Genomic DNA, 72,089 nt, shown 5'->3' with positions numbered 1-72,089 from the left:
AGCAACCTAGACTGATCATGGAGATCAATGAAAGCCTATTTTCTAAATGTGAGAACAACATATGCAGGGTGCTTCCAAAACAGTGGGTCTTCAGAGGCATGTGTCACAAGACAAGCAATGTCTTCCTGGTTGAGATGGCAGACAGAAGCTCCAAAACCCTGTTAGCTATCATCTCTGACAAAATTGCCAAGGGCATCCATAATTGATTCAGATTCCTGGAGTCTAAGACTAAGGAAATAGAATAATTGAGCTTCAAGAACTTCAAGGTAAATTACATATACCATTTTGTCCACCCATACAGCAAAGCCCACACAATGCACATAGAAAGGATGTGGGGTTTGGGCAAGTGACACAACAAAAAACATAGAAGTACAGATAAATATTACCTGAATTCCTACAGTATCTAACCGAAATTCTGTGTAAGCTGAAAATCATGAAAAAAGAAGCTTTTAAATTATATCATAATTTTCTCCAACATGCTTCAGAAACATCTCAACCATGCAGGCAAAGTTTCACAGAAATGGGAAAAATGTTCTTCTAAACAGTCCAAGGTGAGCTTCCATGGACATGTAATTTCATAAGTGGAGAAGCTCTCTTTTTGTTGGCTACTGCTCAGATGGATCGAGTTGTTCCAGATGTTTGTCTGGTTCACAATCTGGACAGGAAATATGACATATGTTGTAATGGCATCCTGTATCATAAAAACAATACTTTATTGGCCAACTTTAAATAAAGGTGTTGCCTATTTCATCAAATCCTTTGCTGTGTATGACAAAGACCCTGCATGCTGGGCTTATGAGATCCTTGCCCATTCCACAGAGATCATGGACCCATGACTCAATGGATTTCATGACTAATCTCCCTAGCTCCAAAGGTAAAATCAACATCCTGTTGGTTGTGAATTGCTTATCTAAGAAATTCCCCTTCATGGTTTTAAGAAACCTGACATCTGCTCCCCATCTCTTCCAGATCTGTTTTAATCTTAGCCTTTACAATTGCTATAGAGAGAATTCTAGGGCAATGGTCCTGGTTATAATAGTATCTATTGTAGAGTTTATGTACAGGGGATGTAGGTATTTTCCCAGCTGTTGAGATGTTGGTTTCAGAATCCCAATCCCAGTCAGAAACCTGGCACTTCCATTCCAACCACTGGCAACCTGACAGCAAATATTGGTGTTAGGGGGAGGGTTAGTGTTAGGGAATAGTGTTAGAAACTTGGGAGAGGGTTAGAGTTAGGTTGTGGGGTTGGGAGGTTAGGTTTAGGCACTGGGAGGAGGGTTTGGTTTTGGGTGCAGGGAGGGAGGGTTAGAGGTAGGGGAAGGAAAGTATACTTACCTCCTTCTGTTGGGATTGTGACCCTCTTGGGATGCCGGCATCAGGATTCTGACTGCTGGGATCCTGAGAGCCGCATCCTGTACCCAACAGATGTACAGAGCTCGATTATCTGTATACTAGGCATTGAACTGGGAGTCTGCCATAATTGGATGGAGTTTTCCATGTGGTGGTTCTCCTTCTGTACTTAAAGTCTAATTGCTCAGTGCTTAACTGAGCATGTGTTAATCTCCACTGTGAATCAATTTATAGTGCAGCAACACCTGCTTCTCCTGGAAGTATGCTTTAGGAAAGTGTATCCTAGCTACTATATTGGTCACTGATCCTGTAATTTGTGGTCACTAGGAATAAAGTACTGTCAACTACAGTACAACAAATCTCTTCTATTTGCTTTTTGGAGCTCAGCACTATCTACAGTAAGTCTCATTTTACCTCTAACCTTCAGTGGAACTTGACTATTATCTGAGCATACTGTATCATTTAAAAATGTGGTGACTTTGCTATTCTGCAATAGTCATATGCTACACATTAGGGTTAACAGTTATAAACAAATTCATGTCTATGCCCTCTTCCAAGTGATCTGTTTCCAAACCTGATTATTAAACAATGACTAATAATGGTGAAGCTAAAGCATCACACAAAAAAACAGGGACCCCATTAATTTCCTTTTTCTTCAGCAAAGACCCCAATGGGTCAAACTCAGTCTCCAACTCCTTACCACACCTCTAAAATTGGCATGTTGGATCAGAAAGTCATTGATATTGATGTTTCAGTTTTGGCTTTACAAAATCTACTATAAGTGAGCAACAGGCTAAAAAAATGCTTTCTGTATTGATGAACTCAGTCATATTGTGAAATGAAACTGCTAAATTAGGTACACTGGCATCCCTGAACAAGTCCATGTATGTTTTCATACTTTTTCCATGTTGTAACTTTTTGTTGCCTATTATTTTTGTAACAGTTGCTAAATAAAAAAAAGATAAATTTGAAGAAGCCACACTGATTACCTTGCTCAATTGTTGGTAGAATTGATGACTTAACCTTTTTTTGATGGTTTATCTCTACTTTTTTTGGGAATAGGCTAGCAGTGCCTCATTCATCTCCATCTTCTATGTCCACGTCTCAACATGTGGCTCCAAATATTGCATCATGGAATGTGGTCAAACATAAAAAGTGCTTGCTCACCTCAAATGACTTAAGATTGATGTTATTTTTCTTCAGAAAACACAGTGTGGAAAAAGAAGACTATTCTATATTGCGGAACAAGTGGATTGGTGATTGTGTATTGCTCCATGTGTCCCAAAATGTATTGGTATTATGACTTTTAACCAAAACACACTTACATTATTCCATTCTGCAAAATATCTTAACTCTGAAGATACATTATATCTTTCTTTAGGTCCACATTAATGATAGAAAATATAATCGGATAAATATCTATGCACCCAATAGCTCAGCCCCTCTTTTTTCCAAGACATGTCTCATTTATTAATGCAAATTGATACTTCAAATTTAATTCTGGGAGGTTTTGGAGGACCCAAACCTTGATAAATCCACATCCACATCTCAGCCAACTTTTAACAATGAAAATTTTTTTTTTGGTCATCATTTCAAGATGACAAATTGAAGCACTTTTGGATAACTTCATCATCTTTTGAGAATCCTTCAAAGTAGTGATGAATATGTACATGGCTATCTTGCGCAATAGAAAAAGGGGTTTGTACAGACTTATGCTTGGTTACCATACTCTATGTAAGACTGTTATAAAGCATATTGAATTATAACCCTCTAAATAAATATAAACATTTGCATCAATTATTAGTGCACGTTCTCCTCTCTCAAGCCAAAGAACAAAACTTGACTACATGGAAAATAAATATTGTAAATGGGCTAGTAGAGCTGGCAAATTGTTGGCCAATATGGTGAAAACTGGTTAGTTGAAAACCATATAATATCTTTTACATATGATGGCTAAACTGTACTCAATTGGTTTACTGTTGGGTTTCCTCGTTAATTTTGACAAGTCTCTAGTGCCTATCTGGTCCAGGTACAACCATCTTGAGCTACTTAGAAAATAAATGCTATAAATGGGCTAGTAGGGCAGACAAATTGTTGCCAGTATGGTGAAAACTGGTAAAATTATATAATCTCTTTCACCTATGATGGCTAAAATGTATTCTATTGGTACACTATTTGTACACTGTTGGGTTTCCTGGTCTTTTGTACCTTGGTTCTGATTGATCCAGGTACATCCATCTTGGGCTATTGATGCAACAATTGGTTGGATGAGGAAAGCTGTCCTACAATACACTAAGGCACACAATTACCCAAAAATAGAGCTCAGCTACTGTATACAATTTTTGCCTCTCGTATTAGAGGTGGGCAAATCTAATCATAATGGTTATCTTACCTGAACTACTTCTCTAGACTCACAAGGGCATCTCTAAATTTCTGAAAATTTATTTGGAATAACTAAAAAAAATGTAGATTGAGACTAATTTAGGTACAACAATCTAAACATCAAGGTGGCATGAATTTGCTAAATGTGGTCCTTTATAGACATGCAGCACAGCTGTCATAGATTTGGGAATGGATTTACACTACTTGTATTTATGCTAATACCTCCTTGGAGCAGAGTTTACTCCCAGAGATAAGGTTGACCATTTACTCCACATTCATTACTGTGAGCTGTCACAACCTGCTCAAGAAAACCAGCTTATTATGTCTGTGAGGCAAACTTGGTATAAGTTGAGATTTAAATGTTGAAAAAAAATCTCTATTACTCCATTTATCTACTTTTGAAAGATATTTTTTTTCCAGGATAGCATGATGGCCTACCCTTTCACAGAGTAGAATAAGACAATATTTAGACTCTGCTACTTAAAAAACATTTACTTTCTTGACTATTCTTGAACAATAATTATGTAATTGCACTGTTTCAGATGGCTTTTCTTCAAGTCCAATACTATGTGAGCTGTTTAGCATGGGTAACTTCTATCCGTAATTGTCACAACTCTGTTGATACTTTTCATTCACAGCCTCAAACTGGCCATAAGGCTATTTCTATACCTGAAACCAATTAGGTATACAATTTTTTGGTCAGCCATACAGGTTATTTGATTAAAATTCAAACATAGATAAATTGAGAAAATATATATATATATATTAGGGGTGAGCGGGTTCGGTTTTACTCGGATTTACTCAGATCTTTAAACGGCATTTTATTGGCTATTGCCTATCATGTGTTTTGGATAGCCAATATAATAAATCTGAATTTGCGGTAAAGTGGCGATAAGAACCGAGTAAATCCAAGTAAAACCGAACCGCTCACCCCTACTATATATATATATAATAAGTTTTAATCTACTAATATACTCAGCTTACTTGATTAGCATATGACTCCCAAAACTGAAGAGTAAATATCATCTGGCATTTTATGCACAGACATGAATTCTGGGCACTACCATGCACAGATGAAACCACAAGTCATATGACAGTTAGGATATATAAGCTAAAGTAGGTATAATCTTTCCCAAGATATATATCTGTCCAACATTCATACTGCCCTGTATAGTAAGCAGCTGTTCTGACTAAGCAATTGTTTTAAAATGTTTATTATTATTAGCCTTCATGTATATGGCACCACAAGGGTTCTGCAGCACCTTACGAAGTACAAACATACAAAGAACAAATGAGAGAACAAGAAAACAGTGGCTTATAGTACAAAACAATGCAGGACAAGGACATGTTTTATAAATATTGCTGCATTAGTGATCATAATAGTCAACCAGCAGCAGGGCATAAGCAACCAAGTATTAGGTGCCCTTGTGAGGAGTTAGGTGTAGATGATGGTATGAGTAAGGGAAAAAGAAGCACAGGAGGGAAGAGGGCCCTGCTCATGAGTCCTTATATTCTAAAGGGGAGGGGCAGACATACATGGGTGACACAGATGGGGAAGACAGTGAGGATGGAGCATGGAGCAGTGGGTTATGATGAGAGTTGGAAGGCTATGCTTGGGTATTTTGGGCCTGTTTGAAGATTTGTAGAGTCTGAGAGAAAGGGAGAGAGTTCCATAGGTAGGGAACAGTATGGGCAAAATCTTAGAGACGGTAGTGGGAGGAAGTAATCAGGTGGCAGGAAAGGTGGTGAGCATTGGTTGAGCAAAGTGAACTGGCAGTAGTGTGAAGGGAGATGAGTTCTGAGATGTAAATGGGAGAGGATTGGATGGGGGCTTTGTAAGTAAGGGTAAAACCTTTGAATTGGGTTAAAGCGGAGCCAGTGTTGGGCTTGTAGGAGAGAGGAGGCAGATGTAGAATGTTTGGAGATGAGAAGATGAGCTAAGCAAAATAATTGATGACAGAGTGGAGTGGCAATTAGAGAGGCCAGATAGGAGGATGTTACAGTAGTCCAATCTGGAGATGACCAGTAAGTGGATGAGGGTCTTAGTAGCATCCATGATGAGAAAGGCTCTGATCTTAGAAATATTTTGAGATGGAAATGGCAGTAGTGTGAGAGGTACAGAATGTGCGGTTTGAAGGAGAGGGGGCAGAATCAAGGATAATTCCAAGACAGTGCACTTGAATGCTAGAAGCATTGGTTGACCTGTCAATAGATAATGAAATTGTGGGTAGTGAGATTATGTGGGAGGGTGGGAAGATAATTATCTAAGACTTAGACATGTTAAGTTTAAGAAAATATTGGGAAATCCAGGATGATACAGCAGAGAGACAGTTGGAGATACGAGTAAGGAAAGAAGGTGAGAGGTCATGGGAGGGGAGGTAGATCTGTGTATCATCAGCATATAGATGATATTGGAGGCCAAAAAAGCTGATGAGTTCACCTAAAGAAGATGTATAGAGGGAGAATAAGAGAGATCCAAGAACAGAACCTTGGGGAACACCTACTTTTAGTGAGTTGGGGGGAAAGAGTCAGGAGAGGAGACAGAGAAGGAATGGTCAGAGAGATAGGAGGACAGCCAGGAGATGGCAGTATCACATAGACCAAGGGAGTGAAGGAATTGCAGGAGGAGAGGGTGGTCCACAGAGTCAAAAGCAGCAGAGAGGTCGATGAGAATGAACTGAGAGTAGTAGCCCTTGGATTTGGCAGCAAGGAGGTCACTGCTGACTTTTGTGAGGGCAGTTTTAGTGGAGTGGAAAGACCGGAAGCCAGACTAAAATTGGTCAAGCTGGGATTGGGAGGAAAGAAAGGCAGTAAGGTGGTTGATAACAATAAGCTCAAGGAGTTTGGAGTCAAAAGGGAAGAAAGGGATGGGTTGGTATTTGGAGACAGTGTTAGGATCAATGGTAGGTTTTTTAAGAATGGCAAGCTTGAATAAAAAAGGGACAGTACTGTATGAGAGGAAAAGATTGAGAATGTGGGCAAGATGGGAACAGGCAAAAGGAGAGAGGTGGCAGAGGAGGCAGAAAGAGATAGGGTCATGGGGGCGGTTGAAGGAGATGAAGAATAGATGATGTCCATAACTTCCTCTCCAAATACAGAGGAGAAAGATGTCAGAATTGGTAAGATGGATGGGAGGGGTGTTCAGGGAAAGGAGTAGGTGGAGTGCTGGCAGTCTCTTAGATATTTTGTTCTAATGTATGGTATCAATTTTAGATGTGAATTATGTGGCAAGGTCAAGGGCAGATAGTGAGGAGGGTAGGCAGAATAGAGAGTTAAAAGTAGCAAAGAGATGATGGGGGTATGAGGACTGGAAGGAGATAAGGTTCTTGAAATACTATTGTTTAGAGAGGGAAAGGGCAGCACTGTAGGATGAGAGGATACATTTACAATAGAGGAAGTCTGCATTATAGTGAGATTTCCTGCACTATCGCTCAGGTTCATGAACATTTTTGTAGGTATCTGGTGCATTTAAAATGCCAGGGTTGATGTTTGGACCTGTAATGGTGAGTATTGGTTGCCGGAGCAACAGAGTCAAGTAAGTAAGGGAGGCATTGTATATTGAAGTGGATTGTTTGGGGCAGGATAGAGAGAGCATAGGGGAGAGAAGTGAGTCAATCAGGGATGATAAGGAAACACTGTTGATAGCCTTAATGATAGTAGCCTAAGGAAAGTTGGACGATACGTCAAAAGAGAGAAAGTGATGTTAAGAGAGGGGGAATTGGGAATTTATGAAATCGGAGATATTATAATGATGAGTGAAAACCAGTGAGTGCCCATCACAAAAAGTGAGTGGCCATCACATGGGAGGGTGAGTTGTTCCATTGGGAGAGATGAAATGATGATGTGAGGGTAAGGAGTTTAGATGCAGATAATTCTGTGGGGATATTGATAGGGATATTAAAGCCACTTAAGATGATGGAGGTAAGATCTGAAGAGAAGAAGTGAGGGAGCCAAAAAGCAAATTTGTCAAGGAATTTGGAAGGAGAGTCAAAGGGATGGTAAATGACGTCTACTTGAAAGTGAACAAGTTGGAAGAGCTGTATAACAAGAACCTCAAGTGTAGTGAATGTAAGTGATGGTACAGAGGGAATTAGTTGCACAAAAGCATCTCATGCACAGTATAGAAAATCAGTCACAAGAAACCATTCAGTTTCTATGGAGCAATAATATCAGCCTAAGAGTAGCAGGCAGTGGTAAGATTTCAGAGATGTAGCTTTGAAATCTAAAGTAGACATTTTTTAAAATGTTAAATAAACCTGTTTTTTACTTTTAAAAAATGTGATGGTTCTTTGCCCAAATTTCACTGCTGCCTGCAACTCACAGGCAATTACTATTGGGTTTATACCTTTTCAAAGAGTTTGAAAAGGCTAAAACAGGCTTGGTACAATGATTGGACAGTTTATTTTCATTAACAATCAAAACACTCTCTAAGATCCAGAAATCTGACGTTTAGTTATTTCTTATAGTAATGTATACCAATGGGTATGAAGTTCCGGTGGCTGAATAGCCACTGGTTCATATCCCGATGCCTGCAGCCCAAAGAGAGAAGATCCTGACAGGGCAGGTAAGTACTCTATCCCTACCCCTCTCCCCCCTAACCCTTCCTTAGTGATGCCTAACCACCCCCCCTAGAGCCTGAACCTAACCTCCCCCCTGGGGTCCCTAACCCCCCTTACCACACCCTAAACCTAACCCTCCTGAGGGGTGCCTAACCCTAACCTCCCCCCAGGGGTGCCTAACCCTAAGCCTCCCCCCTAGGGGTGCCTAACCCTAACCTTCCCCCCAAAACCTAACCCTAACCCTGCTACGCACCCTAAATCTAACCCTGCCCCATGGCTAATGCTAAGGGTGCCCAGACTTACCTGGTTTGGTCCAGCATCCTTTGGCTTTCCGGTTTCGGGATTATAATAGGCGTTGGTATTTCGACACCTATCTTAAATCCCTTGTCGGGATTTAGATGTTGGTATTGAGACTGCAGCTGCTGGTCTCATAATTACATGCTATAAAAAGTAACAAAACATATACAGGCACTATGTATGCTCAAAATTCACAATAAAAATTAAATAAAAATAGCATAGGATAAATGTCAGTAAGTCCTTTTCTATTCCACAATGTTGTTTCAATAAAACATATCTTCTTTATTGTTCTTGTTTAGAAAATGATGATATTTCTATATGCTGAGGAGAGGGGAGATTCTTCCTATTGATGGGTAGTTTCTTATTATATCATAAGTATTCAGCTCAGAAGTGAATGGAAAGTAGAAAAAAACAGATATAGTGTAGTATGTTCTAAAAAATTAATTCACTTTATTTGTAACAGTAAAAATCACTTTCACATTAAGGAATAATCCCAATCATTCATAACAAACGTAGGTCATTCAGAAAAAGTACATATACACTTATATGTTCCTCCCAAGAGAGTTGTATGTGCCCGTACCTTGGAAGCTCCAGATTAGGAGCAATGGTGGAAGCACAAAAGGGGAGCTCTGGATATCTCCACTCTGTCCTTCAGATGGAAACGAGGATGCCTGCTGTATCCATTGGTTCCTTTTAGTCTGCTATCATGGTAAATTAGGGCAGTTCTCCTTAGAATGTGGACACAGTTGGAGTCTCTTAATAGCCACCAACACATTTCGATCCCTGTAATATTCTTCCTCAGGGTTGTGTGTGCCCTGAGGAAGAATGTTACAGGATGCAAAATGCGTTGGTGGCTATTAAGAGACATTTTTAAAAATCCTTTATATCCAAAATGTGCATCCCATAAAGTGTCTATCTTTAATTTTTTATGGAAGTGTCTTCACAGTAAACACTTTTGTTTACAGGTCTAGAATTTCACAACTGGATTTCTTGTGAATAATTTAATTCTTACCCCTGTGTAAACTATTTATGTAATTCTTCCATGAGGTACCACAATGCACAATGGAGTCCACAAGATCACAGTGGTGATATCAACTGTAGGTCAAAAGAGTGTGCTCCAGACATGGACACAAAATGCCATCCCCTCCTTCCATGTGGTACATTTACTAAGAATTGGTATTTATGTCATTAGCAGTTTATCATCTGTTATCCAGTGAGACTGAATTCTGCTGATCTACTAAAGCCAAAATTGACAGGAAACTGCTGAATAGCAAGACTTTAAAAAACAATTGAACATCAGTTATCCCAGTGGTTCTCAAACCCCACACAGATCACATTTTCCAGGTCACCCAGCAGGTGCAAAGGTGTATTCATTATTCACTGACACATTTTAAATGATTCACATGTGTAGCTAATTATTTCACTTGTGATTCTGTGTGGAGACCTGGAAAAAAAATCACTGTTTGGGGTCCTGAGGACCAAGTTTGAGAATCTGTGAGTTAAGCATTGATGTATGATTAACCCATATTTTCTAGGCATTAACTTTAGAAACCCCTTGTATACCGATGTCAAAACCACTCAAATAATGGACTGGCTGATGTAGAATGTTAAAACACATTCTATTGGTCAAGACTTCATTATGATACCTATCAAAATGGACACAAGCATATGGAACACTGTGAAATATAGAAAATGTAAGGTTAATGTTACAAGTGAGCACTCCAACAACAACAATAAAAATAGTGGACATAACATATATTCACACAAGTAAAATGGTCACTCCCCTCTGATAAACATATAGAAAAGTTCCAAATAGTCCTGTATACTTTACAGAAACTACTGTAGCAGAGTCAGTTCCTTATTTAGGGGTATTTTCTCATCCTAACTCTCCTTTGTCCACTAGGTATTGAGAGAGTGCCTTATCTCAAATGAAGGATAGAGAGAAAAAGCAAGCATAGTGTCATTCTTTTTAATTAATCAAAGATGCAACACATCAGAAACCGAACATATGTACAACTAGTAACAGGACTAAACACAACTGCAATTCTTAAGTGGCAATACAGTAAACTGTTACCAGCAGTACTTTCAGAACTGTGTTTGGCCAGTTCTAAAAAGCATAATGTGAGAGTCCCATGGAGTGTCTGGATACTCCTCGGTACTGCAGCATATTCCCGCCATCATAAACCATGCAGCCACTCAGGAATCACCCTAATTACCAATGTGTTTCAAAACAAATTTAGGGTCTTTTTCAAGGCCAGACAGGTGAACTCACCTAATGGACATAGGAGAGTTGGGATAAGAAAATACCCCTAAATAAGGAATTGGCTTGTTTCTTCAAAGGATACAGAACTATTTGGAACTTTTTTATATGTTTATTGAAGGGAAGTGATTATTTTTTGTATGAATATATGTTATGTCCACTATTTTTGATTGTTGTTGTTGGAGGGCTCATGGGTAACATTAACCTTACATTTTCTATATTTCAATGCATGTTTTAGGGTTGTCAAGGAACACCCCAAATTAGTTTTTTGACCTGTAAGCAGTTCCTAGCACACATTGGATTTCCTATGTTTTTGTTTCATATGGAATACTGTGGCTGCAGTCAATGTGGCATTTCTAGGTAACGCTATAGTATATGCAGCACTCCATCAGATGACTATGGGTAGCCAAGAGGCAGAAGCAGAGGAGCATCAGCAGCTTCATGAGGTATCACAGAACCTACACAGTCCTATGTTCTTCTAGGAGATGCTTGAACCATAATGCTGTGTGTCATGGCAAACTCATATAAATGTACTTCATCAATTATAACAAATTAATGTACCTTTTTTCAATATTGAGTTTGTATTCCCCAATGGGATTTTCCTCATAAGCAGCAATCACAGTCAAAAAAAGAAAATTAAATAAATAATAGTATTTTAATAAAATAAACACCCTGTAGACTGAAAAAGGAGCAGTGCAATTCTCAGCCAAGAGATAGTATAGATAAATCACAGAGTGGTTTCACATCCTTCTAAGTTTCATGCACATAAGAAATATGATATACACCTGCCTATCAGAAGTTTATTTTCCTGATATCAGTCACCAATAATTGGAAAGATAGCTTTTTTACACTGAGTAGTAATGGTTTACTGGAAAGAAAGGAAAAAAGCACTATAAAGTGCAGATAAATACAAATTTTTGATGGACACATAAAATAGATTCCATAAAATATGTACATTGGCAAGACTCAATTAACAGCAATAGCCTCATACCAGAGGAAGATGGGAAAATTGCTTTCAGCTAAGTCAGTTGCACCAGAGACAAAGATGGAAATGTGCGGGATGACTAACAACTCATTAGATTTTTTCCTCAATTTATCTCTTAATTCTTTCCATTTATCTATATAAAAAGTTCCTATCAATGGAATATCTGGATATTTTGAATGCAAAGTCCTCAGAAATTTCAGTCATGCTTCCATACTTCTCATACATTACACTTGCTGGATGCCTTCCAGGATCTCTACCATTAGAGATTCTTTGGCTGCTAAAGATTCCTTGTCCCACTGTAAAGGCTTATCTTTATTTTGTAGTCCAGCCTTCAATATCAAGTACAATGGTAACAGGATCTGTACCCTAGTAAAAGAAAAAAAATCCTCCTTTTGGGAAACATTATAAACACGTCAGATTAAACATCCCTTCACAAACACACATGTTCCAACGTCTATTGAACTTGACCTTATAATGTATAAGAAGGTATCCAAGATACTATCTAGTATATGAGATGTTGACTGTAGCCTTTCCCTTACAACAGCTCATGACCAGACATCAGCTGTCAAGGCCCGACCAATCACACACACAAGCTTTCACCGAAACACTCTCAATTAGAAAAATATGGCAGAAAAATTATCCAAAAACATTTTAATTGAAAAAAATAAATGAATTTTCTAAATATTAATAATTTTCAACACAATTATACAAAATGTTACTGTAACAATATACATTAGATTGTAAATTAATGAAAAGATCATAGCTCACTTTTAGATCTGCATAAGAAAATGTTATAACAGAGCAGAGGAAGGAATCATATTTATACTGTAGTGTGTGATTCCCTGTACAAAATGAAATGAAGGCTTTACTATAGGGCATTGGAGAAATTATGGAGTTACATCAACTATTGATTACAATATTGTATGTGTTCTCTTTCTGTTCATTATGTATTTTTTTAATGTAATTGTTTTGTAATGTTCACAAAGCATGGATTTAGGGAAAATATAGCCAAATATGTACATACTGTACATCAAACTGTAAGATTTACCAATGTTGTGTGTTTTTTTGTGCATAATATAATTAAAAAATTGGATATTCACATTCTGATTTCTTTTTTGGAAGTGTTCAAGATTATGTCAATGTTTTAACAATAAAAACACAATATTTCCTATTTTTGGAGGTAAAAAGTGCCTAATGTTTTCAATTATGTAATGCAAAATTTTGAATGCAAGGCAATTTTGGATGCAATATTCACTGCCTTACCAGCTACAGATTACACTGATAACTGCACATTTATTTCCACAGACAGTAATCAGAGATCAAGACAATAAAGATTAAGAGCCCTCCCTTTTTAGAAGGCCTTACTCCTACCAATGTTTGCATTAACATTAAAAAAAAAAAAACAACACTCTGCTGCTGCTTTAGAGTCTTGTTTTGTTTGTCTGTTTATTGACTTCAGATTCTTCTATCACAAATCTACATTCTCCAGCCAAATGGTTTTCTCTAAGAATAAACCAGGACTCAACATGGACCACATTAAGGTAGTACTGCAGTTTGATGCATAACAACATTCTAAGAAGACAATAAGTGGATATTGGCAAATGTTCCTTATGGCTGATAAATGCTATGAGTTTTTCTTGCCAACTATGATAATCTCTGAAGGGTGTACGGGATTCCTGACACTGATATGCCTGAAGATAGAACTACAAGTATCATCCCATAGAGTAGATCAAAAGAGGACACTTCCATTCCATCCCCTGTTTACTGGCCATGCTATGGTCTGGGCCACACCATGTGTAAAATAATCAGTTGATTAGTAGATCAAGTTTATTTTTTCACATTGAATTTTATCTATCACTCTCCAGGTTACACCACAAATGCCTCCAGAAGACAATCCATGATCAAACAATACAATTGCTCAATTTCCCAGTATGCCATTGCAGTCACAGAAAATATCTGATGGATAGAACTGTTGGAATCCATTAAAGATGAGCTCACTTGCCAGGACCATCCCAAATTCCTGGAGATACTCATCTCCAAAAGGCTGCGTAGGCCACTTGGAGAGAGATTTCCAAGAAAATAAAGATCTGGGTAGTTGAGAAATGGTTCTGCTCACTGGAACAGGCACCAAGGTATTTTTTGATGTTCATTACCTTCTCCTAGTAAACATGATCCATAGACACCAAGGCCTTATCAGCTTTTGTAGCTATGACGAATCTTATAGACTTGGTGTTTGGTCAGAAAATGAAACTAACTTTAATTTTTAAAATCAAAGCAAATGGTGGTTATATGTGTCAAAGCCAGTCACTTGGAGCAAATCTCATTTAGAGTAGTCAGAATAGTGAATGAGTTCTAAAGATGTTTACTTTTGGTTCTGTACACATAACTCATTAATAGATTAGTTCAGCTACAGAGATAAAAAAAAATACTTTGGTGAGTCATTCCAGGCCACTTACCTAAAAACAATGAAAGTGGCAACAATTTCTGCTATTACCCAAAGTGAATAAAACAACAGTACATCTAGCTATGAAGGGAAGACTGATGAGTTCCAAATTTCAACATGTTCTTTGACAAAAGCAGTTAGAGATACTATCACCACACAGAGAATAAAACTGGCCAAAAGGCCTGCTACCTGGTGCCATGCCACTAAAGTGTATAAAATATTAACTTTATAAAACAAAGGGCTTGACTGTCTACAAAACATGAAAATTTGGAATGAGGATCCAGATACCCTGCAGGTGAAGGTTATTTCACATGGCCAATACCTTATATTGGTTATCAGACACATAAATTACTATAAAAATCTCTGACCTCTTCCAGAAAGTCTGTCAGGCCATGCACTTTACAATGGGCATGCAAGAGACCTATATACTGTATTTTAAGACATGGTTTCAGCACAAAGGATGGCCACTATGAATACCTGATCATAATGTTTCATCTCAAAATCTCCCTATTCATCTTCTAATCATATGTGAATTTCTGGTATTCAGCCTTTAAAGGGACTGCCTTTGCTGTTAAAAGGACTACCTGGGACTACCTGTGTTTACTGATCCAGTGTGCTACCTAGCTCCACCGCCCATAGGTGTTAAACTTTAAATTGGTACTTTGCTTTTAATGATTGCAGTAGTTTGCTGTTAATGATTGCTCTCCTGTAGTCCTTCTTTTGCGCTATGGTAGTTGGAAGAAGCAAGCAATTAATAAAATTGGGATTTTCACCAAAGGCAAGTTCATTCCTCCAGCAGAAGGGCATTTTTTGCAACATCTGGATGTGCCCAAACCTACAGTAAGTAAAATATGTCAGGATAATGTGAATCTGAAATTTATATGAGGACAGCCTCATCCCAGTGCTCTATGCTTCATCTATTATTTGTCAGAACAGCTGAAATCCATCAATTGGTGCCAATGGCAGCTGGATCTGTGCAGTAGTATGGTAGTGAACTGGAACAACTGCCTGTGGGAAGTTTGTGCAGCCTACTTTCAAAGCTTACCTCAGCCAAAAATTGAGCAACCTAGACTGATCATGGAGATCAATGAAAGCCTATTTTCTAAATGTGAGAACAACATATGCAGGGTGCTTCCAAAACAGTGGGTCTTCAGAGGCATGTGTCACAAGACAAGCAATGTCTTCCTGGTTGAGATGGCAGACAGAAGCTCCAAAACCCTGTTAGCTATCATCTCTGACAAAATTGCCAAGGGCATCCATAATTGATTCAGATTCCTGGAGTCTAAGACTAAGGAAATAGAATAATTGAGCTTCAAGAACTTCAAGGTAAATTACATATACCATTTTGTCCACCCATACAGCAAAGCCCACACAGTGCACATAGAAAGGATGTGGGGTTTGGGCAAGTGACACAACAAAAAACATAGAAGTACAGATAAATATTACCTGAATTCCTACAGTATCTAACCGAAATTCTGTGTAAGCTGAAAATCATGAAAAAAGAAGCTTTTAAATTATATCATAATTTTCTCCAACATGCTTCAGAAACATCTCAACCATGCAGGCAAAGTTTCACAGAAATGGGAAAAATGTTCTTCTAAACAGTCCAAGGTGAGCTTCCATGGACATGTAATTTCATAAGTGGAGAAGCTCTCTTTTTGTTGGCTACTGCTCAGATGGATCGAGTTGTTCCAGATGTTTGTCTGGTTCACAATCTGGACAGGAAATATGACATATGTTGTAATGGCATCCTGTATCATAAAAACAATACTTTATTGGCCAACTTTAAATAAAGGTGTTGCCTATTTCATCAAATCCTTTGCTGTGTATGACAAAGACCCTGCATGCTGGGCTTATGAGATCCTTGCCCATTCCACAGAGATCATGGACCCATGACTCAATGGATTTCATGACTAATCTCCCTAGCTCCAAAGGTAAAATCAACATCCTGTTGGTTGTGAATTGCTTATCTAAGAAATTCCCCTTCATGGTTTTAAGAAACCTGACATCTGCTCCCCATCTCTTCCAGATCTGTTTTAATCTTAGCCTTTACAATTGCTATAGAGAGAATTCTAGGGCAATGGTCCTGGTTATAATAGTATCTATTGTAGAGTTTATGTACAGGGGATGTAGGTATTTTCCCAGCTGTTGAGATGTTGGTTTCAGAATCCCAATCCCAGTCAGAAACCTGGCACTTCCATTCCAACCACTGGCAACCTGACAGCAAATATTGGTGTTAGGGGGAGGGTTAGTGTTAGGGAATAGTGTTAGAAACTTGGGAGAGGGTTAGAGTTAGGTTGTGGGGTTGGGAGGTTAGGTTTAGGCACTGGGAGGAGGGTTTGGTTTTGGGTGCAGGGAGGGAGGGTTAGAGGTAGGGGAAGGAAAGTATACTTACCTCCTTCTGTTGGGATTGTGACCCTCTTGGGATGCCGGCATCAGGATTCTGACTGCTGGGATCCTGAGAGCCGCATCCTGTACCCAACAGATGTACAGAGCTCGATTATCTGTATACTAGGCATTGAACTGGGAGTCTGCCATAATTGGATGGAGTTTTCCATGTGGTGGTTCTCCTTCTGTACTTAAAGTCTAATTGCTCAGTGCTTAACTGAGCATGTGTTAATCTCCACTGTGAATCAATTTATAGTGCAGCAACACCTGCTTCTCCTGGAAGTATACTTTAGGAAAGTGTATCCTAGCTACTATATTGGTCACTGATCCTGTAATTTGTGGTCACTAGGAATAAAGTACTGTCAACTACAGTACAACAAATCTCTTCTATTTGCTTTTTGGAGCTCAGCACTATCTACAGTAAGTCTCATTTTACCTCTAACCTTCAGTGGAACTTGACTATTATCTGAGCATACTGTATCATTTAAAAATGTGGTGACTTTGCTATTCTGCAATAGTCATATGCTACACATTAGGGTTAACAGTTATAAACAAATTCATGTCTATGCCCTCTTCCAAGTGATCTGTTTCCAAACCTGATTATTAAACAATGACTAATAATGGTGAAGCTAAAGCATCACACAAAAAAACAGGGACCCCATTAATTTCCTTTTTCTTCAGCAAAGACCCCAATGGGTCAAACTCAGTCTCCAACTCCTTACCACACCTCTAAAATTGGCATGTTGGATCAGAAAGTCATTGATATTGATGTTTCAGTTTTGGCTTTACAAAATCTACTATAAGTGAGCAACAGGCTAAAAAAATGCTTTCTGTATTGATGAACTCAGTCATATTGTGAAATGAAACTGCTAAATTAGGTACACTGGCATCCCTGAACAAGTCCATGTATGTTTTCATACTTTTTCCATGTTGTAACTTTTTGTTGCCTATTATTTTTGTAACAGTTGCTAAATAAAAAAAAGATTAATTTGAAGAAGCCACACTGATTACCTTGCTCAATTGTTGGTAGAATTGATGACTTAACCTTTTTTTGATGGTTTATCTCTACTTTTTTTGGGAATAGGCTAGCAGTGCCTCATTCATCTCCATCTTCTATGTCCACGTCTCAACATGTGGCTCCAAATATTGCATCATGGAATGTGGTCAAACATAAAAAGTGCTTGCTCACCTCAAATGACTTAAGATTGATGTTATTTTTCTTCAGAAAACACAGTGTGGAAAAAGAAGACTATTCTATATTGCGGAACAAGTGGATTGGTGATTGTGTATTGCTCCATGTGTCCCAAAATGTATTGGTATTATGACTTTTAACCAAAACACACTTACATTATTCCATTCTGCAAAATATCTTAACTCTGAAGATACATTATATCTTTCTTTAGGTCCACATTAATGATAGAAAATATAATCGGATAAATATCTATGCACCCAATAGCTCAGCCCCTCTTTTTTCCAAGACATGTCTCATTTATTAATGCAAATTGATACTTCAAATTTAATTCTGGGAGGTTTTGGAGGACCCAAACCTTGATAAATCCACATCCACATCTCAGCCAAATTTTAACAATGAAAATTTTTTTTTTGGTCATCATTTCAAGATGACAAATTGAAGCACTTTTGGATAACTTCATCATCTTTTGAGAATCCTTCAAAGTAGTGATGAATATGTACATGGCTATCTTGCGCAATAGAAAAAGGGGTTTGTACAGACTTATGCTTGGTTACCATACTCTATGTAAGACTGTTATAAAGCATATTGAATTATAACCCTCTAAATAAATATAAACATTTGCATCAATTATTAGTGCACGTTCTCCTCTCTCAAGCCAAAGAACAAAACTTGACTACATGGAAAATAAATATTGTAAATGGGCTAGTAGAGCTGGCAAATTGTTGGCCAATATGGTGAAAACTGGTTAGTTGAAAACCATATAATATCTTTTACATATGATGGCTAAACTGTACTCAATTGGTTTACTGTTGGGTTTCCTCGTTAATTTTGACAAGTCTCTAGTGCCTATCTGGTCCAGGTACAACCATCTTGAGCTACTTAGAAAATAAATGCTATAAATGGGCTAGTAGGGCAGACAAATTGTTGCCAGTATGGTGAAAACTGGTAAAATTATATAATCTCTTTCACCTATGATGGCTAAAATGTATTCTATTGGTACACTATTTGTACACTGTTGGGTTTCCTGGTCTTTTGTACCTTGGTTCTGATTGATCCAGGTACATCCATCTTGGGCTATTGATGCAACAATTGGTTGGATGAGGAAAGCTGTCCTACAATACACTAAGGCACACAATTACCCAAAAATAGAGCTCAGCTACTGTATACAATTTTTGCCTCTCGTATTAGAGGTGGGCAAATCTAATCATAATGGTTATCTTACCTGAACTACTTCTCTAGACTCACAAGGGCATCTCTAAATTTCTGAAAATTTATTTGGAATAACTAAAAAAAATGTAGATTGAGACTAATTTAGGTACAACAATCTAAACATCAAGGTGCATGAATTTGCTAAATGTGGTCCTTTATAGACATGCAGCACAGCTGTCATAGATTTGGGAATGGATTTACACTACTTGTATTTATGCTAATACCTCCTTGGAGCAGAGTTTACTCCCAGAGATAAGGTTGACCATTTACTCCACATTCATTACTGTGAGCTGTCACAACCTGCTCAAGAAAACCAGCTTATTATGTCTGTGAGGCAAACTTGGTATAAGTTGAGATTTAAATGTTGAAAAAAAATCTCTATTACTCCATTTATCTACTTTTGAAAGATATTTTTTTTCCAGGATAGCATGATGGCCTACCCTTTCACAGAGTAGAATAAGACAATATTTAGACTCTGCTACTTAAAAAACATTTACTTTCTTGACTATTCTTGAACAATAATTATGTAATTGCACTGTTTCAGATGGCTTTTCTTCAAGTCCAATACTATGTGAGCTGTTTAGCATGGGTAACTTCTATCCGTAATTGTCACAACTCTGTTGATACTTTTCATTCACAGCCTCAAACTGGCCATAAGGCTATTTCTATACCTGAAACCAATTAGGTATACAATTTTTTGGTCAGCCATACAGGTTATTTGATTAAAATTCAAACATAGATAAATTGAGAAAATATATATATATATATTAGGGGTGAGCGGGTTCGGTTTTACTCGGATTTACTCAGATCTTTAAACGGCATTTTATTGGCTATTGCCTATCATGTGTTTTGGATAGCCAATATAATAAATCTGAATTTGCGGTAAAGTGGCGATAAGAACCGAGTAAATCCAAGTAAAACCGAACCGCTCACCCCTACTATATATATATATAATAAGTTTTAATCTACTAATATACTAAGCTTACTTGATTAGCATATGACTCCCAAAACTGAAGAGTAAATATCATCTGGCATTTTATGCACAGACATGAATTCTGGGCACTACCATGCACAGATGAAACCACAAGTCATATGACAGTTAGGATATATAAGCTAAAGTAGGTATAATCTTTCCCAAGATATATATCTGTCCAACATTCATACTGCCCTGTATAGTAAGCAGCTGTTCTGACTAAGCAATTGTTTTAAAATGTTTATTATTATTAGCCTTCATGTATATGGCACCACAAGGGTTCTGCAGCACCTTACGAAGTACAAACATACAAAGAACAAATGAGAGAACAAGAAAACAGTGGCTTATAGTACAAAACAATGCAGGACAAGGACATGTTTTATAAATATTGCTGCATTAGTGATCATAATAGTCAACAAGCAGCAGGGCATAAGCAACCAAGTATTAGGTGCCCTTGTGAGGAGTTAGGTGTAGATGATGGTATGAGTAAGGGAAAAAGAAGCACAGGAGGGAAGAGGGCCCTGCTCATGAGTCTTTATATTCTAAAGGGGAGGGGCAGACATACATGGGTGACACAGATGGGGAAGACAGTGAGGATGGAGCATGGAGCAGTGGGTTATGATGAGAGTTGGAAGGCTATGCTTGGGTATTTTGGGCCTGTTTGAAGATTTGTAGAGTCTGAGAGAAAGGGAGAGAGTTCCATAGGTAGGGAACAGTATGGGCAAAATCTTAGAGACGGTAGTGGGAGGAAGTAATCAGGTGGCAGGAAAGGTGGTGTGCATTGGTTGAGCAAAGTGAACTGGCAGTAGTGTGAAGGGAGATGAGGTCTGAGATGTAAATGGGAGAGGATTGGATGGGGGCTTTGTAAGTAAGGGTAAAACCTTTGAATTGGGTTAAAGCGGAGCCAGTGTTGGGCTTGTAGGAGAGAGGAGGCAGATGTAGAATGTTTGGAGATGAGAAGATGAGCTAAGCAAAATAATTGATGACAGAGTGGAGTGGCAATTAGAGAGGCCAGATAGGAGGATGTTACAGTAGTCCAATCTGGAGATGACCAGTAAGTGGATGAGGGTCTTAGTAGCATCCATGATGAGAAAGGCTCTGATCTTAGAAATATTTTGAGATGGAAATGGCAGTAGTGTCAGAGGTACAGAATGTGTGGTTTGAAGGAGAGGGGGCAGAATCAAGGATAATTCCAAGACAGTGCACTTGAATGCTAGAAGCATTGGTTGACCTGTCAATAGATAATGAAATTGTGGGTAGTGAGATTATGTGGGAGGGTGGGAAGATAATTATCTAAGACTTAGACATGTTAAGTTTAAGAAAATATTGGGAAATCCAGGATGATACAGCAGAGAGACAGTTGGAGATACGAGTAAGGAAAGAAGGTGAGAGGTCATGGGAGGAGAGGTAGATCTGTGTATCATCAGCATATAGATGATATTGGAGGCCAAAAAAGCTGATGAGTTCACCTAAAGAAGATGTATAGAGGGAGAATAAGAGAGATCCAAGAACAGAACCTTGGGGAACACCTACTTTTAGTGAAAGTTGGGGGGAAAGAGTCAGGAGAGGAGACAGAGAAGGAATGGACAGAGAGATAGGAGGACAGCCAGGAGATGGCAGTATCACATAGACCAAGGGAGTGAAGGAATTGCAGGAGGAGAGGGTGGTCCACAGAGTCAAAAGCAGCAGAGAGGTCGATGAGAATGAACTGAGAGTAGTAGCCCTTGGATTTGGCAGCAAGGAGGTCACTGCTGACTTTTGTGAGGGCAGTTTTAGTGGAGTGGAAAGACCGGAAGCCAGACTAAAATTGGTCAAGCTGGGATTGGGAGGAAAGAAAGGCAGTAAGGTGGTTGATAACAATAAGCTCAAGGAGTTTGGAGTCAAAAGGGAAGAAAGGGATGGGTTGGTATTTGGAGACAGTGTTAGGATCAATGGTAGGTTTTTTAAGAATGGCAAGCTTGAATAAAAAAGGGACAGTACTGTATGAGAGGAAAAGATTGAGAATGTGGGCAAGATGGGAACAGGCAAAAGGAGAGAGGTGGCAGAGGAGGCAGAAAGAGATAGGGTCATGGGGGCAGTTGAAGGAGATGAAGAATAGATGATGTCCATAACTTCCTCTCCAAATACAGAGGAGAAAGATGTCAGAAGTGGTAAAATGGATGGGAGGGGTGTTCAGGGAAAGGAGTAGGTGGAGTGCTGGCAGTCTCTTAGATATTTTGTTCTAATGTATGGTATCAATTTTAGATGTGAATTATGTGGCAAAGTCAAGGGCAGATAGTGAGGAGGGTAGGCAGAATAGAGAGTTAAAAGTAGCAAAGAGATGATGGGGGTATGAGGACTGGAAGGAGATAAGGTTCTTGAAATACTATTGTTTAGAGAGGGAAAGGGCAGCACTGTAGGATGAGAGGATACATTTACAATAGAGGAAGTCTGCATTATAGTGAGATTTCCTGCACTATCGCTCAGGTTCATGAACATTTTTGTAGGTATCTGGTGCATTTAAAATGCCAGGGTTGATGTTTGGACCTGTAATGGCGAGTATTGGTTGCCGGAGCAACAGAGTCAAGTAAGTAAGGGAGGCATTGTATATTGAAGTGGATTGTTTGGGGCAGGATAGAGAGAGCATAGGGGAGAGAAGTGAGTCAATCAGGGATGATAAGGAAACACTGTTGATAGCCTTAATGATAGTAGCCTAAGGAAAGTTGGACGATACGTCAAAAGAGAGAAAGTGATGTTAAGAGAGGGGGAATTGGGAATTTATGAAATCGGAGATATTATAATGATGAGTGAAAACCAGTGAGTGCCCATCACAAAAAGTGAGTGGCCATCACATGGGAGGGTGAGTTGTTCCATTGGGAGAGATGAAATGATGATGTGAGGGTAAGGAGTTTAGATGCAGATAATTCTGTGGGGATATTGATAGGGATATTAAAGCCACTTAAGATGATGGAGGTAAGATCTGAAGAGAAGAAGTGAGGGAGCCAAAAAGCAAATTTGTCAAGGAATTTGGAAGGAGAGTCAAAGGGATGGTAAATGACGTCTACTTGAAAGTGAACAAGTTGGAAGAGCTGTATAACAAGAACCTCAAGTGTAGTGAATGTAAGTGATGGTACAGAGGGAATTAGTTGCACAAAGGCATCTCATGCACAGTATAGAAAATCAGTCACAAGAAACCATTCAGTTTCTATGGAGCAATAATATCAGCCTAAGAGTAGCAGGCAGTGGTAAGATTTCAGAGATGTAGCTTTGAAATCTAAAGTAGACATTTTTTAAAATGTTAAATAAACCTGTTTTTTACTTTTAAAAAATGTGATGGTTCTTTGCCCAAATTTCACTGCTGCCTGCAACTCACAGGCAATTACTATTGGGTTTATACCTTTTCAAAGAGTTTGAAAAGGCTAAAACAGGCTTAGTACAATGATTGGACAGTTTATTTTCATTAACAATCAAAACACTCTCTAAGATCCAGAAATCTGACGTTTAGTTATTTCTTATAGTAATGTATACCAATGGGTATGAAGTTCCGGTGGCTGAATAGCCACTGGTTCATATCCCGATGCCTGCAGCCCAAAGAGAGAAGATCCTGACAGGGCAGGTAAGTACTCTATCCCTACCCCTCTCCCCCCTAACCCTTCCTTAGTGATGCCTAACCACCCCCCCTAGAGCCTGAACCTAACCTCCCCCCTGGGGTCCCTAACCCCCCTTACCACACCCTAAACCTAACCCTCCTGAGGGGGTGCCTAACCCTAACCTCCCCCCAGGGGTGCCTAACCCTAAGCCTCCCCCCTAGGGGTGCCTAACCCTAACCTTCCCCCCAAAACCTAACCCTAACCCTGCTACGCACCCTAAATCTAACCCTGCCCCATGGCTAATGCTAAGGGTGCCCAGACTTACCTGGTTTGGTCCAGCATCCTTTGGCTTTCCGGTTTCGGGATTATAATAGGCGTTGGTATTTCGACACCTATCTTAAATCCCTTGTCGGGATTTAGATGTTGGTATTGAGACTGCGGCTGCTGGTCTCATAATTACATGCTATAAAAAGTAACAAAACATATACAGGCACTATGTATGCTCAAAATTCACAATAAAAATTAAATAAAAATAGCATAGGATAAATGTCAGTAAGTCCTTTTCTATTCCACAATGTTGTTTCAATAAAACATATCTTCTTTATTGTTCTTGTTTAGAAAATGATGATATTTCTATATGCTGAGGAGAGGGGAGATTCTTCCTATTGATGGGTAGTTTCTTATTATATCATAAGTATTCAGCTCAGAAGTGAATGGAAAGTAGAAAAAAACAGATATAGTGTAGTATGTTCTAAAAAATTAATTCACTTTATTTGTAACAGTAAAAATCACTTTCACATTAAGGAATAATCCCAATCATTCATAACAAACGTAGGTCATTCAGAAAAAGTACATAAACACTTATATGTTCCTCCCAAGAGAGTTGTATGTGCCCGTACCTTGGAAGCTCCAGATTAGGAGCAATGGTGGAAGCACAAAAGGGGAGCTCTGGATATCTCCACTCTGTCCTTCAGATGGAAACGAGGATGCCTGCTGTATCCATTGGTTCCTTTTAGTCTGCTATCATGGTAAATTAGGGCAGTTCTCCTTAGAATGTGGACACAGTTGGAGTCTCTTAATAGCCACCAACACATTTTGATCCCTGTAATATTCTTCCTCAGGGTTGTGTGTGCCCTGAGGAAGAATGTTACAGGATGCAAAATGCGTTGGTGGCTATTAAGAGACATTTTTAAAAATCCTTTATATCCAAAATGTGCATCCCATAAAGTGTCTATCTTTAATTTTTTATGGAAGTGTCTTCACAGTAAACACTTTTGTTTACAGGTCTAGAATTTCACAACTGGATTTCTTGTGAATAATTTAATTCTTACCCCTGTGTAAACTATTTATGTAATTCTTCCATGAGGTACCACAATGCACAATGGAGTCCACAAGATCACAGTGGTGATATCAACTGTAGGTCAAAAGAGTGTTCTCCAGACATGGATACAAAATGCCATCCCCTCCTTCCATGTGGTACATTTACTAAGAATTGGTATTTATGTCATTAGCAGTTTATCATCTGTTATCCAGTGAGACTGAATTCTGCTGATCTACTAAAGCCAAAATTGACAGGAAACTGCTGAATAGCAAGACTTTAAAAAACAATTGAACATCAGTTATCCCAGTGGTTCTCAAACCCCACACAGATCACATTTTCCAGGTCACCCAGCAGGTGCAAAGGTGTATTCATTATTCACTGACACATTTTAAATGATTCACATGTGTAGCTAATTATTTCACTTGTGATTCTGTGTGGAGACCTGGAAAAAAAATCACTGTTTGGGGTCCTGAGGACCAAGTTTGAGAATCTGTGAGTTAAGCATTGATGTATGATTAACCCATATTTACTAGGCATTAACTTTAGAAACCACTTGTATACCGATGTCAAAACCACTCAAATAATGGACTGGCTGATGTAGAATGTTAAAACACATTCTATTGGTCAAGACTTCATTATGATACCTATCAAAATGGACACAAGCATATGGAACACTGTGAAATATAGAAAATGTAAGGTTAATGTTACAAGTGAGCACTCCAACAACAACAATAAAAATAGTGGACATAACATATATTCACACAAGTAAAATGGTCACTCCCCTCTGATAAACATATAGAAAAGTTCCAAATAGTCCTGTATACTTTACAGAAACTACTGTAGCAGAGTCAGTTCCTTATTTAGGGGTATTTTCTCATCCTAACTCTCCTTTGTCCACTAGGTATTGAGAGAGTGCCTTATCTCAAATGAAGGATAGAGAGAAAAAGCAAGCATAGTGTCATTCTTTTTAATTAATCAAAGATGCAACACATCAGAAACCGAACATATGTACAACTAGTAACAGGACTAAACACAACTGCAATTCTTAAGTGGCAATACAGTAAACTGTTACCAGCAGTACTTTCAGAACTGTGTTTGGCCAGTTCTAAAAAGCATAATGTGAGAGTCCCATGGAGTGTCTGGATACTCCTCGGTACTGCAGCATATTCCCGCCATCATAAACCATGCAGCCACTCAGGAATCACCCTAATTACCAATGTGTTTCAAAACAAATTTAGGTTCTTTTTCAAGGCCAGACAGGTGAACTCACCTAATGGACATAGGAGAGTTGGGATAAGAAAATACCCCTAAATAAGGAATTGGCTTGTTTCTTCAAAGGATACAGAACTATTTGGAACTTTTTTATATGTTTATTGAAGGGAAGTGATTATTTTTTGTATGAATATATGTTATGTCCACTATTTTTGATTGTTGTTGTTGGAGGGCTCATGGGTAACATTAACCTTACATTTTCTATATTTCAATGCATGTTTTAGGGTTGTCAAGGAACACCCCAAATTAGTTTTTTGACCTGTAAGCAGTTCCTAGCACACATTGGATTTCCTATGTTTTTGTTTCATATGGAATACTGTGGCTGCAGTCAATGTGGCATTTCTAGGTAACGCTATAGTATATGCAGCACTCCATCAGATGACTATGGGTAGCCAAGAGGCAGAAGCAGAGGAGCATCAGCAGCTTCATGAGGTTTCACAGAACCTACACAGTCCTATGTTCTTCTAGGAGATGCTTGAACCATAATGCTGTGTGTCATGGCAAACTCATATAAATGTACTTCATCAATTATAACAAATTAATGTACCTTTTTTCAATATTGAGTTTGTATTCCCCAATGGGATTTTCCTCATAAGCAGCAATCACAGTCAAAAAAAGAAAATTAAATAAATAATAGTATTTTAATAAAATAAACACCCTGTAGACTGAAAAAGGAGCAGTGCAATTCTCAGCCAAGAGATAGTATAGATAAATCACAGAGTGGTTTCACATCCTTCTAAGTTTCATGCACATAAGAAATATGATATACACCTGCCTATCAGAAGTTTATTTTCCTGATATCAGTCACCAATAATTGGAAAGATAGCTTTTTTACACTGAGTAGTAATGGTTTACTGGAAAGAAAGGAAAAAAGCACTATAAAGTGCAGATAAATACAAATTTTTGATGGACACATAAAATAGATTCCATAAAATATGTACATTGGCAAGACTCAATTAACAGCAATAGCCTCATACCAGAGGAAGATGGGAAAATTGCTTTCAGCTAAGTCAGTTGCACCAGAGACAAAGATGGAAATGTGCGGGATGACTAACAACTCATTAGATTTTTTCCTCAATTTATCTCTTAATTCTTTCCATTTATCTATATAAAAAGTTCCTATCAATGGAATATCTGGATATTTTGAATGCAAAGTCCTCAGAAATTTCAGTCATGCTTCCATACTTCTCATACATTACACTTGCTGGATGCCTTCCAGGATCTCTACCATTAGAGATTCTTTGGCTGCTAAAGATTCCTTGTCCCACTGTAAAGGCTTATCTTTATTTTGTAATCCAGCCTTCAATATCAAGTACAATGGTAACAGGATCTGTACCCTAGTAAAAGAAAAAAAATCCTCCTTTTGGGAAACATTATAAACACGTCAGATTAAACATCCCTTCACAAACACACATGTTCCAACGTCTATTGAACTTGACCTTATAATGTATAAGAAGGTATCCAAGATACTATCTAGTATATGAGATGTTGACTGTAGCCTTTCCCTTACAACAGCTCATGACCAGACATCAGCTGTCAAGGCCCGACCAATCACACACACAAGCTTTCACCGAAACACTCTCAATTAGAAAAATATGGCAGAAAAATTATCCAAAAACATTTTAATTGAAAAAAATAAATGAATTTTCTAAATATTAATAATAATACAATTTAAGGTAAAATCAGCAACATGCTGTAGTGTTAAACATGAGGATCATAATAAGGACAAATCATTTAAAATAATCTTTAGATGATTCAGTGATGGGTTCATGTTGCTAGATTTGTGAAGTTAGAACATTATATATATTTATTAACATTTATTTACATAGTGCCACCATATTTCATTGCACTTTACAACTGGGGACAACAAAACATTAATACAACAAATCTGGTTGTTAACAGACAGAAAGAGAGGTAAGAGGGCACTGCTTGCAAGCTTACAATCTATGGGGAAATAGGCATTGATATGCAAGAATAAGTACTGCACATTGCATATTGGTCCAGCTGTAGATTGCAGAGATTTTTGGTGGGCTGGATGATTTAGTCACTCAGCAATGTTGGCCTGGGGTTAGTGGGATGTGTGAGTGTCAAAAGAGAACTAATATACAGTTATGAGTGGACTGTGTAGAGAGTGGTGCCCCTACCTTTAGATGCACCTGGTGCGTGAACCTGAGCAGTGCGAGTGGCATAGCTGTGTGCCGGGAAAAAGGGGGTATAGCCTCATGATAAGGGGCTTCATGTATTGGGGCGGGGTCATGCACCTGAACCCCGGTTTAAGTCTTGCAGGGGGTCCGGGAGGTGCGGGCTGCCCCTGTGGACCACTGTACTTGTAGTGCTAGTTCCCTTACTCTGACAGGAGCCGAGTGCTGCACGTAATTCTTCAGTGCAGCACCCGGCTCCTGACACTGAGGGGGAGTCTGCACTTTGGTGTCACCCCTTGGCTGATAACACCCGGGTGCGGCACGCACTCCCTGCACCCCCCTTGTGATGCCACTGTGTGTAGATACCAAGTAATTAAGTAGAATAGCTTATGGAGATTATGTTCATGGTTATGTAACAAGGAAAAAAGTAAAAAAAAAAAAACACTTTGTCAAATAAAAATGTGATATTACAACATTGTGACACATAGGGCAGGAACCTCATAAACACACAAGGAACAGTGGCTCTTTTTTAAAGAGAAAACTTGTTTTTATTGGCCTACTTGCAGGAAAATAAAATTAGTAGCACCCACTGCTTTTAAAAAGTAATTATTTTTCATACTCCAAAATAGTAGCAAAGACAAATAAACCTGTTTACAAATACAAACAAATAAAACTATATACACTTGCCTTTGAGACACAGTTTGCAAGTTACACAAACATGACAAGCCTCCAGAAAAGCATACACTCAGCAGTTATGTAGAAGAGCACACAAGCATTCTTAATCCACAGTAAATACCTAAGCTGGATATGGAATTGCACCTGGAGTCATTGATTCTGCAAATTCTCCATTATATTTGAATATTTTGTCTTATCCTCAGCAAAGCCCGTTTCATATCTTTGTTCCGTAGACTGTAGATGATAGGGTTTATCATGGGAGTGACAACTGAGTACAGTACAGCAAAGACCGGCTCTAGGACTTTAGAATTTTCAGATGGTGGCATCATGAACACAGACATACCTGTCATATAGTAAATAATGACAATGGTAAGGTGGGATGAGCACGTAGAGAAGGCTTTCTTTCTTCCATCCTTAGATTTCATCTGCAAGATGACCTTGATAATTTTTGTATAAGATGTCAAGCTGAACATGACTGGGAAAACTCCAAATATCAATACCTCCAGATAGATGATAATATAAATGTATTCACTGCCAGCACAGGAGATGTTAATCATAGCCTTAGGATCACAGAAAAACTGATGTATAGTATGTGACTGACAGAAGGACATGTGTGACACTGGAACTGTAAACACAAATGAATTTAAGCATCCTGATATCCAATTGGCAATTGCAATTAAGAGACAGTGTTTTTTACTTAAGATACGGTGATAGTGTAGAGGATCACATATAGCAACATAACGGTCATATGCCATAATGAATATTAGAAGATCCTCTGTGGAACTAACCAGAACATAAAAGTACATCTGGGTGAAGCATTGTATGAAGGACACTGTGTTATTTCCAGATAATAATATGTGCAGCAGTTTAGGCACAGTAGTGGTTGTATAACAGATATCTACTAAGGCTAGGTTACAGAGAAAAAGGTACATTGGGGTTTGTAACTGATTATCAATATATATCACTGTAATTATAATAGAATTAATGAGTAAACCAAATATATATAGGAAGAAGAACACACTGATAATTATAAATGCATAATCCGATTTTGCAGAAAATGATATTAAGTGGAACTCTGTAATATTAGTCTGGTTCTCCATGCCATATTCAGGGTATTCTGTAAAGAAATATTATAATTACTATATTAATGGTCACTGTGTCAGGGTTGGTTCTATTATACAGTACATTAGGTATTGTTTGTGAATAAATCTTCATTTTGTTATTGCACAACTCATGTACTCATACCATTATATCCAGAATATCTTCCTACTATGATATGCTGGGTAACCTCTGATATATTTTATATATATATATATATATATATATTTTTTTTTTTTTTTTTTTTTAAATAACACTCTTCCAAAGAAAAACACTTGCAAGCAATAGTTAAAAATATTTGTTTAGAAATACGAAAGATAATAAAGAGAAATTGTTTAGGGACTTAATACTGTGAAAAAGAAGCTGCAAGTTGTAAATGAAGGCATGTGTATCCCATCTCAACACCAAATTCAACACCAATATATTAGGATGGATCGGCACTATATTAAATATATACTCAATAAATGTAGGGTTACATACAGTATGCAGGAACAATTATGACTAAATATGTATACATCTTTTTAAATGAACATCAAATCATATATATATATATATATTTATATATATATATATAAATAAAAAAAATGAACACAAAATTAATCAAACTGCATGCATCATGTATAAGACTCATAAATACTTTATAAAAACCTGCCATAAACAAAATCAAGGTGCTGGTGGACCATGACTGAATAGGTAAAGAACTGCTCTTATAAACTACAGTAGCACTCTTACTTGGCTATTCATAAATGGACCTTCTAGCACCTTAATATTGTTTTGAAGAGGTTGTTTTACAGTATTTCTGAGTCTTATATATTAATGTAACATGATGTATGTTGATTGATTTCATTATCAATTTTGTTTCCATTTATATTTATTATTTGAGATTTAATTAAACATGTTTATACATATTTAATCTTACCTACCATATCAAGCCCTACATTTATTGGGTATACATTTTTTCATGTTCAGTCATTGAACACTTATTTCATTAATGATTTATATAAAAAAATAAAGTTTTGAAGTCATAAAAGGCATTTATTAAGCATTTTCCCCACTTTGTATATGATACATAATAACAATAATGTAAAAGATCATTTTGGTTGTTTGCCAAAATTAATTGCTCTTCATATTGCCGAATTACATATTGTCATCCAGATATGTTACATTATGTTGAAATCCTCCTTGCCCTGTGTCAAAAGCATTTAGCAATGAGTAAAATATAACTGAGTCTTAAAAAATGTTTTACTTTTTATAAATCACAGAGTTGAAATACAGTAATGTATTATACACAGTACAAATTTGATACCTAAAGCATGGCTAATACCCACAGATATGTTAAAAAGTATTGTTGAATACTAATGATTAAGTATCGCTATAATGATTCAGTCATTGAACACTTATTTCATTAATGATTTATATAAAAAAATTAAAGTTTTGAAGTCATAAAATGCATTTATTAAGCATTTTCCCACTTTGTATATGATACATAATAACAATAATGTAAAAGTACAAATTTAATACCTAAAGCATGGCTAATACCCACAGATATGTTAAAAAGTATTGTTGAATACTAATGATTAAGTATCGCTATAATCATGAGTACATATGCTTGAATAAATATGTAATTTATAAAACATTAAAAACTGGATTATATGGCATGAGGGGATCAAATGTCAAACACTGAGGAGTAAGTTTACTATATGACCTTTCTTAAACCAGCAGTTTAAGCCAGATACATTTTGAAGGCTTTGAAAATCACCCATTAGTAAACTTACATCTTATAGACTGTTGTTAGATCTGAACCATCTAATAATGCTTAGTAGAAACAAACACTCTACACCAGTGTTTATCAAACCTGATCTTCATGGAACTGTATAACAGTGCATGTTATCCAGATCATCTAGCTGGAGCACAGGTGTGTTAATTGACTAACACAATATATTTACAGTTCTACTAATTATCCCTGATGCACTGTTGAGATTCCATGAAGACCAAGCTTGAGAAACAAAAACAAAAGGCATTTTATAATATCATGGTACATACTACAGTGCTAACCGAAAACACTTTGATATCAGTTCCCCTCACAATGATGATCTTACTGATGGTTAAAAATTACAGATATTTTTTTGTAAATATTGTTATTGACTATTTGATATAATGTATTTCATGTGAGAGGTCTTATAAAAATTGAAGATAACATGCTTTTCTTTACCTGAAAAATATATATGACAGAAACAACACAATCATTTTGTGTCCTATGTGCTCATTGATATTTCAACACAATTAAGGCATACAACATGATCACAACCATAGATTAGTTATAGTAACGCTATACAACAGATTGTAAGCTAGTGAAAAGGTCATACAGTAACTCACTTTTAGATCAACATAGACAAAGAACACAGCAGAGAATGGAATCTTATTTATACTGTGTGAGTCTCTAAACATTGTGCAATTAAGGTGCACAATGTTCCCTATAGTATTAGGGAGTTTAAGAAATTATGGAATTACATTAACTATATATTCCACATTTGGGATTTTATTGCACATGTTTTAAAATTAACTATGTGTTCTCTTTCTTTTCATTATGAATTTTCAATTAAAAAAAATAGAAATGTTTTCCACAATGCAGATATTTAGGTAAAATATTGCAAAACATGTACATACATCAAATTGTTTTACAAATTTTTAATAGTTGCCAACAATCTGTGTTTTTTTATGAAACAAAATTGAATATTAGATTTTTTTCATTCTGATTTCCTGTATTTGGCAGCAGACAAAATACTTTAATATCATAATGATAAACATAAAATACGTTCTATTTTCAGATGTACTGTATGGTGCCTTATGTTTTCAGTTTTGAAGGGCATGAAAATTTGAATGCAATCTATGTGGATCCGCTGCCATACCAGCTACAGATGATAGGTGGTAGTGCACTGTCAATGCTAGTAACTTCAAACAAAAATTCAGCACTTTTGTAATCAGCAGTAATGATCAAAGCAATAAACCAAATGGTCCTTATGGCTAATACCTGCTATGAGTTTGTTCATGGAAATTATGATGGCCTCTCTGAAGGGTGCTGGGAATTCCTGAGAATCATATGACAATAATATGTCTGCAGATAGAACTACAAGTATCTTCTATCCCATAGAGTACATCAAAATAGGACTTGGCATCCCATGTTGATTGTCCAAGCTTTGGCCTGGGCCACACCACTCCATATGCAGAATGATCAGTTGATGGGAAACAGCTAGGAGATTTGTTTTTAACATTGAAGCTTGTTGAAGCTGATCTATAACTCTCTAGGTTTTACCACCGATGCCTCCAGAAGACTGTCCCAGATCAAACAACATGGTTGCTTAGTCTCCCAGTATGCTATTGCAGTCAGAGAAAAGATCAAATGGAATTATACTTTACAACTGAAGGGCTTTCATATAGAACTGCTGGACTACATTAAAGATGAGCTCACTTGAGGAACTTATAACCATTTGACAAGAGAAATTAAATACTTAATCACTTGAGAATGATTCTGCTGCCTGGAACATGTATCAAGTCTAGTTGGCATTGGTGGCAATTCTTCCTCTAAATTTGAGGGTAATCCAGAAAATAAAGACTGTTTTGACTGTTCATTTGTTTTGATCTTTTAAGCACAGTACATTAGTCTATTTCTCCACATAATCACCTCCTTCATTTAAGCATTTATTATACAGTATCTGTCCACAAACTTTAGAAATCCATTGTTTTACTTGACTGCTTCCAGTGCATGTAACCTGCTGTTGACTGCAAGATTCAACTCATCATCACTTCCAAAACATTATCCACCTGGGAACTCTTTGAGCTTGGTAAAAAGGTGAAAATCATTTGGAGCAAGGTAAGGATTATAGGGTGGATGATTGAAAACATCCAACCTAGACTATGACAAGCGATGGGCATTGTGATTGATCTTCAATATGTACATTTGGTTTTGCATCATTTAACATTTCACACCTCTCTACCACATCACCATACACCTGCTTTCATTGACAATAAATTTATTGAAGTCTCACTTTCTGCACAGTCAAGAATCAAATAACACTACTCAGTTCACAGTTACTGTGATTTTGTATCACAGGTTTTATTTTAACAATACACAACATCTCCAAAAACAAACATAAGCACACATCACTCATGGAGCACTTTGAAAATTGGTTATGGAGACTGCCTAACCATGAATTGGGGTGGTTGAATGAACTGCACTGTGGAAATGCACAAATGGTCTTTTACTTTTTGGATTACCCTTTTATTTAAATGTTTTGATGTTCATCACCTTCTCCTAGTGAACATGCTTCATATATGCCAAGAGCCATTGTGAATTTAAAAAATGTGGTGTTAATATCTGTCAGGTAACACAATAGGTATCTCAGATTTTGCACTAACTATGGTCAGTGCAAATCATTTTATGCACCTTAATCATATCACACTAGCAACAGGACTGTGATCACATAGATCCTCACATTGGAATATAGCAACAGCAGAGTTGAATATAATACATTAAATATTCTATATCTGTACCTTTTGGACCTTAATGCTACATTATGTACTGCTACCATGGAAATTAAATAGGTCCCCTAACACTCTATGAAAATTGAGCAGGGTTGGGACAGTCTACCAGGCAGTAAGCTGGTCTCCCACTGTTTCTAGCAACAAATAATATATTAGCTATAGCATATCTTTAGTGATCTAATAACTTCATAAAAGACTGGGTTCTGGATCATATATGAAAGAGACTAATAAAGGAATACTTTATTTAGAAAAAGTGGTACAATGTTTATTTACAGAAAATATATAAAGAAAAATGGTTACAGTTTCTATAGGCAAATGTGTCACAAATTCAAATCACAGAATACAACATGTAGCTTATTCTAGCCGGGAGGAATAACAGTAAATGTAGGTACAGTCCTCAATGTAGAATTGATCCCCCCAGTCTGACATAGAGCAACCTGCTCCCATACCTTTTATCAGCTTCCCCCATCATAATGTCATAACCAAGTCTCTGCTGATTGACCAATTAATTAAATCAGGGTTGATGCTAGTAAAAACACCTACATGAGTGAACTTAAATAAATGGACTGTTGGTCCATGCTACATGGCTACACACAGAATAATAGCAGTCACAGAATTGTAATTAATAAATATTTTTTATTTCACAATTTTTCATTACTTTTTGCATAACTTGAAACATTTACTTTAATAATTCGCATACGTATTTGGTTCCCAAGGAATTTTAATGCATACCAATAAAGATGATGGTTTTAAAGAATATATATATTTAGTGTCTCAAATGCACTAGAACCAATACTCTTCTTTGTTTCGATGTGTGTGTTTGATGCTAGCACTGCACACATAATTTTAACTTAAGTACAAATAATTGTACATAATGTTCCCTGTGTAATAACTACAAGAAATATGGTACTGTATGTTCACATTAATCACCATTATTTAAGCTATCATATGAGTGCAAATTGAACATAGCTGGAAAGTATGATGGGTTAGATTACATATGGTTTGGTTCTTCTCTTTTTGCAGTCTAAATACACATTTTGGTAGATGGTTCTTTGTTTATCCCCTTCTTTGCTAGGAGTCAGCCAGGCATCCTCACCTAATCAATTTGCAAACATATAAGAAAGGGGTTGTTTACAAATCCCTGTACAGTTAATGGAATTTCCTAGTTACAGGATGTCCTCAGAGATATACATTCTGATGAACTACCCTCCTGAGTGGAATTCACATTCTATTAATCTTTTTGGGGCAGACTTATAGCCTTACATAGAACCTAAGATCAAAGGAAAACATAACTTATAATATGTCCGAAAATACCTATATCTCTACTGATCACAAAATAGAACTAACTTAATTTTTAAAATCAAATTTAAAGATGCTTATATGTGTCAAAACCAGTCACTTGAAGCTAATCTCAATTAGAGTAATCCAGAATATCCAACACATCCTGCAGTAGTTTATTTATTTTTATGTACACACAACACAGTTATAGATCAGATGGCTACACACATTCAAAATTTTGGTGAATCACGCGAGGACACTTATCTGTAATTAAACTGGCCACAATATGTGCTACTTTCCAATTTGAGGAAATTACATCTAGTCATGAAAGGTTGCCTGATGAGTTCCAAATTTCAACATGGTCTTTGACAAAAAAAGCCAGTAGAGATCCTACCAGCACACAGAGAATAGAACTGGCCAAAAAGCCTGCCACCTTATGCCATGCCACCAAGGTGTGAGAAATATCCACTCAATCAAGGAGCACGACTGCCTATAAACATGAGAACTTGGAAAAAGGAGCTAGATTCCCTGCAGGTGAAGGTTATTTTATGTTGCTAAAACCTTACATTGTTATCAGGCACTCAATCTGACTACAATAAAGAATTTTTACCCCTTACCACTGATCTCTGACCTCTTCCAGAAAGTCTGTCAGACCATGAACTTCACAAAACTAAATGGCCCTGTCAGAAACCTATAATCGAAGCCATGGCCCTTCAGCTCAAAGGATAGCCACTGTGATAACCAGATCATACTGTTTACCTGAAAATCTCCATAGTCATCTTCCAAACATATGTGAATTTCCTCTTTAAATATTTTAACTATTTTCAAATGTCTATTATTAGGCATACATATAGTCTTGCAGTTGTTTTAATACTGGCCATTTTGATGATCCCAACTGTTCAAAATATGCCTCCCATAGAGCGGATATCTTTAATTGGTTCTGGAAATGTCATATCATTAAACACTTTTGGATACAGGTCTAGAAATTCACATCTTATTTCCATTGCAGAAGCTGAGCCAAAGCAACAGTTTCATGAGGTACCGCGGAACCTACAAAGGTCTAGATTTTTCAGGTGGTATTTGAACTTGTGTTTCATGGAAAAGTCCTAAAAATGTATTGCCTCATTAATATCAACTTAACATTCATTTTTTTATATGGAGTTTGTGTTCCCCAATGGTTCTTTCCCTAAATATAGCAATCACAGTAATAATAATAATAATAATAATAATAGTGTAGTGTAGTTTATTAATAAAATAAACACCACCTAGCAACTTAACAAGGAGTTTTGCAATTCTCAGCTCAGAGATAGTATAGATATATCAGTGTTTTCACATCCTTCTGAATTGCATACTTACAAGAAGCATGATATACAGTACATGTGAATACCAGACATGGTTATCCTGATATCAGCCACCAGTAATTGGAAGTATAGCTTGTTTCCACTGAGAAGTAATTGTGATAAGGTAGTCTTATAGTAGAAGCACACACACTGATTTTGGTCTTCTCCACCATGTTTATTTGTTTCCAGGATGTCCACAAAACAATGAGTTTCACAGAGAAGTATGTTCACAATACTGTCACTTATTAACAGAGAACAGCCCCTAGTCACTGGCCACTATATGTCATGCCTTAAATACCCCAGATTCCTCCTACCCCTCCAAGATTGACAGACAAACCACACTCCCTTCTAGTCTTTAATAGAGAGGCCATCACATATGTTAATATTTGGTCAGACATGCTGCCATCCTTCAGAGAGACACAGCATTTTCAACAAGCAGGTAAAACCCCCATTTTATCATAACTGTCCTGGTTTGCTACCAAACACCCCTGGTCCTTACAAAGTACACTATCCCTTTTGCCACTAATAACATACCAGAAAGAAAGGGAAGACAAACTATACAATATAGTGCAGATAAATCCCAATATTTAGTGAACACATAAAATAGATTACAAAAAATAATGACATTAGCAATACGCAAATAGCAGCAATTGTCTCATACCAGAGTAAGATGGTAAAACCACTTTCAATAAAGCCAGTTACACCAGAGATATAGAAGGAAATGTCTGGGCTGACTAGATAAAACTGGCTTTAGCAGCTATGTCCAGATAGACCTCAAAGTAGAGACATCTCCTCGCTGACACGTTTAGACCATTAAATTGTCTTTTTCAAAGCAGAATGGACTGGTGTCTAACTGACCTTCATTTTTATACTAGTAAAGGACAATACTAGTCAAGGGTTTCCAATTTGGTGGATGAGCTTATTATACATGTATTACATAAAAACCTAAATATAAATCAAATGAAAATAATGTTCACACAGAATTCAAACACATTCCAAATTAATATAAAAAATTAAAAAAAGAAACAAACATAACTCATGTCCAGTCAATCAATTTCCTAAAGAGCACTGGAAGCAGGGGTGTATCTATAATGGGTGCAAAGTGTGTGGGGCACATGGGCCCCTGGGTCCAGGAGGGCCATGCACCGCACACCCTGCACCCTTAATATACTTACCTCTCTGGAGTCCAGCATCAGCGCGGGGGTACGGCGCTGTAGAACTGATTGGAAAATGGCCTCGTCATTTGCACATGCACAGTACATGGAAAATGCCCGCCGTTGCCATTTTCCCTGTGACCTGTGCACACGCTATAGACTCTGGGTACATTCTAGTGCCCAGAGTCTATAACTCCGGCACAGGCCGCACACAGTGCAGTGTCCTGCCAGCTGCTGAATGGAGAGGAGAGGCCCTGTGATGTAGACTGCACACAGGCCCCCTCCTTAATAGAAACACCCCTGACTGGAAGTGTGATATCCAAAATAAATGCTATATAAGCCAGAAATATATTTACATATCATAGATTTTTTGGCAGACACGAGGGTGAGTCAAAACTGCACTCCAGTTATATTAAAACTTATGTTTGCTGCACTCTCTTATCAACACTTTCTTTACTAGGTCACTGTCTCCCCAGTCACTGCTATGCAGGTTTTAATGTGTTACATCAGTTTATTTGTGACTGCAGTACAAGACGAAAGAACAACAGTGTGCAGTGATTAGAGTTTTGTGGTCTGAGTGTGTGTCTGGTGCTGATATTTATTGAAGACTTTGTGCACAGTATGAAGTAATGTTGTAAAGAAATAAGTATGAATGTATAGAGAAGTACAAAGAAAGTTGCACAAGTGTCAGCTATGAAGAAGGAGCCGGACGCCCATCCACATCCACAATTGATGAAAACATTGAGCATGCACGTGAACTGATTCTGTTAGATAGTAGAGTGACAGTGGATTATGTTGCAAATCATTTGCAAATTAGACATGGCTCTGCCTATACAAAAATCCATGAAAGTGGTGCATCAGTGGCTCGCAGCTCAGCCTAAAACATTTTTTAATGAGGAAATACGAAAGCTTGTTGAAAGATGGACAAAGTGTCATGAAAAGCAGGGAGATTATGTCAAAAAATAATATATTTGTCTTTTCTGAATGTTAATTAAAATAATTTCTACAGCCAGAGTGCGGAAAATGTTTGACTTACCCTCATATAATAATTTATTTCATCTATATTTTAACTTAAACAAAGATTTTCAAGAGACACAGAGAAATTGGAAGTGGCATCCTGCATTAGGTCCAGGAGGAAATTGTAACTTCAGTAATCTATTACCATAGTGTTTTGAGTCGGCAATCATAAACAGAAATGGTATCCATACACTCTTAGCTACAGTATGATGATATACTGTATACAAAAACAATATTTTGAATGTATTCTTCTGAAAATAAAACAATATGAAATCAATGACAGATGAAAAATAATGGACATATTAAAAACAAATAAAAAAATATATTTTGCAGGTCATTTAAAAACCATTTCAACTAAAATTCAGAATTTATTCCACTAGGATTTGGATTTTGTAGTTAAAAATCATTTTAATTTCCATTTTGGCTAATTCCTAATGCTGGGCATACACTATACAATTATCTGTCAGATATGTGTCCAATCTGGCTGGTTGGAATAAAAATCTGGTAATGTATGGGAGCTAATGACAATCTACCATTTTCTCACAAACACTGGAAAACAGACAAAGATGGTCATCCAGACAAATTGGTTAAATCAAATGAATTTAACCAATTTGACCAATCATGTTTTGCCCATTTTCCAATGTTTAAGATAGGGATGTGCAGGCTCATATAGGTTCGAGTTTGCACGTTGAGTTCGGATTTTTTCCTCCAAAAAAACAAAACGTCATCTTACATGGACGAACATCATCATTCCTGGACTTTTGTCCAGGAATGATGATGTTCGTTCATGTAAGATGACGTTTTGCCTCTTTCTGAGTTCCGTTTTTTTGGAGGGAAAAATCCGAACTCAACGTGCAAACTCGAACCTATCCGAGCCTGCACATCCCTAGTTTAAGACCATATGGTCGATTAAAAGTACAAAAAAGTTTCTAGATATGTGTAACAACTGCAGCCAATAGGAAACTCAAGGGATTCCTTATTTTCCCTTAAACATAATGAGAATATAAACAAGAGTTCCAATAAGTTGCTGTCAATGTTCAATAAACAGATATGGTGGATAAACAAAATAGTCTCTTACTTTCAAAAAGCATAAATCCTACAAATGTTCTTTATGGAAACTCCAATAGTTGTTCCTAAGCTGATGGTTCTTTGCTTTACAAGTTTTCTCGCCGTACACCATAAGCTTCTTTCAGTGTGACTGTCAGTTAAAGAAACAAAAAAACATAGTGCAAATCCATTTGGTACACAAAATATAACAATATTTTATTTCATTCTCCCTGGCTTTTACCAGAGTAGGGTCATTTAACTGCTCCACGGCAAAGACCTCTCTTCTGACCTCTAAATCAGGCAGACAATCAACTGGCTCAATTATACTTCCCATCTCAGTGGGAGGCACATCACTTGGCGAGCCACCATTATGCTCCGCATTCTCTAGTTCGCCAATCATACTAGAAAATGGGAGCATCTCTGACCCTGAAGAAACTTCCTCTGCTACTACATCAGTAACCTTCACAAACAGGTCAGGGTGATTTACCTCTGTACAAAATCGGCTTTCCCACAACTTCCAGAAGTGAGAAAAGTCTCTCTCCAATATTGTATCATACATTAAGCCATGTACCAAACCCACAGAGACTATCGCGGAACCACATGGTGTCTCGATGTTCACTTTTGTGGTAATATAAAACCGAGTATCCCCATGTATGCAGGTAACAACAACAGTTTTACCCTTATGCTTCCATGGGTTCACCAGTTCAGCTTTCATAAGTGTAACTAGGCTACCAGAATCTAACAGAGCCTCTACTCGGTTGCCTTCTGCAGTGAGTACACACATGTGCTTATCTGTCTCAACCTGCCGGTCAGCAGTACAGGCTGGCTGTGCAAAGAAAGACCCCCTGCAGTTGACATGAGCAGTATCACATTGCATAGGTTCAGAGGTAAGTGAGCAATTAGCCGCAATATGGCCAAAACCACCACATTGGAAACACTGAATCACATTAATATCTAGTATTTTATGGGGTATGAACCTTCCTGGCCTGGCTGGCCTGTCTCCAGGTTCCACACCCTCAGTCTTAAGTGCATTCCATCACCTAGCACCCTTCTCCCCTGGAACAGTGTCGATGGGAGTTCACTAATGCATCATCGGGGCTCGGTGGGGCAGACTCAACAGCTCCTCAGCCGCCATGTACCTCTCCACCAGTTTGACTACCTGGTCTGTGGACTAGGATCTGCATGACTCACCCACTTGTGCAGAGATGCAGGTAGCGATCGCAGATACCGGTCCATCATGACTCTTTCCATGATCTGTGGTCCTGTTAGCATCTCAGGCTGTAGCCATTTTGTGGCTAGATGGACGAGGTTATGCATCTGTGAGCGTGGAGGCTTTTCCATTTGGAATTCCCAGCGGTGGACTCGTTGTAACTGAACAAATGAGGTGACTCCCAATCGAGTTAGGATCTCCCATTTTAGCTTTGCATAGTCCTTGGCATCAGCCAGGCACAAATCATAGTAGGCCTTTTGTGGTTCTCCAGACAAGAATGGTGCCACAAGACTTGCCCACTGTTCCTTGGGCCAACTCTTCCTTTCTGCAGTTCTATCAAATGCCGTGAGATATGCCTCCACATCCTCACTTGAAGTCATCTTCTGTAAAAAATGACAGGTGCTTATGGAGTGAGTGTGGATTGGAGGGTCAGTGGATGCATCTTTAGACCAGGCTACCAAGTGTTGTACTACCTCTTTTATGGCCTGGCGGGTTTCCTCAATAGTGACTTGTTGTTGCCTCTGGACTGTCTCCAAGGCCAACAGTTGCACAATGGTGGATTCCTGCTGAGCTCTGGTAGCTTCCTGCTGAAGTTTGTTTGTTTCCTGGTGAGCTGCCATAGCTTGGAGCAAGGCCTTAACAATGCCCTCCATGTTATCTTTAGGTGCAGGTTGGAAGCTGAATCTGGCTTCTCTAAGCATCTGCTGATGTCACCTTCATGGATTCCACAATTTTGTGCCATGTCCCTTTACATTTTTAGGACAAATTTTTCCTTGCTGCAATTTCAGTGTGTGCATGCCCGCATTCTTCACCACTTGTGACACAGTCGGGATAGGGGTCGCTCTCCTGGGTAGATGGGCTCCCTGCTTCACACACAGCAGCCAGAGAAACATGACACAATTCTGGGGTTCTTGTACAGGCTGGCTAGAGCCAGTCTTTATTGTACCGAGGACATAAATAAAACAAAACACAAACAAAATCCTAGCCCATCTGCGCTCTAACTAGACAGTATATTCCCTCACTATCACGAGACTAAATAAGTTCACATCCACAGTACTTACAGGTTGTATCAAACAGTGTCTCAGAGCAAACTAGCCTATGGGCCTACTCTCCCAGGTGTGAGACACTCAGCCACAACTAAACCTAGCTTATCACAGCCATTTCCAGGTGCAAGCCCTAATAAAGCCTGCTACCAGGCTGAAAGGCCCAACACCCAGAGTGGCCTGTGGATGGAGCCCTACCTCTCCTCACATCCACACCCCCAGGACCCATTCTGGCTTTTTACTAAAGCCAACATTTCTAGTCTGTTTTTCCAAACATACTTCTCCTGGGGATTTTAAAACTCATAGGACAGGAATCTGTGACAGACATAGAGGCCAATAAAAACTGCTCCAGTGCTTCTATCACTATATATATATATATATATATATATATATGTTACACTGCACCCCTGTCACCTTCCAGAGGGTCATTAATAAGCTGTTGGAGCCTGATAGGTTTTATGCTGCATTCATGGCATTGGGAGTCATATTTACACATCTACACAAATTTTTGAGAACAGCTGGGGTTGACCACAAACCTGTCTACTGTAAGTGTGCAGTAGCCATGACAGATGCTATAGATTTTGCCTACTGTATGTCACTAGCAGGTACATACAGGTCTCATGTAGCTATGGTAAGGGCAGGAAAACAGTGGCCTACACTAGAAAAAAACAAATATGAGCTATTTTGTCAACAATTTAGCTTGCTATGATAAATAAAACAGCCTACAAAGGTTAGTTTGGTCTGATGATGTGGACACTGCATGATCAGATAACTTGGTCTGGTATATGCATGTCTCCAAATTGTGGTTGTAGTTTTTTACCTCATAAACCCCAAGTGTGGGATTGGGGGATGTGCTGGCCCATGTTAGAAATGATGTGGGAAATCCAGCCTTGTACCTAAGCCACGAACTGCTTCCCTGGGAACAGGTGTATCCAGGGGCACTGAGAAACGGGTGGGTACTAATTTCCCATGAGCTTGTTGAAGGGGCCCAGTGGGAGCCTGGAGTCACCACCCCCAACCCCTCTTACCTGCCAGCAGCAGTTTCTCTGTCCCCAACCCAGCACATGCTGCTGTGAGGTAGTCTGCAGTGGGTCCAGGTAGGTTGCTGCCGCTGAGCTCAGCAGCAGTCTCCTCTGCCTGCACCTGTTGTGTGGGGGAAGGGAGGGTCAGTGATCAACTGATTGTGCCACCTCCTAGAATTGCAGCTGACTGAGAGATGCACAGTGCTTTGTGGTACCACTATTAATATTTTGTCATAACTTTTTGTAGGTTACGTGTCCACGCCTCAACAATAAGGCCATGTCCATTACAGTATGCCGGCCCGGCACCACTCTCTATGTCCCTGAATGTATTCTATCATAGAAAGAAGTACTTAGCGATAGAGCAGGCTAATGAGATCTTAAATGCTGCCTGCTAGGTAGAGGTTGTGTGTTATTTATTTTGTGTTTTAATTGTTTTTTATATTTTTGTGATGAAACTTGAATATTTTGACTTCTTAGTAGGTGTACATTTTTGTCTTCTTTATCTTTTGATCTTTGTTCTATTTTTGATCCCCTAGTAGACTGGATAATACTAGCTGTAAACATCAAAGGCATACATTTTGGAGCTGAGAATGTCCACCCCTCATAATGTACTTTGCTACTAAGCATTGTAGTAGTATTGGCACATTTCTTACTCCTCTGTTGATATTTTCTTGAGGAAACTTTGTCCTAAATTTTTGTCAGAAAAGTAACAGTAAGTGTTCAAGTGACATTGGATAAATGCTATGTTATGAATATTGTGATTTGCAAATCAAAATCAATTAAAATCCCCTGCCATCAGTGCCACAATGATGGGCCCTGATGCTGGGGGTGTGTGGCCCCAAATCATCTGGCTTCTTTCAGTAAAACAATGCACCACTGTGTGAGCTAAAGGTAGAGTGGTAATGCCTCACTTGGAATTCTGGGCCCACAGAGAAGCAAGAGCCTGGGTACCATATACTTGCCCCACCCCCTTTACCTACTGTACGTGCCTGCCATCGCCTGACTATATTTTTTTCATTGGGCTTTCTTTAGTTCTAATAGATCCTTTTTGTTTATCGTGCATGACATAATTTGAGTAGGTAATATTTTAAATCTGTAATACCATCAAATAGTAAAGATGTGTAAGATATACTGCGATAAGGTTAGTGTTTTCTGATTTTAAAACTGTAAATCCTGTACATCAGTATTGGTTTATAGGGGGATTTGCATCCATATTATGGATTTTTCCTATATATCAGACATATATTTTTAGTTGTTTCTAAATAAACAGGTTACACAGTCTCACCCTAGAGGCCCATTAGTAAATCTACAAATTGATTTCACACAGATTAGAAAAAATTACATCTTTGAATATGTTTTGGTAATTGTGTGCATAGTTTCATAATTAATTGGGACCTACCCTTGTGACAAAGCAGATGCTACAATCTTGCCAATTATCTCAAGTTAATACTTTTACCTGAACTCGGCAGCATTTCATTAAGGTGTACTGACACATCAACTTTACTACTATATAATTATTTTCAACAATTTCACATGTCAATAAAAAATAAGTCTAAAACCATCAAAACTAGTTTTATATGTAAATGCTTTATTATTTGCTATACAGTATTCAGGGGCGTTGGGAGGGAGGTTCCAGTGGAGCACAAGCTCCAGGCACCGAAGATGTCCAGAGGTGCTATGCACTGTGCCTGCTGGCTTGCTGGATAGACTAACCAGCAGCTGTCTAAGCTGACAACCACCAGGGGCCATTGCTTCCCCACTGCAACTGTGAACACTGGCCTCTGAAGTGATCAGAGGCTAAGGAAACCTCTGATTGCTTCAGAGGCCAGCGTTCCCAGTGATGAAGTGCACGGGAGATGTCATGACATCACCCGCGCACTGATGAGTCTGTGAGGTCGCACATGCTGGATCTGGTTTGATCCAGTCAGTGCGGCAGCAGGAACAACAACCTGGATGATGGCCATGATGGATCAGGTAAGTACTAGAGGGGGGCACTACTATAAGGGGCAGAACTACAAGGTCACTACTTTAAGGGGCAGGACTACAGGGGAACTACTTTAATGGGCAGAACTACAGGGACACTACTTTAAGGGGCACAACTACTGGGGGCACTGCATATGGGCACCCATACAGGGGCACTGCATATGGGCACAGCTACAGAGGGCATTGCATATGGGCACAACTATGGGGGGCAATACATATGGGCACTACTACAGAGGGCCCTGCATTAGGGTTACTACTACAGGAGTGATATAGATTTTACTTTTTTACTTTAATCCCATATGGACCTTCCTCCTCCGTGGAACACTTGAGGTGGGCTCCATAGCATGCACGTGCTCTGGATGCCCTGGCTACATGCTACATCTCTGACAGTATTACACATTAAAAATCCTACAATTAACTAGTTGATGAATAAATCACAGAAGAACTCTACAGTTTTAGAATTTCCAACACTTATCATTCAGGTACTGATTAGCTTAAATTATCTAGGTCACTGAGAACCTAACTTGTTCATCAATGCAACATATGGTGTTTGGTAGTAATATGTTGAGAATTATTTGACTAGCACTCAATAGAGTAAATACTATGTAGACTAACAATCAACAGTTAACCAGAACTAGCATTATTTATCTTGAAGAGGCTAATTAATTTTATTATAGTATAAGGACCCACTTATTACATTTTAGATTTATTATACAAACAAATAGTATTTTGCACAAATAATTAAATTGCATTGCAAAATACAGTTAACAAATTAGAAAAAATAAATTTATAGAACAATGACCACTTAGATTATTTCCTTTAAAATCAAAGGTCCAGTGATGGTATTCACAACATGTAATTTTTACAATATAATTCCTGTACTATTTGTTTGTTACATATAATTTGGTGGTCAGGCTATGCAACATGCTTTTTCTGGACTTTAGGCAGTAATTTAAAGAAGCTTTCATAGAGCAATGTGCACATATTGTATACCATTGTAAAGAGAATGTATCTGGCTTAGATCATAATATAATTGATAGTCACTGTATCTTAATTTAACTAAATGTACAAAAAACCTTGCATTTGTCTTTAATAAAATGTATATTTTTTATTTCCAGAATCATTTGTTTGGTCAGTACTGAATTCATTTGAGAAGGGTAGAGTGTATGTTAGGAGAAGGGTGAAGTCTTATTTCAATAGTGATTAGTATTTGGTTGGCCTGCCCTTTCACTTGAGCAGAGCCACACAGCACTTAGGCATTGATGAAATCAGGTTCTCTAGAAGAGCTTGAGAGATGATTTGATTAAAGGTTGTGATAAGAGCTTCAATTAGATCTCTTTTTGTTGTGAACTACTTGCTTGAGACCTTGAACCCAATGTTGTGCTACAATTTTTTTGATTTGGTATCTAAATCCTCATAAAACAACTTTTGCTAATGGTAACATTCTTTATTGCTTCTGCTTGAGGACAAAGCTTTCAGAAAGAGCGTGAGATTTAATGTTCCAATCCCCAGGTCAAAATGAAACCAAATAATTGAGTCTGGAAAAAAAAAAAGTCAAGAGTGCCCATTTGGAGCTCAATCTTTCCACAGATTCCCAGTATTGGAGGCCTCTTTTTAAACTCAGTATAAAAAATTATGTGATGACGTGCCCTATCTAGTCAATGCCTTCACTCTTCAAATGTCAATTTATGGCTAATAACTCTCTGTTGCCTACTGTACCTTGTAGTTATTTTCAGTTGAAGAGAATTATCTTAAGAAGTATGCACATGGATGAAGCTTCCCTATCATAGTGGTACTCTTAGATAATACTACCCATGCACCCACCTCCGAGGCATCCACCTCCACAATAAATGGTAATTTAATCAGGCTGTAAACAGTAATTAGTCATGATGTACATTGTAGGTGCATTTAAAAAAACCCAGTGCTTCAGGTGACCACTGTAAAGTAATGTATTATCTGTTTTTTTTATTGCAGCAGTTGTCTATAATAGTTATCAAAATGCAGGAGTCTTTGTAAAGCCTTGAGTTTATTGAGTAATTAGCAATCAATGAAAGCATGACATTTGAACAAGGTCAAACAGAACGGTTTGGCTGATATTATGAAACCTAGTACTACAACTTTGTCGACCTCAAATTCATTATCTTTTTTTGAATGATTTTGAAAACAATCTGACCTTGTTATGATATTCCATGAGCAAGGAAAAAAATATCTAAATGTCATCCAAATAGTCAACCATGATTTATTCCAAAAATTCTCAGATTATCTAATGTAAAAAGTCTTCAAACATAGCAGATGCATTGCATAACCCAAATTACCTGTTTCTCATAGTGTATTGAATGAGTGTTAAATGGTTTTTGGTATATCCATTTTTGAAATACAGTAAAGTAGGGTGGTCAATAAGTGGCACCCAAACTGTTGTAGAACTACACATCCCAGCATTCCCTGTCAGTTTTGCTATTTGAACATGCCAAAACTGTTGCAAGGCTTGCTGGGATTTGCAGTTCAACAGATGGAGGGCCACTTACTGCCCACTCCTGCAGTAAATCAAGATATCATCAGCCGAATTAATCAAAATATATCCCCTTTTAGTCTTTACATTTATCAAAGTGTCTTAAAAGTGGGTCTAGAGTGATATTAAACCCTTCATTGCAGCTGTTTTTGCTCCTGTTCTGAGCCCATTTTATGATTGCTCTTGTCATATTACAATATTAACAGTATTGATTTTTACATGCATCACCCACACAAATTGTACTTTTTTCCAGAAAACATTACATTTTAATAGCTGCTCTACTGCCATAATACAGTCTAAAGAAAATTTGCTGGCTCTCACCATTTACATTAAGGAGAACACCGTGCATACAAAGGGCTATATTTACTAAAGTTCGATTTCGGGATTTTGGTGTATTTGTATTAGATTTTCATTTGTTTTGCAAATTGCAGATCAATAGTCAGCCCACTGATGGGCTAAGAGACAGTCACTCACAGCTAATCAGTGGCCTGTTCCCATAGTAGCAGCCGCTGATTAGACGATGGGGCTCCGAGTGCAGGAACACACGTGGCTACTGTCACATTTGGGATCAGCACTGTATGTACATATAGCACTGCAATGTCTGGCTGGATTGGGATTTGGTTTGATATTTTGTTTTGCTACTGCAGAAGAGGACAGATCTCCACTTGGGTTGCTACTGGACAAGGGGACCGACCGGTGCCAGGGACATGGTATGTATGTAGTGTGAGTGTGGGTGAGTGTGAGTGAGTGCATGTGTAATAAATGAATAAAACTTGTGGTGTTTGTACTGTACTGTGTTTATTTTATTATTCATTTTACAGGGGAACTATAGGTACCATTGGGCCCTTATGCCCCACACTCTGGTACTTGTGGTCTCCAAATACCAGTATGCAGGGGAGGCTTGCTGGGACCAGTAGTCCTAATGTAAAATACAATATTACTTTTAATCTATTCTTTACATGTATCACATGTATTCTTTACATACTCACCACCCAGGTATGCTTGAGATAGCCCAGGCCTGGGGAACACTGTAGAAGAAGATCCCTTTATTGGGAGCTCCCCCCATCCCCAGGATCCCAGCTTGGGCTAACTAGTTGTTGGTGACTGCTTTGACCGTGGGACCCCATCAAACATGGCTGTATCATTACACCACACTAGCAGAGCCCAGTGCTGGTTAATTAAATTTTGGGGACCACTATGCACATTTTTCCTTTAATTTTTAAGACCACGGTTAGCTCCAAGTGCCCGGTGCTGGTTAATAAAATATGGGGAACCATAAGCAATTTATTCCCTGTCAAAGAGCATAGGGATGGTTATGCTTGGGAGTGGGTTCCCACTTAATTTAAAAAAAATAAAATAACACTTTAATATCTTTTTACACTCAGAGGCATGCATTGTTCACACTGATCTATGTATGCTTCTGCTAAACACACTGTTCACATGCAGCTCTATTGTGTTCAGTCCAAATATGACTGTGCACTCACACTTGCAAACATGATTGACTGAATTTTTTTTAATAATGATGTATGCAAACACTATTCTAAGCAAATTTGTGAGGTTTATTTTTTTTAAACAAACTCAATTGTGTCCGATGTCAAGTATTTTTAATACTCGGCCAGACATGTTTCTTAGTAAATTTACCCCTAGATTTAAAAATTATATATTAAACAAGAAATGTGATAGAGCCATTATCAGCAACTATGGTTCACATAGCAGAAAATTAGACCACTGTTTACAATCATTTTTGATCACTTTTGAAAGACCCTGTGTTCTAGGACAATATTCATTGAAAAAAAATAATGTTTATTTACTGAAATGCTGCTAACTTACATATCAAACTGGTCAAGAGCTGCTGTAAAATGAAGAGACAAACCCAGTGATCACTGGATTCCATAGATGTGGCATGCAAAAATGTAAAAAAGTGAGACCACTAAATAAAACAGTTATTTTGTAAATGGCAAACAATACACCATTAAGAAGTGTATCACTTGCCGTACAACTAATGCTGTGTATCTAATATAATGCACTAATGTGTTATTTTATATATAGGGACTTAAAGAGCCCTAAAATCAAGACTGAGTGAAGATGTATGCAATATTTAGAAAGGAACAATCCCGGAACATTTGAAAACTATGTATTGTACCACCAAACAGAATAAAACATATAGTATTTTTTAGTTTATTTTATTGGTCATTATTCATTATGTCCCTTAAATTGGCAGTGTGGTTATAGTGATGAAAATTTACTATTTTACTATGTAGAGTATATTAAATGACAACCTCGCAAATACTTAGCAAAATAGAATTAGTGCCACAAAGGTTTTTTTGAATCTGCAGCCTAAGGAGAAATTGTCTCCCAACTAGACCCTTGTAGTCTGTAAAAGAAAAAGTACTCTAGTGCACTCATAGAAACACTTATAAAATGTATTTAAAAATCCACTAGGGATAGTGTCTATAACAATGTCATTCTGTCTAAAAATTCCACTAGAGATAGTGTCTATGACACTGCAATTCTATAATATCTTATTTACAAAAAGTGAGCTATGTAAAACAAGAATATCCAAACAGGGGATAAAAGTGATTAGATTCAAGGAAACATAATGTACCTGGCTCTTTTTAAATATTTATCAAATTATCATAAAGACAAGTGTAAAAATATTGCAATATACTGTACACTTTTCTCACTATTTGAGACAATACATTGCATCTAAATAGTTATAAAGGAAAAAATAAACAATAAAATTGAAATAAGATCACAGTATTACATAGTAAAACAAATGTCATAACATGCAAAATTAATCATACAATAGAAATAAAAAGTCTGACTAAAATCTGCAGTGCATTAAAGATTTGGCTAACTGCTATTGCAGTGCACTAGTAAAGAGGTAGATTTATTTCAATTATAATTTGATTTAATGATTATATACAGGCACAATAAAGTCCCATGTCCATCTTTAGGTTGCAAAAAAATAAATAATCTTCTGGTAATCTCATCAAGTATTGCAAGTGCTTTTTGTATGACAAAAATATAATGGCACTTACCTAAATTCATCTCTGCATTTGATAAGGTCCTGTGGTCAGGTATGTGTCTCCTGTGTCTAGGAAGAGCTGAAGGCATCTGGTGATACAAGTTCTACTATAGGTAAGAGTGTTAAACATATAAATATACCAGTGATGATGGTAAAAGAGCTTTCTGTTTCCGGTAAAAAAAATGGTCATCAGAAAATAAGCAACCGGTATTATTTATGCTCTCAATGGCATTATGAATATTATGTTTACATTTGTCATAGTCCATAAATGGACAAAATGTTGGATTTATTCTCATAGTCACAATTAATGTATTTGCAAAGTGGATAATTATTATTTTATTTTTGTTATTATTATTTTATTCATTGACTTGTAAGGTGCCACAGTGCTCGGTAGTGCCAGACAGTGGGGAAATATATGACATTCTGTGTGTAAAATAGGTATATAAAAGGCACACACTCTAAAAGGTGATGTTAAAACAAAAGACATGTAAGGCCCTTGAGAGCTTGCAAACTAAAAAATGCCTCAGGCAAGAGGACAAGCTTTGTACAGTATGATGAACCAGGGAGGAATGGTGGAATATGCAACCGATGCCAGTACCTCTTTATAAGTTTACTTTTATTTTTTATAGCTTTTAAAGAGGACAGAACCGATGACAAAGGCACTGTTGCACTTCCATGTGTAAGATACTCCTCTTCCTTCTGTCTTTTCTCCACTCTCCTTCCTACATCTATACCCACAGACACGTAACTTCTACAGCAACCCATGGAAGCATTTTACAGCATTATACTGAAAAGGATAATATATTTAAAGGATATATATATATACTGATGAAAATTCTGCTTGGGGTTAAAATTATGTTACAGTATGTGGAGCCAGTGAATGGGGGTTGATGTTACTGTATGTGGGAAAAGATGGAAGTTGAAGGAATTATTAAGATTTGCAGATTTCAGGGAAGGCATAGAGATATATGTAACCAAAAGTGGCAGAACAGCGCTAATACCTAAAAGATTATAAATGTAAACATATGGTAGGGCAGAGATAATGATCAAAATGCAGTGACAATAAAAATATATTTATACATTTATTTATTTATACATATCTAGCACTAATATTCCAAAATATTACTGATCCAGGTGTATAAATCCAGCTCTTCAATAAAGAATTATAAAATACTGAGATACCTGTATAAAATCAATGCCCTATGTAGCCAGTATCCTGTGTATAAGCCACCAAATAGAGGAGATAGTCTCTCATATATATCCTTTAAAGATAGCACAGCATCCCAAAGTCAGAAGCCTGATATATGAGAAAGATATTCACCAAAGTGTTCGGCCATGTATATAATTCCAAATGTGCAGTGGGATAAAGTTGTCACCAAATTCAAAGATGTCCCCAAGTCTGAAATGGTTGGAAATCGATCAACCTTTAGTCAATCAGACTAGCACTAAGTCAGTCCTGATAGGTGGGTTCTGATCCTCTAGGAAGCTGTGACCTGTTCACTTCAACTATTTAGTAATAAAATAGCTAAATATCATACTTATGGAACATATCCACAGGGTGTCTATTGAGAAACTGTGCTGGGTCATGTCTACATCACCTGATGCATATTACTTTGGAGGGATGTTGTCAGACATATTTACATATACTTGTATCTATAGCTTTCATATCCGGGTAGAGTGAAGGTCCTCTTTTTTTCTACCATTAACCCTGACACTGGGAACACCGGATCCCACCACTTCTGCTTTCAGGCAGGCCTTCAGAGTCTCAGCAAGTAATTAATGCAGTGTATTAATTCTATTTCCCTTAATTTAGTAAGGGCTGTTTCAGTTATTTTTTTAAAATGTCATTATAATCAACACATTTAACAGTTTATTTTCCTTTTCCCAAAAAGCATGTGTCATCATACGTATCTGTGCACCTAAATAAGTAATTGTCATAAGGTTTAGTTATCATCATCTAAAACATCTCATATTATTTTTTCGTTCTACTGTATTACAATCATTATTTTCTTTTGTGATGCATGTCAGTGGTTTAGTTCTCCATTCTGTATGTCTTCTTTTGACCAAATGCTGCATTTGGTTTTGTACATTTGGAGTATTATAAAGCTGGGTACAAATGTAAAGATTTTCTGTCCAACCATCCAACTAGTTGATTGGTTGGAATGAAAATCTGGTAAGGTATGAAAGCAAATGACAATCAGCAATTTGCTCCCTAACGCCGGAAAATGGACAAAAACTGTTGTTTGTTAAATGTTTGATCTAAACAATTTGTTCAAACTTGTCTGACAACCATTTTCATCTGTTTCCTGGCATTTAGGAGCAAATTGCTGAGCATCATTTACTCCCATACGTTACCAGATTTTAATTCCAACCAATCAACTAGTTGGACAGAAAATCTTTACGTAGGTACCCATCTTAATACAACCGTATTTAGGGGCTGATTCAGACGCGGACATACTTCAGATGTTAGATGCAGTGAAGCGATTTTTTTATGCTACATCTAAGTCTCAACTCGCATGCATCCCAGTTGTGTCCGTACAGAGTCACAGTTGTGATTTCAGATGCATGCATGGAGAAGTGTATTGTAAAAGTAGTGGGAGTTCCTGGGTGGTGGCTTAGCGCACTCATAGAGATGGTTCATCTTATGGGCATGTTATGGGAGTGTAGGTGAAAGTGATTGCATACACAGACACTCAACCACTCAGATAGGAGGCCATATACGGATGGAGAAACTACACCTGTCATGTTTTAATGGTGCAAAATAAAGTGCATCTAAAGATACATAAACTGCACCTATGGATGCTGTAAGTGGGCAGCTCAGTCCTTGCACATTCATATGCATGGATGTACACCAGGGAAGGACTTTGCAGCAGTATTTGCATAAAATCAGAGAAGGGCGACCGCAAATAGATGTAGTCACCTCCACTTCTGCGTCTCCGAATCAGTCCCTTAGGATGGTACAGTATGTGGAGATGCCAGAACCTTAGTCAGATTTGTATTAACCTGTTCAGTAGTTGGTTCCTAGGGAGTGAATCTGGAAGTTCCCTGGCAACATACCTGCTAGTAACCACATAAGACATCATTATAGTAAGTAAACAATTTGTTTAAATACAGTATAGGTTTTACCAGGAGAGTAATCAGGTTATTAATCCAATTTAATTAGGACAATATAAATTGTCGAAGCTGGATAATTGGCTGAGACAAGATCAGCTTAAAATAAGATCGAAATGACGCCATCTTGCGAATGGCCGCAAGACACCATTTTGGAAATGAGATCGGCAAGATGCCATTTTGCGAATGGCCGCTCAGCACCATTTTAGCTAAACTCACACTTAAGTACATATGGCGATGCTACTATTAGTATTAAGCGATCGCATCTTTTATCATACCTCATACACACATTAATACACACATTTGCTCTGTTAACATGTCGCATATTAGCGAATGCATAAGGCTCAGTATGAAAACGCAGTTTATTAGCTTAATGCGCATGCATCTGCCTGAAGTTAACTAGCGTCTTTTCCCAAATCCCTAATACTTACGTAAAGCACACTTACATAAAAGGTTCCATAGTTTTAAAGTATAAGATCCAAGTTTTATTCATTTATTACAAATGCTGTGAAATAAAGACTATTTTGGTATCTAAGGTTTTATACGTGATAAGTAAGCCATGTTTGATATTATACTGATCTGCACTTTCTCAACAGCTTTCCGGTATCATCGGTGTGAAGATCGCAACATGCATTCTCAACTTATGGACCGAAAAGACTTAAAGCACCAAAATGTACATTGTAAAACCAACAGTCAAGATTTGCATGAGGCAGGAAAATGGAGGCAACAAGCTGTTAGAGGCTGTTCTGTGTCCATTTGAATCAACCTGTTAAATGCCCTGTAACATATGCACCCGCACTGGGAACCAATGGGATTAGCAACAGACTTCTCTATTGTGTTGTCTGTTTCTGTGAGGGTATAAATGTGTGTGTTGTGACCCCAGTCTGAAGTCTTCTTGCTGAATGCTGATTGATGGAGGTTTCTTGCTGATGCCGGTATCTGGTCCAGAGCATGTGCATATGTATAACTGTATCTTGGGTCTGTATAATTCTTTGCGCTAAATTGTACTTAGATCACAGCATGTAACTGACTGTACTTTTACTTGAATAATACTTTGTGCTTTGGAAACACATGTTCATGGTCTAAGGTCTTTATTTTACTGTATGACTGCGTACGCAAATAGCGTCCATTTTAGAGGTTTATAGGCAGGTTTTAGAAGGTATAGGTAGGAGCGTATAGAGGTTCAAATTCAGTATCGTTAAAATATAGAGCGGAATTGGAAAATAATCAAACTAAATACTTATGTTCAATAATCAAACATATGAATCAGCAAGCGAAAATTGCACACAGGCTCTCTATTTGTATAGAGATTCAGAAGAAAGACTGAACAATAAAGAATAACAAGTCTCCAATCCTGGCAAGCAATTCATTTAGACATATACTATCTAAAACCAGGAATGTATTCAGCTCATTCATTTTTTTTTTGCCATACCTGGGGCTTCAAGACATAAGCTAAATATTTGGGTTAATTCATACATTTATAAACAGGAACTCCAATAACTCTAGAAACCGTTTACTCTAAATTTTAATTTAACAATTTATTTATGGTTTAATTACCTAAAACTAAATGTATTGGAGCAGCTACTGTATTAGTACTCAATTTTTGAACAGTGATTGAAGGACAATAGAATGGAAACAGAATTTTTCATTTTGAATATAAATTCCCAGGCACAGAACTATTGCCTTTTAAATGTTGGGCTTGAAAACACCAGGAATGGTCAGCTTTTACAATTCACTTGCTGTAGTGAATAAATCTATGTGACATTAACTGCCAAACATGGAGGAAGAAGCATGAAGGTATGAGGCTGTTTATCTGAATCCTGAATCGGCAACTTGCACAAAGTGACTGGCACCATGAACCAATTGGGCTACCACAGCATTTTAAAGAGCTGTGCAATACTCTCTTGTCATTTGTTAATGGTTCATTCTATGGCAAGATAATAACTGAAAACCTCCAAGTAATGTCAGAACTACCTCCTGAGGTAAAAAAACAAGACAGTACACTTCAAATCATGGAATAGTCATACAGCTTCCGGACTTAAACCCCATAGAGCTGTTTTTTTATAAACTGGACAGAAGGGTGAAGCAAAGCAACCTACAAGTGAAACACATTTGTGGATACTTCTGTAACAGTTGTTGCAGTCTCACCAAAGATGGCCATAGTGAGCAATGGATTCTGTGTAAGGCTGGAGGGATCCATTCACACAGGGAAGAAAAGGCAGGTGTTAGTTCACCTAATTGCTGCCCAGTGGATTAAGTCCAGGGAGAACTGAGGCAGACCAGTCAGACAGTCCAGGTGGGACAGCAATTGGAGACCATTGTGTGCTAGATAGCCACTGATGTCTAGGAAGCCAGGGTTCAGACTTACAGGAGGTATGGAGAACCCTAAACCTCTAAAAGACTATGTTGATATTGCAACTATGAGGCTGTGGCAGCCAGCCAGCTAAAGACCAGGTCGGAGCCTGTGTCAGGACAGCTGATAATTAAGAAGCAAGAGGCCAGGCTAACTATCCCAGTATTACTCTGCAGGAAGCAGGGGATGAGACTGAGATACTTTGGACTTTATTTGCAGACTAGCTGCCCAAAGTCAGTCAGGGGCAAAGAAGTGAGTCAGTGCCCTGAATGGGGGCTAGGCATGTATTTCTGTTTCCTGATTATGCCGACATTAAAGCAGTTTTAATTTATGTTACATGGAAAAGCTGCATGGGCCCTCATTTGTGCACTAAACACTGCACCTCTGACACCCATCTACTGAGTTAATTACCCCCACAGTATTACACAGTGTTGGGAAGAGCAGTGCCACAAGCATGTTAGGTGGTTAAATATGAAAAAGGTGGCTACTTTGAGGAGTAAAAAAAATTAGATTCAATTTTGTTAAATAATTTTATCATATAATCAATTTTTTTTATCTCCTTTTTTTATATTATTTTTTATTTTCAGGGTACATTGAGACATTAAACTGCATACATTTCAAAAAACACTGGGGCTGTTCTAAAACTTACAGCATAGTGCCAAAAAGGCTTTATACTGTAGCAACATGCTAAACATTAGGTCAGTGCTAATTATTAGCAGTTTGCTGCTAGAGATAAGTTGTTCACTTTTGTCTCAGATCTTCCTGCCAAGTTTGAATCACAGAACTGGGCAAAACATCATCTATCATGGATAAAACATCAATATTGTCAGCGAAAGATTATATTTTGCCTCATTCTGAGATCTAAACATGGACAAGATTGAAGCCACAACAGAACCTCTCATCTATATGTGCTACATCTTAGCCCAGCACCAACTATAGAGAGTGCATAGAACAATAAGGTAACTTATTTCTATTTTTGATACAGTAGACAAAACTGAAGTGATGATGAATAAGCAAAATGGCATCAATAGAATTCGATACCAGAGATACTATACTGCATGATTATAATGTGATATATCAATAAAAATACAGTAGTAAAGACTATTTAATTACCATCTGTTATAAAGTCACAAACCAAGCATAAAAAGAAAGCAAACCTTATTTTGGGATGTAGTTTATATACCATCTATTGGGAAGCCAGTGCCAGAATCCTAACACCAGTCAGAATCTTGACCACTGGCATCCCAACAGTAAGTATTGGGGTTAGGATTTGCGTTAGGGGTTAGGGTTAGGTACTAGGAGGAGGGTAAGTTTTAGTCTGCTTGAAGGGAGGTTAGCATTAAAGGTATAGTAAGGGTAGTATACGTACTTGCTTCTGTTGAGGTTGTAACCTACTCGGTATGCCAGTGGTGGCATTCCTTACCCAACCACTTGTTATTGGTCTGATACTTGATAAAATATTTACAATGAAATTCCCACTTACATGGTGCACAATTTTGACAATCTGTGACACAAAATAGTTACAAACCAATAAACAAAAGGCACCTGGCACACACATTTTGCCTACTTTAGACACTCTTTTTACTTACCTGTTTTAATAGAATGAATAAACAAGAAAATAAATATTTCATATGATTAATGTTTATTAATTGAGATTGTGTATTAAACATAAATTTGATTTTGGTCCTGGATTGACTTCAGTAATAAAGCTGTTATCTTTCATCCTTTCCTTTTTGTATATTAGTTTATGAGCTCAAGGAGTAAGCACCCTCAGTAGAAAATTCACACATCAGTAAAAGTGGCCTGGGCTATATTACTAACAATTTAGGAATTATAAGCAATTATATGACTCCAATGTGGCTTCTATCCCCTCTATTTACTAATATTAAAACTCCTGGTGAGGCATAATGTAAATCTACAGGCATGAATTATTATCCATGTTATGCAAGAAGTCACATACTTATTGAGGATGGTACCAGTTCTGTGGGTTGTTAAACGACACTGAATTACACTTTCTCTGTATGTGCTAACGTACAAAAAAATTCTACAGTATTTGAGAAACTGAAACATGCTGTAAATGCACTGACTGATTAAAAGCAAAATAAAGAATGACGTCAAAACAGGAACAAAAGAGCATTTTAGTTATGTAAGGACAAAAAAAAAGATTCAAAGACTGCTTCAATTTTTTTGATTTATTTTATTTTCTTTATTGACAATTTGTCCAATTTAATCATCATTCACTGTGTATTGTTTAATCATTTAGAAAATTCTCAAATTGTTTAGTTTTGCCTCAGAATTCTCAGCAGAGACATTTTCACATCTTTATTCCGTAGACTGTACACTAGAGGGTTTATCATGGGTGTAACAACAGCATACAGTGCAGTAAACACCTGTTCTAACACTTTAGATTTTTCTGATGGAGGCATCACAAACACAGACATACCTGTCGCATAGTACATGATGACAATGGTGAGGTGGGATGAGCAGGTGGAGAAGGCTTTTTTTCTTCCATCCTTAGATTTTATCTGCAAGATGACCCTGATAATTTTTATATAAGACATCAAACAGAACATGACTGGGAAAACTCCAAACACCAATGTTTCCATATAGATTACAATATAAAAGTCTTCACTGCCAGCACAGAGAATGTTATTCATAGCTTTAGGATCACAGAAAAACCGGGGTATGATATGTGAATGACAAAAGGACATGTGTGACACTGGAACTGTTATCACTATTGAATTTAAGCATCCTGATATCCAATTGCCAATTGCAAATAAAAGACAGTTTTTCTTATTTAAGATATAGTGATAGTGTAAAGGATCACATATAGCAACATATCGGTCATATGCCATGATGAATATTAGTAGATCCTCTGCAGAACTAGCCAGAATATAAAAGTACATCTGGGTAAAGCATTGTGTGAAGGATACGGTATTATTTCCAGATAATAACATGTACAGAAGTTTAGGGACAGTAGTGGTTGTATAACAGATATCTACTAAGGCCAGGTTACAGAGAAATAGGTACATGGGAGTGTGTAACTGATTGTCAGTATATATCACCGATATTATAATAGAATTGATGAGCACTCCAAATATATATAGGAATAAAAATACACTGGTAATTACTGATATATACTCAAGGTTTATCGAAAACAACGTTAAGGTGAATTCTTTTTGATATGTCTTGTTCTCCATATCATCTTCTGTATAGAAACATTGTTAGTACCTTATTAATTAAAAAAGGTCTGCAATGGAACAGACAGATTTTTAGGTTCTGATTTCAGTGAAATTATTAAAATAATTCCATCATATAACATTGTACCACAAAATAAAACTTTAATTTAGCTATCCATTAATTCATTTACTCTTACTCGTAAGTATTAATTTATTATAGTTTCACCAGCTTTGTTTACAGATTTATTATAATTTTACTAGAGAGAAATATTTTTTCCCATACATCTTTAAAGATGGCGACTTAGTGTTATTATGATTTTAATGGACTGATGTAAAAGTTCAACTTAGAACAAATCATGGATGAGTAGAGACACTTTAATGACCGATCAAAACGATGTCTCAAAGCAGAGTTGTTACACAGTGGCAGCAATGATATTTTTGTCCCAGAAATAAACTTATCAAAATGTCTTTTAGGAATTTATTCATTTAGAATGACTCCTGTCAGCTATAGAAGATATATATTCATAATAAGATAGGAAATAGCAGAATGTATTCATTCTTTATATTCCATTTGATATATAGTTCTATGCATCTACTGAGAACAGTGCTGGAGATGCCAGCCAGTGCCTGATAACGAAAGTCTATAATCACAAGACTAGACATAACAAGTATAATCTCTTGATGAGATGTCAAAAGAAATTGATATACTAATATTTGCTTGTTAATAAGTTAGGCAATACTGTTATCTATGGATAATGTATGTAATACTTGAAATATGCTAAACATTTATATTGATATTTTAATTAAGTAAATTAGCACATTTTGGGACATGTGCAGTGTGATTTTTTTTGTCTCTGTGCAAATCTGAGCGCTATAAAGTAGTGAATTTGTTCAGAATTAATTCAGACTGGACTTGGTAACACACAAACCTGATTAATACCCCCATCACTTTTTTTCCCTTTACTGCAAAATTTATATTACATCATACATGGACAAATCAGTTAACATCTAGGTTTATATGTCTATTAAACATTGTAAAGATTATGTGGGTAATGTACTAAGTTTTTGAAAGAGATAAAGTAGCAACCAATCAGTCCTAACTGTCATGTTATAGACTAAGTTTGAAAAATTACAGCTAGGAGCTGATTGGTTGAAATGTCATCTCTCTCCAATTTATCTCTCTCCAAGGCTTAGTACATCTACTCCTATATGAGGTACTATACATTACACATTTCCCTATATAGTATGTACAGGACTTCTCTCCTGGTAATTTCTTAATTCGTCTCTGTCCCTGGAAAAAAGGTATCCTAAGTTCCTAGATAGGCTATGGATTTTATTTATTGACTCCTGGAGATCACTTCTGGAGGTTGTGGAGAAGTAAATTTTTTCTACACTTAGTTTACTTGATTATCTACACATTAGATATCAATACTATTAAAAAATTATTATAATAATGTTAAAATCTCATTTGTTTACACTTTTGGATCCTTTAAATGGGTTATTATTCCCATGTATTTTGAGGTTCTTTTCCATCCCTTTATAAATTAGAAAGAAGCTTCCTAAGGTATCTATATCAACATCTATCAAGGAGACTGCTATTCAAATTTATACCAGATGATACTTCAGACCTCATTCAGACCCAGTCGCAAGCACTGAGTGCTCACAAGTGGGTCCATGTTTAGGCCCTGCGCAAGTGCAGCAGCCGCACTGCGCGTGCGCAAGCCATGGAGCAAAAGACAAATTATCTCGCTCCGAAGCTCACTACAAAAGGGGCGGCTGTTGATGTTGATCGACAGCTTGACCCATTTTGTAGGTGTGGTGGGGGGTGGTTTCACAAACGGAGGTGTTCCTTAAGGAACACATGCCGTTTTGTGGGCGGCCGCACTGACATCAGCAGTGATGTCAGTGGGGAGGTTTCTGCTCAATCAGAGCAGGAAGCTCCCTGGGGCTTCCGTTTGCTGAGACCCAATCTTATTGTCTCATCACAAGACCCGATGTTTGCGATCGTCTTCACCATCGCGACCATCAACCTGGTCGGTCGCTATAGCTGTGGGTGGCAACCAACAGCTTAGCTAGTGACCAGGAGGCCGCACTTCAAACCCCAAGCGGCCGCCCTCATTCAGAGTGACCGCTCGCTTTTTTGCGACCACCTCTGAATGAGGGCCTTAGTCCCAACTAAATTAAATAGAATGCTCCAAGCTTCCCTCCCTTTTGTGTTGGATTGCTCACAAAGAGGAGGCTTTCTCAAAGTATGGTGGACATGCTGAAGTATAGCATCCTTTTGTTCAGAAGTCTAGAAGCTTCCAGAAGAGGTTTTTGAAACTAATAGTCATTTGACACCATGGTCCGTTCCGTAGGGCTTGCCCATTTTATGACTGGGCAAATTTGGATTACACTGAACTCATTGTTATGTTTCTAGAAGCAATTTAACCACTTTGTTGGTGCAGTTGCATCAAATATGAACAGGGCAAACTGTGCTTTCCCTGACATGAATGCATCTGATGCAACTGTGTCAAAGATACCTGCTAGAAGCTAATCTTCTAGCAGCATCTGGACTCAGCACACCTGGCTGGCAAGAAAACCTCACCCCAGTCTTCTCTTCCTGGCTATGGTGCAAAACAGTCATTCTGCAACCCAAGATAAGGTGCTCATTGATGCTGAGGCATCCCTTCTCTCAAACAGACATAGAGACTGCTGGTAGATGGATGCAATTGGTGAATTGCTAATATAATCACCCACCAGCTCAGGCTGACTGCACTGCAACAGTCTTGCCTCCCCTTGTTCACTGTGCCCTCCCAGCAAGCCATCGTTGGCTACCCTCTCCCTGCTGCTGGCTGCTCTTCTTCCATAACTGTGAAGTCTTGCAAGAAATGTAAGGAAAAATGTTTTCTAAAGTAAAAAAGACTTACATAATTATATATATATATATATATATATATATGTTTCAAAGTAATTCGCACACTCTTCAGTCTAATGTAATTGATGGCGTGCAGCATCAATGTTCAGGCTGAGACAAATCCCCAGACCAAAAAATATAATATAGTATGGGGGTGCACTCACCAGACTTCAGCCAATTCATTAAGTTGATAACTTTATTCCATCATAGTAAAAAATCTGACATTTTGGTCCTGTTTGGACCTTTGTCAAGGTACAATAATCAGATGTACATAGTGCCTATAAATACCCCTCACCCTAATGATACGAAACAAGAAAAAACAGATATGGACAAACATAGTATTATGCATCCTAATGCACACAGACATACATAAACCACCTATATATCCCAGAATCTTAGTTCCAAGTATTGCATTTAACCAGCACCAATGCGTGGGCTTGTAAATAATCATTAGAAAATGGTGAAATATTCTCAGCTGGTACATATCAGATTAGCTCATATCCAATAGTATTATATCTTCATGTCCTCATTCTCCAGGCACACACTGTGTCTCTACAGCTGGCCATGCACACGTGGTGAACCTCGCCATACCTCTCCCTCAGCCAGAGGTGTGCTCATAGCATCAAATCACCTAGCAACCAGTGCTGCCGTGAGCACACAAATCCTGGCTCTCCACTGCAATTGTGCCCAAAGCATTCCATCACCTAGCAACCAGTGTCTTTGAAAACACACAAGACCCTGGTTCTATACAAATAGTATTCAACATAGCACATAGGTTTACATACAGTAGTATATGTCATATATCTATAAGTTTAGCTATATATCCTGCACAATTATGCTGGATATAGATCCCAGGGGTATATTATTGCAGCAAATTACATATAAATACAAAGGTTAACCTGACATTATATAAAAAAATCTTTTAGCAAGTAATATAAACATTGAACCCATTAGACACCGACTGTTATCTCAGACCACAGACCAAAATAATATAAAAAAAATAAACAAAATGATCCAAAAATTATCCAAAAATTTTTTATAAATCTCTAATCTCAATGGAATAATTATCCAGTCTCATAGGGCCTTTAGAGAATCCATGAATGTATTCAGAGTTCTTGTAGGAGAGTAGTCAACTAATTAGATTTCAGAGTGCACCCCTCATTAAGTCCTTTACGCCGGATAGTATCAAGCTTGTGTATCCACATAGCTTCCCTGCACAAAAGAACTTTCGCCCTATCACCTCCCCTCTGTAATGCTGGTATTCTGTCAATCACTATACATAACAGGGATGAAAGCAGATGTTTACAACATGCAAAATGACAGGCAACAGGTTTCTCAAATTCTCCCGTGTTCAAAGCCAGCCTTATGGTTGAACGATGGTTTGCTATCCGTTCTCGGAATGGGCAAATTGCTTTGCCTACATAGACCAGTGAACAGGGGCAGATAAGTATATACACCACCAAGTCAGAGGTGCAAGTAAGCCGATGTTTGATCATGATTCTTTGTCCACTATGTGGATGTGAGAAAAAAGCCCCTGTATTCATGCTCCTGCACATAGTACAAAGTAGGCACCGAAAGCAGCCAGTTTTAGAAGTAGATAACCACCCCTGTTTGGCACTTCCCATTGAAATATTGGGGCGCATCAACAAATCTCTCAAATTTGTCCCTCTCCTATAGGCAATCAATGTTTTTTTTTGGTAGATTTTTTCCCAATACTGGGTCAGTTTTCACCAACTCCAATTTTTCCTGGATCGCCATCCTAGTGGCATGGCTTCCAGTGTCAAAGTTCATAAGAAGCACAAAGTTCCTCTCATCTTCAGTGGTCTTATGTGGGTTACCATCTCCAAAGAGATTCCGGGCCCTAAAGAGACATTATTCAATTATTTCCGGATGGTATCCTCTTCCCAAGAATCTCTGTTGCATCTCAAATAATTGACATTCCAACACATCTACATCAGAGTTATTTCGCATAACCCTGATGAACTATGAGATTGGTAGACTCTCCTTGAGAGGCTTTGGATGATAACTATTATAGTCAAGAAGAGTGTTCCGATCTGTGGTCTTCCTGTAAAGTTGGTGTCCATATCCTGAGCTACACAGTCATGTCTAAATAGTCAATCTGATATTTATCACATAGCACAGTGAACCAGATGGGAATATCCAAACTATTTAGCAAGGTAAGCATATCTTTGGCGGATGCCTCATCACCATGCCATAGTAGAATACATTGTCTATAAATATTATATATATATATATATATATATATATATATATGGCAGTAGGACTGGCACTCAGCATACAGTAATGCAGATTTACTGGGTGCCTCCATGGCGTATTGTAGATAAAGTTCTAAGAAGGTGCGGCACTCACGGATAGACTATGTAGGCAAAAGACTACTATTGCCTACATATTCTATCCGCGAGTGCCGCACCTTCTTTGAACTTTATATATATATATATATATATATATATGTGTATATATATATATATATATATATATATATACATATATACTAAGAAGGGTGAGAAATACTGTGAGCACTTCCTAGTGTATTAAATTAGTGAAAAACAGGTGATACAAGTAACATACATACCGCAATTAGATGATAACCAGGTTCATCAACAAAGTGGGTCTTTCTGGAATTAAAAGTGTAATCCCTCCACAAATTCTCCAAGATAATGTTCTAGTGGCTCAATGATGATAGTCACTAGAAGGAAGGGTGAGAGGTATACACTCTTTAACCTTATATTGAAGATGAATGAATACAGTAATATTCATACTACAACAAAGTCCTGCAGGTCTTCCCTCCAATGATCATCAAGTATATTTACAAGGATGTACCTAATGTCCTAAATCCTATACATCTCACATTTTCTTTGGTTACTCAATGTTCTTTAAACATGTGGGTATAAAAAATACATATGATCCCATAATAAAGTATGTATTTGTAGTTTTCTGATTTAACACCACACAGAACAAATTAGTAAATCATATAAAAATAATAAAAATATACTATAAATAAATAAACTTCTTACATGCAGTAAGTTGAAAAAAGTACCAGTGTCACGCTATGCCCTCAAAACGTTTCATCTCTTATGCCCGTCTATTCAAGCTCATTTGTTTGGGTGGTATGTAATAATAAAACTATGAAGATATTCTTTATTATGGGATCATATATATTCTTTGTACAAACATGGTTAAAAAACATTGAGTAACCAAAAAAATTGCAAGATGTATGGGATGTAGGATGCTTTGTACATTCTGATACCCATTATTCACTAAGTTAATACACTAGGGAGTGCCTATTTATCACCTTTCTTAGTAGTCATCATCTTTGAGACAACACAGCGATAGTCTCCCAGGAGTATAAACAGAAGCAACCTGGATACAGGGAGTGTATTATAATATCATCATCTAAGGAGAGTATCCAGTCAAAAAAAGACACTTATTGACTTTTGGGTTATAGCACTATATAAAATACTATATATAAATACCAGGGGTGCATTCATCAGTCTTTTTATAAATGCTTATTTATTTCATACTATCCGAAAGTTACAGCATCACAGCATTGATGTTTTTGTCCTGTGTATGGTCCTTTGTCAAGATATAACACTAACAGGGGTATTCAATTTTGAGCGAAAATTTACGAATCTGCGATAAATTATTGCCGATGACGTCATTTTCAATTTCAAAGACTTTTTGCAGGTTCAAAAAGTCTTTAAAAAAAAACAGAGACAACTTTTCACCACTGAATAGGTGGCGAAAAAAAGTGCAGAATTGGGGTTTAGGGGTGCAGGCTTAAAAAAAATAGCCTGCAACCCTGGGAATGATATTTTAAAAATAACTGTGTAAAAAAAAAGTAAAAAAAAATAGGGACACCCCAAAACAATTATTTAAAAATTGGGGTAAAAAAAAAATGGACAAAAGTGTTTAAAAAGATGGAAATAGGTTCAGGGCTATTCTGTAAGTATGCAGCAGGTGTTTCATAGAATAGGCAATTAGCGGCAGGTGCAATTTTGCTGAATTTTGTAAAAATTACTTTAGGGACATAAAAATATGCTAGTACCCATTTTCATGTTCCCCAAATTTGATGGGACCACTTAAAAAAATGAAAACATAATCCTAAGTGCTCTTCTGCATCAATTCTTCAATGTCGAAAAAAAACACCTGCCGCGGCTATTTAAAACCCCAACTTTCATTTGCAGGCTAAAACGAGGGTACCCATAGTGATCCCCCATATCTGGACAGCTTTAGAGAGGTCCTACAATTTATTCCAGGTAAATCCCGTTTTTATTTGCCAATACTATTTCGCCGGCTGCCGTTTTCGTAGCTTTTTAATTGAATACGGGGATACTTTATCCCAGGAAAATCAGCGATGTGGAGCGAAAAGTCCAGCATGGACTTTTCGCTCCAATTTGAATACCCCTGTAAATGAAAAAGCTGACCACATATATACAGGGGCGCCGAGAGGGGGGGGAGTGGGTACAGATTACCCGGGCCCAGGCTTTCTGAGGGGCCCGGTGGGGGCCCGGTTCAGGCGCCACTCCCCCCCCTCACAGCAGCCCAGCACACAGTGTGTGCTGAGCTGCAGTTGGAGACTGCTCGTGGCTGCTGAGAAGCAGCCACAGCAGTCTCCTATGCCTGTGCGGGGGAGCGATCACACTGATCGCGCCCCCCCTGGCTTTGTGCCCGGCTTAGGGGGCTCGGAGCACCCCCTCTCCCCAGCGCGCAACGCCGCTTAGCGGCGCTGCAAATCTTTTGTTTTTTCTTGGCAAGGGGGTGTGGCCACGCCTCCCACAATTAGGCCACGCCCCACCACGGCTCTTGGCGGGCCTGCATATATACTCATGTGTGTACAATAGTACCGTTCCTTAGATAATTAGGAACAACAGCCACATAAATAGTATGAAAAACAGAGAAAACAGCATAGAAAACAATACAATTGTCAACTAATAAATCTACCAAATCTATATACTTGCACAAGTAGCATTTATATTAATCTTCATACATTATCAGTGTCATAACAACATGTTTATATGTAAATCCCACCATACTATGAGTCTGGTCAGTGAACCCAATGATGTGTGTTCCACTAGAACTGCACCTCCCCTCATTGGAATGCACACAGCTGAGTCATCTAGGCAACTAGAACAAACATCCTGTCAGTGGATCACCCAGGCACAAGTAGCCATGGCTGGAGTTCCCCACCCACAGAATCCGGATGGTTACAAATAACACTGAGGGCCTGATTCAGAGCCGCTCGTAAGTGGCCGCTCATTCGTTCCGAGCGATGTTCGCACAACTGCACATGCGTACGGATTGTAATACGGATGCACGAACCAGTCAGTGCGGCCAAAAATCGTGTGCTCGCTAAATAGCGAATGCCTGCCATTTTGAGTGACAGGAGGAGGCGTATGTGGGTGGTAACAGGGGAAGGTGCTTGAAAACGGGGAGTGGAGATCAGAACGCAGGCGGGCCTAAAGGTCAAAAAGGGCGTTTTATGGGTGTGCATAATTAATAAAGCAGCATCATCAACCTTGTCACTTGGTGGTTTTATAGTCAGAACTGCTCGCATGATTGCGGTAGGAAAAACCAACCACAAGAATAGCGAGCAGTTCATACGCCGTCCGATGTACTCGATTAATCTAATAAATAGCGGACATGACGTATGATGCAAGCGGCCAGGGGGCGTTTTTTTTAGAATTACGTTTGCATGTTTTGTTCGCTCATTCAGACATAGAGGCGTGAACAGACCGCAAGAGCGAATGGTTAATTTAAATAGCCACTCCCTTTTTCTGAACGAGCGAGCGCAAATAGCGTCCGGCTCTGAATCAGGCCCCAAATACATTCTAGCTCCCTTGTAGCACATCATTACCAGAAATAAATATCTATATTATATTACAATGATGCCTAGAGATCAGGTAAAAATTATACATAAAGGGTAAAAAAGCCCCCAAATTAGCATGATAATCATAAACAAAATGACAATATGCAATTCTTATACTAAATCTATACATTATTTATAGACCAAATAGAATACCCAACATAAAAAAATGCAAAAATAGAAATACAAAAACAGAAAATAAAAAAAATGAAAATCAAAAAAGAATAAATAAGAGAGCAAAAGTGAGGTGGTGCACCCCAATTCTCTTATAGAATCATGTAAATCTAAAAAAAATCCAGATGTATGGCTTCATTTAAACCACAAAAGTAGTGTCCAGCTTGTGGGTTTACATGGCTTCCTTACATAGCAGAACCTTAGCCAGATCACTACCCCTCTTTGGTGGAGGTACCCAATTGATAATCATACATTTCAAAGATGCCAATAAGTGGTGAGCCTCATAGAAATGCCTAGCCACTGGTTTATCAGAGGATCTGCTATACAGTGTGGTCCTTATAGAGGATCTGTGATTAGCAATTCATTTGTTAAACAGACAAATGGTCTAGCCCACATAAAACACAGGATAAGAACACAGGCAAATCAAAATGTAAACCACATGATCAGACGTACATATAAAATGATGCTGAATCTGGATTTTACGCCCTGTATGGGGATGATGGGAAAATTGTCCTACATGTCGTGCTGTTAACACAATGAAAACAGCCCAGTTTATGGTAACTAGAGCCGACCACTGTGATGTGCTGTTCACAATTAATGTAAAATTTTATATACTCAACTGGACTATGGGCCTGATTCTGCAAGGAATGCACAGGAGAGAACACATGCTCTCGGCCAATGTTTTAGATCTGCGCATGCACATGCATAACAGTGCGTGTGCATGAACTAGCTATTGTGGTGGGTACTGCATCTGCAGAGGTTACACAGACCCAGAGCACAGTGATTGACAGGAAGTGCCATTTGTGGGTGGTGATGGGGGGGTGGTCAGATGACCGCAGGCGTGCCTCTGCATTCGGATGCCATTGCAGGGGCGTGCATAAATTATCCACTACGATACCATACGCAGCCTTAGGTCTCATAGTGAGTGCTGAAGTAAGAAATTCCTGAGTGAAGTCTTACCTGCCTTAACTGTGCGTATGGGTCCGATGTTACTCGATATTACCAATTATTTCACAATGTTGTCCAAGTATACGGATGTATGTAAGGGGAAGTGGCGTCCTTATGGTAAGCTGTGATCACAATGCGATTGCAAACATTTGCATTTCACTGCTAATATAAGCAACTGTGGAGCGTTCTAGCAGAATAGCAATCCTTGCTGAACAAGGCCCTATGTGTGCTAATCCTATTCTATCCAAGAAATTAAGAAGGGTTGAGTGATATATATATATATATATATATATATATATATATATATATATATATTAGGGATGAGCGGGTTCGGATTTCTGAAATCCGAACCCCCCCCGAGCCCCCCGATCTGAGTCGTATCCCAGTCAGGCTAGACTTTTCCCGCCTGACTCGGATCTGAAATCGAGGCAAAACATCATCATCCTGCCTTCCGGATCTCGCAGGTTTTGGATTCTATAAAAGGTACCCACATCGGTGCCATTTCTCACTCCGGCTGTGGACAGTGAAGAGGGAGGTTGGGAGCTAGGGCTGGCTGAGCTGTGTTGTGCTGCTGTTGTCCATAGGGGCTGTGACCAGGCAGTCCATAGGGGCTGACTGGGCTGTGTTGTGCTGCTGTTGTCCATAGGGGCTGACTGGGCTGTGTTGTGCTGCTGTCATAGGGGCTGGCTGGGCTGTGTTGTGCAGTCAGTTGTCCATAGGGGCTGTGTCCACTCCAAAGTCTATAGGGGCTGGCTGGACTGTGTTGTGCAGTGTCCCATAAAGGCTGTAGTCCTAGAGGGGTGCTGTAGTGTTGTCCAGGGGGTGATCTGTGCATCAGGGGTGCTCCCCCAAAGTGCACTCCAAAAAAAAATATATATATTTTTTGTGTTTGTGAATTGTGTGCGCAGTAGCCGCACGTGCATCAGCAAAGTAACGCCAAGCATGTGCCTGTGTCATAAGTAAAGGGCCAGTTGGCGCATCTATTAAAGGGTGCTGTAACCAAAGTGCACTCCAAAAAATTTTTTTTTCTGTGTTTGTGAATTGTGTGCACTGTATGTACATCCTTAGAGAAGCAGTGCCAAGCATGCATCTGTCTGTTAAAGGGTGGTGTAACCCCCAAAGTGCACTCCAACAAAAATAAAAAAATCTTCTTTTTTTCTGTTTGTGTGTGTAATGTATGTGCAGTAGCCACACCTGCATCCTCAAAGCAGCAGCGCCAAGCGTGCATCTGTCTGTTAAAGGGTGGTGTAACCCCGAAAGTGCTCTCCAACAAAAATAAAACATTTTCTTCTGTGCTTGTGAATTGTGTGCACTGTACGTGCATCCTCAAAGCAGCAGTGCCAAGCGTTCATCTGTCTGTTAAAGGGTGGTGTAACCCCCAAAGTGCACTCCATAAAAAATTAAAAATTCTTCTTTTTTTCTGTCTTTGTGAATTGTGTGCACTGTAGCTGCACATGCGTCAACAAAGGAGCAGCGTCAAGTGTGCGCCTGTGTCCCGTAAGTCTGTTAAAGGGTGGTGTAACCCCAAAGTGCTCCAAAAAATAAAAAACAATTTTTTTTCTGTGTTTGTGACTTGTGTGCGCTGTAGCCGCACGTGCATAAACACAGTAGCAATGCCAAGCATGCGCCTGTGTCATAAGTCAAGGGCCGGTTTGGACATCTGGTCCGGACTGAAGGACGTGCCAACAATTTCTGACATGTCTACTGTCACTGCATATGATACTGTCACCACTGACAGAATGGTGGAGGATTACATTGGAGACAGCATCCAAGTAGGGATGTCAGACAGTCCGTACCTGTACTGGCAGGAAAAAGAGGCAATTTGGAGGCCCCTGTACAAACTGGCGCTATTTTACCTGAGTTGCCCCCCCTCCAGTGTGTACTCTGAAAGAGTGTTTAGTGCAGCTGGGAACCTTGTCAGTGAAAGGCATTGGAGGTTGCTTCCACAAAATGTGGAGAAGATGATGTTCATAGAAATGAATTATCAACTCTTCCAGGGAGACCAGCCTCCAGAACTTATAGAGGGACCTGTGGTGGTGGATTCCAGTGGGGATGAGGATGTACACAACACTGAAGAGGGTGAGGAATCAGTGTATGAGGAGGATGAGGACGACATCTTGCCTCCATAGAGCCAGTTTGTGCAGGGACAGATTAATTGCCAGCTTCTTTTGTGGGGGCCCAAACAAACCAATCATTTCAGCCACAGTTGTGTGGCAGACCCTGGCGCTGAAATGATTGGTTTGTTAAATTGTGCATG

The 72,089-nt window shown here is 38.1% G+C and overlaps 1 protein-coding gene across 1 annotated transcript; it reads right to left on the bottom strand.

Annotated features, from left to right (window-relative positions):
* Positions 1 to 29,189: 29,189 nt before the first annotated feature.
* On the bottom strand, positions 29,190 to 30,116 carry LOC148534992 (olfactory receptor 1468-like). The gene has a single exon (XM_088464863.1). It carries the CDS (start codon positions 30,114 to 30,116, stop codon positions 29,190 to 29,192), a length of 927 nt encoding a protein of 308 aa, XP_088320989.1.
* Positions 30,117 to 72,089: the final 41,973 nt, after the last annotated feature.

Source organism: Taudactylus pleione, unplaced genomic scaffold (assembly GCF_031769625.1).
Source record: "Taudactylus pleione unplaced genomic scaffold, aTauple2 ptg000061l, whole genome shotgun sequence".
In the NCBI taxonomy this organism is placed as follows: domain Eukaryota; kingdom Metazoa; phylum Chordata; class Amphibia; order Anura; family Myobatrachidae; genus Taudactylus; species Taudactylus pleione.
This window is presented reverse-complemented; position numbering and strand designations above follow the sequence as displayed.

Bases quoted from the DNA above. Each gene is read 5' to 3' on its own strand.
- LOC148534992 (XM_088464863.1), bottom strand. From the start codon at position 30,116: ATGGAGAACCAGACTAATATTACAGAGTTCCACTTAATATCATTTTCT.